Below are 71648 nucleotides of genomic sequence, written 5' to 3'. Positions count from 1 at the left end.
TTCTGCAGCTATAAAAGGAGAGCCTCCAAACCAGCAAAATCATCATCTTGGATCAGCAACTCAACTCGCCAGAAACTCTCCAGCATTTTTCTTCCTTTCTTTTCTTTTCATCTTTTTGTATTTAGACCACTATGAGTGGCTAAACTCTTTCTTTTCTAGTTGAAGTTGGTGAATTTCAGATTTGTGTGATGAATTGGGAGATTTAAGTCTCCATTGTTAAACTTCTATTTCTTTTCAATATTTATGCAATTTGAGCTTTCCATAATTATTACTTTGCTTTTAGAATCAATAAGGGCCCATTGTTTTTAAATTGCTTAAGTAATATTATTTGAATGATTTAGGTCCGTAATTGCTGAGGTTGTTCAAATACACATTTAATCAAATTGCATAATCTAGACTTGACCACGCGGTTGGCAAGGTTAGAATTAGGTTTCTCTAAGTCTTAATGCAGTTAACAGTTGTTCGATGCTATAATGCCCCGAGAACGTTCCTTGGCAACTTGTTAACTAGTGTTTGATTAGCGAACGTTTCCTAATCAAACTAAAACTAAGGAGGAATTTGGATTGTGAGAAGCGTCTTCCACATCCAAAACTAATTTATTGAGATAAATAGGAGTATTAAAGAATCAATGATCAATTCTAAACAATCTGAAATAAAACCATACTTCAACTAGAAGCTTTTTCTCTTATTGATTTACTCATCTTTAAATTATTGCTTTCTTTTGCTATTCAGTTTTAATTCATCAACTCAAACCCCCCTCTTTTAATTATTTGTTATCTTGGTTATTATTAGGAAGATCTTTAGTGTCAATTCCCTGTGGTTCGACCCTATTGCCACTATCTACAAATTTATTTTGTTGGTTGATAATAGGTTTATTTTTGACGGCTTCGACAACCGCCTATCAAAAATTGGCGCCGTTGCCAGGGAATTGATTTAAACTAACGTATTTTCCCTTTATGACCAGGTCTGACCGTAAAGACACTCTTCTTTATGACCCGGAGATTGAAAAGACTGCCAAGAGCTTAAGGAAGCAAGCAAATTTGAGGAACCAAGCCTCAAAACCATCTTCATCAACAACTCCACCTCACAGACCACCTACTGCCCCTGCTGAAGAAATTTCTGCACCAGCAGAAACTTCCATTACCGCACCTGCTACAGCATAATTTTTACCAGAAACTGAATTTCTGGTCATGGCAGAAAATCCAGCAATGGCAGTTCCACCTGCTGCACATGTAGAAGCTGAAAATCAAGCAATAAACGTGCCCATCCAAGCACCCCAGCCACGGGAAAGAACTCTCAGAGAGTTAGCTGAACCAACAGGAGATCAAGCACCCTTATGCATCGAATATCCCCTATTGACAGCACCATTCGAGCTAAGGACAGGCCTAATTCATCTCCTTCCTAAATTCAGAGGCCTAGAGAATGAAGATCCTCACAAGCATTTGAAGGCATTCCACGTTGTGTGCTCAACCATGAGACCCCAAGGCATTCCAGAAGACGATATCAAGCTTAGAGCCTTCCCTTTTTCCCTTGAAGATTATGCCAAAGAATGGTTATTCTACTTGGCACCGGGATCCATCACATCATGGGCTGATATGGTAAGAGCATTCTTGAGAAAATTCTTTCCAACCTCAAAAGCCATAGGCATCCGTCGAGAAATAAGTGGCATAAAGCAAAAGCACTTGAAGGTTTGTATGAGTACTGGGAGAGGTTCAAAAAGTTGTGCACAAGCTGCCCTCGGCATGATATTTCTGACCAATCTCTCATTGAGTACTTCTATGGAGGTTTGCTACCCTCAGAGAGAAAATTTATTGACGCAGCCTGTGGAGGAACAATTGAAAAAAAATCACCTCGAGAGATGAGGGACTTGATTTCCTCCATGGCTGCAGCTTCTCAACAATTTGGAGACCAAGAGCTGCCAACAAGGAATGTAAATGAGGTGAGTAATTCCACTTTATCATCCCAACTTTCTGAACTCACCAATGCTGTCCGTAGCCTTGTTGTGAGTCAAACCCAACAAGTCCAGCAGATTCAGCAGCCCAAGACATGTGGAATATGTGCCAACAACCACCCAACTGATCTATGTCCTTCCCTTCAAGAGGAGGACCAGCAAGTCAATGCTGTTGGAGGTTTTAATGGACAAAGAAGGTATGATCCCTATGCAAATACTTACAATCCAGGTTGGAGGGACCATCCAAATTTCAGTTATGCAAGGGGACAACAATATCCAAGTTACCAGCAAAGAAACCAAGCTCAAGCTGCACCTCAGAATTCTAATGCATCTCTTGAAGAGATTGTGAAAAATTTGGCAAATACTGTGCAGAATCTTGAGAAACAAATGGGGCAAATGGCTTCATCCTTAAACAAAATTGAATCACAAGGAAAGCTACCTTCCCAAACTGAGATAAATCCAAGGCAAAATGCTAGTGCCATCACATTGAGAAGTGGAAAGGAGTTGCAAGACAATAGGGCTGAAAAAGTGCAAAAACAGGGCATGGAAGAAATTCTGCCAGAAAGTGATCAGGGCAGTGATCTGCCCAGTTTGCTCGTAGAAACTGACCCGATCGCTGGGCAAACTAAGCTGTCCAGCAGTGATTTGCCCAATTCTCCAGAGAAGGCAGAAAGTGATTTGCCCAAATCAACAGACCATGCAGAATCCAGTCAAAGGCAGAAACAGCAACCTATGGAGAAATTCAAGATACCTCCTCCCTTCCCAAAGAGATTTGCAAGGTCCCAAAAGGAGAAAGAAGAAAAAGAGATACTTGAGACACTCCGCAAGGTGGAAATCAACATTCCCCTACTTGATGCTGTAAAGCAAATCCCAAGGTATGCCAAGTTTCTCAAAGAGCTGTGCACCAACCGAAGGAAACTTGCTGAACGTGAAAAGGTAATTGTGGGGGAGTGTGTTTCAGCTGTCATCCAAAGGAAACTACCAGTCAAATGCAAAGATAGAGGAATGTTTGCGGTTTCATGTAAAATAGGCAATGTGGAAATAAAGAAGGCCATGTGTGACCTTGGAGCTTCAATAAATGTCATGCCTCTGTCTATTTTTAACTTGTTGAATGCAGGTACACTCAAGGGCACCAGCATTATAATCCAATTGGCTGACCGATCCATTGTCTACCCCAAGGGAGTGCTAGAAGATGTGTTGGTACAAGTGGACCAATTAGTCTTTCCAGCAGATTTTTATGTTATTGACATGGAGGAAGACAAGAGCAACACCACCTCTGATATCTTACTTGGGAGACCATTCTTGAGCACAGCAAGAACAAAAATTGATGTGCATGATGGCACATTGACTATGGAGTTTGAAGGGAAAGTTATCAAATTTAATGTTTATGATGCCATGAAATTCCCCAATGATGTTTCTCATGTTTATGGCCTTGATGTTATTGATAATTTAAGTCAAGAAGTTTTTGATTTTGATCAAGAAAACTTACTTTATGAAAGTCTTTGCAGGAGAGGAGAAGTGGACAGCAACATCTCTGAAGCAGACAAAACAGCAGACTGTTATAATTTGCTGGATGTGGGTGATTTGCCCAGTGATTTGCCCAGAACACCAGAAAATCTGCTCAAATCACAGCTCAAATCAGACAGCAGGCAGACAGAAAACCAGCAGACAGAAAATGCACCAGAACTGAAACCCTTGCCTAACCACCTCAAATATGCCTACTTGGGAGCTGGAAATACACTTCCAGTAATCATCTCCAACCAGCTCAGCCAAGAAGAAGAGGAAAAGCTCCTGGATGTGTTGAGGAAACACAAGAAGGCAATTGGGTGGACATTAGAGGACATAAAGGGTATCTCACCCTCAACGTGCATGCATCGGATACTTATGGAGGATGAGTGCAAACCTGTTCGTGAGGCACAAAGAAGGCTGAATCCACCTATGATGGAGGTTGTAAAGAAGGAGATTGTGAAGCTCCTAGACATTGGGGTAATCTACCCTATTTCTGACAGTAAATGGGTGAGTCCCATCCATGTGGTACCAAAGAAGACCGGGATTACCATTGTCCCTAATTCTGAAGGAGAGCTAGTACCCACTCGTGTACAAAATGGGTGGAGAGTTTGCATGGACTACAGGAAGCTCAACACAGCCACAAGGAAGGACCACTTTCCCTTGCCCTTCATGGACCAAATGCTTGAGAGACTTGCTGGAAAAAGCCATTACTGCCTCCTAGATGGATATTCGGGTTTTTATCAAATCCCCGTTGCACCTGAAGATCAAGAGAAGACCACTTTCACATGCCCATTTGGCACCTTCGCATTTAGGAGGATGCCCTTCGGTCTTTGCAATGCACCAGCCACCTTCCAAAGGTGCATGATGAGCATTTTTTCTGACTATGTGGAGAGGATCATTGAAGTCTTCATGGATGACTTTACGGTGTATGGCAACTCATTCCATGAATGCCTAGCCAACTTGGAGAAGATACTTCAAAGGTGTTTGGAGACAAACTTGGTTCTCAACTATGAGAAGTGCCACTTCATGGTCAGCCATGGCTTAATCTTAGGCCATATTGTTTCAGCAAAAGGGATTGAGGTGGACAAAGCCAAAATTGACACCATCAAAAATCTGCCCTACCCAACCAGCATTAGGGAGATTCGATCATTCCTTGGACATGCTGGTTTTTACAGGAGGTTTATCAAGGATTTTTCTAAAATAACTCAGCCTCTTTGCAGATTGTTACAGCAGGATGTACCATTCAACTTTGATGACAGCTGCAAATCAGCCTTTGATTTGATCAAATCACTCCTAATTTCTGCCCCAGTCATCCAGCCACCTGATTGGACCCTTCCATTTGAGATCATGTGTGATGCCAGCAACTTTGCTATAGGTGCAGTATTGGGACAGCGTATAGGTAACTCACCTCATGTCATTCACTATGCCTCACGCACCCTAGATGCTGCACAATGCAATTATTCCACCACGGAAAAAGAGTTGCTGGCTGTTGTGTTTGCATTGGAAAATATTAGACCCTACCTACTTGGTACAAAGGTGATTATATACTCAGATCATGCTGCAATAAGGTATTTAATCAAGAAAAAGGAGTCCAAACCTAGGCTGGTGAGGTGGATATTGCTGTTACAAGAGTTTGACTTGGAGATCCGTGACAAGAAAGGCAAGGAGAACCTTGTGGCTGATCACCTCAGCAGAATTCTGACCGAGATGGAGACATGCCCCATCAATGAGACCTTCCCTGATGAGCACCTCTTTGCTGTCCAAGAAGAGGAACCATGGTATGCTGATATTGTTAATTTCCTCGCCATAGGTGATTTGCCCACTGATTTGCCCAAACACATAAGAGACAAGATCAAGAAAGAGGCAAGGTATTATGTGTGGGATGAGCCTTACCTATGGAAGCATTGTGCAGACCAAGTCATAAGGAGATGCATCCCAAACCATGAGATCACATCTGTCCTAACTTTCTGCCACTCTTACAGCTGTGGAGGTCACTTTGGGCCACGCAAGACAGCCTTGAAAGTCCTTGAAAGTGGATTATTTTGGCCTAACATATTTAGAGATGCTTATTTATTTTGTAGGTCATGTGTAAGATGCCAACAAACAGGAAACCTTGGCAAAAGAAGTGAAATGCCACAAGCACCCATCATGGTGTGTGAAATCTTTGACATATGGGGCATTGACTTCATGGGACCATTCCCACCTTCCTTTGGCAACACCTACATACTACTTGCTGTGGATTATGTGTCCAAGTGGATTGAGGCTAAAGCAACAAGAGCTGATGATGCAAAAACAGTGGGTGATTTTGTAAAATCCCACATTTTCTCAAGATTTGGACTGCCCAAAGCCATAATCAGTGACCGAGGCACCCATTTTTGCAACAAGGTAGTAGAAACTCTCCTCAAGAAGCACCATGTCATCCATAGAACATCTACTGCCTATCATCCTCAAACAAATGGGCTGGCTGAAGTATCAAATAGGGAGATCAAGTCCATCTTGGAGAAAACGGTCTGCCCAAATCGCAAGGACTGGAGTACACGCCTCAATGATGCCTTATGGGCATATAGAACAGCATATAAAACTCCAATTGGGATGTCTCCATATAGGCTGATTTATGGGAAAGCATGCCATCTACCTGTGGAACTTGAACATAAAGCCTATTGGGCTGTGAAGAGCTGCAATCTTGATGAAAAAGAGACGGGAGTTCACAGAAAATTACAGATTCAAGAGCTTGAGGAGATCCGGCGTGATGCCTATGAAGCTTCATGGGATTACAAAGCAAAGACTAAAGCCTTCCATGATAAGAATATCTCCAGAAAACACTTCCAGGTTGGTGATAAGGTCTTGCTTTTTGATTCCAGGTTCAAATTATTCCCTGGGAAGCTTCGGTCTAGGTGGATTGGACCATTCTTGGTTGAACATATCTATCCACATGGAGCTGTTGACATTAGGAGCCCACAAACAAGCAAAGTTTTCAAAGTTAATGGGCATCGTTTGAAGAGATTCTATGAAGGTTTTACTGTCCATGTTGTGGAGGAGGTTCCCTTGGATCCCCCTTCCCAAGATTGCTGAGCAAAACACTGAAGTCCAGCCCAAGACAGAAAACAGGGCGCTACTGGGAGGCAGCCCAGAGACAGTGATTTGCCCACTGCTTGCCCAAATCGCCGGGCAAATTGACTGAATGTACCATAATCACAAGTGATCAGGACAGTGATTTGCCCAATTGCCCAGATAATGTGACCAGATCATCGGTCCCATCGCAAAATCAAGCACACCATCAGCAAAGGGCGTGAACAGTACCAGCCCCGCAACTGCAAAAGAGGAGTGATCTGGCCAAAGTGATTTGCCCACCGCTTGCCCAAATCACTGGGCAAATCACCCTGTCAAGAATCCAGAGGGCCAGCATTAAATGATCAGGGCAGTTCACATACCCAAATCACTTTAAGTAGTCTTTTCTTTTATTTCTTTATTTTTTACGCAATTTACTGCTTTTATCTCTTCTTCTTCTTCAAGATTTCTCTCCTCCGACCACCACTCACCCACCGGCAAACTCAAGACCACCATGGTCCGAATTAAGATGAAGGCCACCGACGGACCGTTCATGTGGAAGAAACTAGGGCTGCCGAAACCCATCCCCTATGACAGTGACGATGAAACGTGGGATACCCCTCCACCAGCCACCACAAGCACCGAAACGCCACCGGCTACTGAACCAGCAACCGGACGCACCGACTCACCGGCCGCCCAGACATATCGCCGGCAAAAGAAACGGCAAAGAACGCCGCCACCACCATCCACAATAGCCCCAGCGGCAAAACCTGCGGGCGAAATGCTACCTGAAACCACCACTTCCTCCGGCCACGGCCAGAAACGGCTGAGAATACAGTCGCCACCTCCGCCTCCAAGATCAGAACCAGAACCTACCATTGCCACACATCCCGCAGGACACAAAGAAAGTGGTACGCCCACTGCCTCCACCAGCGATATGCCCACCGATACGCCCACGGACCTGCCAAGTGATATGCCCACTGATGCGCCCAGCAATGCGCCAAACGCTAGCGATGTGCCCACTGATGTGCCCACTGATGCGCCCACTGACTTACCCTGCGACACACTCAGCGATATGCCCAGCAATTTGCCCAGCGATTTGCCCAGGCCAGCATACCCAGATCACATCGTCAAAGCACTGACATTCAACAAAATTTCTGAGCGCACCAGGCTGCTTAAAATCTCATCCCTACCATATCACCCAGGTAAGTATATCCACCATGCCACCCTTGGAGCACTGAGACTCCATTACCAGGTACGTTCTCTAATTTCTGCTGTTGGCTGGGACACTTTTTTCTTCCTGTGCATGCCCTCTTTCCTTGAACTCACACATGAGTTCTTCACCACGTTCTATTTTGATAAACCTGCCATGCATAACATACACACACCAGGCACTATTGGATTTAGGTTATTGGGGAAGCAATTTCGCTTATCCCTGCAAGAATTCGGCATAGCCATGGGCTGTGAATGCCCTCAGTCCACCTGGGATTTCCCTGCTGAGTTTGATCCAAGCTCTGCGTACTTGGAATTAAGTGATAACCCCCCAGATTCATACTCACCCACTAGGTCCAAGGACCTATACCTCAGCAACCCCAGTTTGAAATACCTCCACAGATTCCTGGCCTATACATTCTCTGGGAGGAAGGATGCTTCCAACATCCTGACCAGAACTGAGTTGTATATCCTTTGGTGCATGCACAGGGGCAGGAAAATTCATCTTGGATATTGGGTTGCCACCCAACTATCCAGCATCATACAGTATAACAGGCCACTAATTTTTGGCCCCTTGATCACTGCCATTGCAGTGAATCTCAAATTATTGCACCCAACATATACTGACCTTTCCCCCACTTCCAAGACAACCCCCCTGGACCTACGCACATTAGATGACATGGGGTTGCTTTGCAAGGTGGGGGATGTTTTTTCCATTGCACCTGCAGGTCCAGTAACGCCACGCCATGAGCGTGTTTTCAGAAGGAAGAAAGCCACCATAAGCACCACCACCCAGCAGCCAGCCACTATAGCAGATACTGCAGATGAGGCAACACAAGCAATAGGGCAGGAACCAGCAAATGAGCCACCTCCAGCAGCCCCCCAGCAGGATGCTCCTCAGCCACCTGAAGACGAAGCCCCCAACCAGACAGTAGAGGCTCGTCTCAGAAGGATTGAAGATCGAATGCAAAGGATGGAGCACTTGTTGGACCTGCTGGTGGACCATTTTCTGCCCCAGCACCGTGACAGATAGCGATCTGCCCAGTGATTTGCCCAGTGCTTGCCCTAGTCACTGGTCAAATCACTCACATGCCAGGAAGTCACTTTCCCTTTTCTCCTTCATTTTTCTATATATTTATTCAAACATTGAGGACAATATTTGGGTTAGGTGTGGGGGTACTGGAGAGTATTTATTCATTGATTACACCATCTTTTTGCTTCTTGTTGTTTCTTTTTGTTTCTTTTTGCATTGTTCTTACCCCTTTTTGCACACACCAGAATTTTTTCACACTCCTAGCGCACATACACAGAATTTTGTAGCTAATTGCTTTACTCAACATAGATAACAAGGCTAAAAAAAAGCTTCCTTATCTCATGACCCCATTGATTTGCCACCCCTTTAAGCCTAAACTGAATCATTCACAGTATGTTACCTTCACTTAGGAAGTTCTTTATTTGAATTGAATCCTTAAATTTGTTATGGTCAAGGGAAATAAAAATAAAAATACATGCAAATAAAAAGCTAGTGTAACTCCCTATGAGCTGATTTGCCCAAACTATCATAAAAAACCAGCATAAAGCACAAATCATAAACTTGTTCCAATGGTCTAAGACTATGAACTGAGCCTAATAGCCACTTGGAGAAGTAACTGACTGAGTAACCGGGGGTGTATCACCCATGTACACAATCGCGTAAAAAGGTCAGTAACTTTTTCAAGCAAATAAGTTTCGATGGTCTAGACTATGAACAGAGCTAGTAGCCACTTGAACAAGTGACTAACTGAGTAACCGGGGGTGTATCACCCATGTACACAATCGCGTAAAAAGGTTAGTGACTTTTTCAGGCAAGGATAAGAATAAGTGCTGCTGAAAATAAAAATTGAATAAAAAGGAGAAAGAGAGAAGGTGGCAAGTCACTCCTAGGGGTTACATTAAACCTAACATAAAAGAATAAGCATGATTGAATCAAAAACCTTTCCCTTGACCATGGTAGGTGAAAGGAAACAAGGAAAGGAGAGGATGACCTTAGTGCATGTACTATATACTGTGATACTTCAGTTTAGGAGTCTAGGGGGGGCTGATTAAGTGGAACTTAGGCTCTAAGGAAAAAGGGGGCTTGATTGGCTAAGTTATTTGTTGCTTGAGGACAAGCAAAAAGCTAGGTGTGGGGGTATTTGATCAAGCATAATTTAGCCACATTTTTATCATAATTATTATTGCTTATTTACACATTTTTAGTTTAATTTATGGTTTTTATCTTGTTTTTACAGAAAAGGAAGAAATTGGAAAATGGGAGAAAAAGTGCAGAAAAATTACAAAAGGATGATTTGCCCAGTGATTTGCCCAAGAAACTCGAAGATCACTGGCCAAATCACTCGCAGAGACATAGAGGACTGACTCACAGAGAAGTGATCTGGTCAGCGATTTGCCCAATCATTTGAAGAAACTGGTCAAATCACCGGGCAAATCACTTTCACAACAGAAACTGACAGCAGAGTGGGAATTTGGGCAGAAAACAGGAATCCGAATTTTCAGAAGTCCAAATCCAACTCAATCACTATCAATACAAATCCAAGAGCCACGAAAGAGTCTCTCATCCAAGAAATTCCAATTGCAATTAAAATCAACATCAAAAGAGGAGTTAAACACCAAATCAAAGAGGGATTTTAAAACCCTAGATGGAGAGAAATTCTGCAGCTATAAAAGGAGAGCCTCCAAACCAGCAAAATCATCATCTTGGATCAGCAACTCAACTCGCCAGAAACTCTCCAGCATTTTTCTTCCTTTCTTTTCTTTTCATCTTTTTGTATTTAGACCACCATGAGTGGCTAAACTCTTTCTTTTCTAGTTGAAGTTGGTGAATTTCAGATTTGTGTGATGAATTGGGAGATTTAAGTCTCCATTGTTAAACTTCTATTTCTTTTCAATATTTATGCAATTTGAGCTTTCCATAATTATTACTTTGCTTTTAGAATCAATAAGGGCCCATTGTTTTTAAATTGCTTAAGTAATATTATTTGAATGATTTAGGTCCGTAATTGCTGAGGTTGTTCAAATACACATTTAATCAAATTGCATAATCTAGACTTGACCACGCGGTTGGCAAGGTTAGAATTAGGTTTCTCTAAGTCTTAATGCAGTTAACAGTTGTTCGATGCTATAATGCCCCGAGAACGTTCCTTGGCAACTTGTTAACTAGTGTTTGATTAGCGAACGTTTCCTAATCAAACTAAAACTAAGGAGGAATTTGGATTGTGAGAAGCGTCTTCCACATCCAAAACTAATTTATTGAGATAAATAGGAGTATTAAAGAATCAATGATCAATTCTAAACAATCTGAAATAAAACCATACTTCAACTAGAAGCTTTTCTCTTATTGATTTACTCATCTTTAAATTATTGCTTTCTTTTGCTATTCAGTTTTAATTCATCAACTCAAACCCCCCTCTTTTAATTATTTGTTATCTTGGTTATTATTAGGAAGTGATAAGCGGTTGTCGAAGCCGTCAAAAATAAACCTATTAAACAATCAACAATAAACTTGTAGATAGTGGCAATAGGGTCGAACCACAGGGAATTGACACTAAAGATCTTCCTAATAATAACCAATATAAGTAAATAACAAATAATTAAAAGAGGGGGGTTTTGAGTTGATGGATTAACACTAAATAACAAAAGAAAGCAATAATTTAAAGATGAGTAAATCAATAAGAGAAAAGCTTCTAGTTGAAGTATGGATCTTATTTCAGATTGTTTAGAATTGATCATTGATTCTTTAACTCTCCTATTTATTCCAATAAATTAGTTTTGGATGTGGAAGACGCTTCTCACAATCCAAATTCCTCCTTAGTTCTAGTTTGATTAGGAAACGTTCGCTAATCAAACACTAATCAACAAGTTGCCAAGGAACGTCCTTGGGGCATTGTAGCATCGAACAACTGTTGACTGCATTAAGACTTAGAGAAACCCAATTCTATCCTTGCCAACCGCGTGGTCAAGTTTAGATTATGCAATTTGATTAAATGTGTATTTGAACAATCTAAGCAATTACGGACCTAAATCATTCAAACAATATTACTTAAGCAATTTAAAAGCAATGGGCCCTTATTGATTCTAAAAGCAAAGTAATATTTATGGAAAGCTCAAATTGCATAAATATTGAAAATAAATAGAAGTTTAACAATGGAGATTTAAATCTCCCAATTCATCACAAAATCTGAAATTCACCAACTTCAACTAGAAAAGAAGGAGTTTAGCCACTCATGGTGGACTAAATACACAAAAAGATGAAAAGAAAAGAAAAAGGAAGATGCTGGAGAGTTTCTGGCGAGTTCAATTCCTCAGCCGAAGATGCCTTTGCTGGTTTGGAGGTTGCCCTTTTATAGTTGAAGAGTTCCATCCTTCTAGGGTTTTGAAACCCCTTTTTAATTTGGCTTGTGACTCCTCTTTTGATGTTGAATTTAATTGCAACTAGAATTCCTTAGGTGAGAAACTCTTTCGTGGCTCTTGGAATTGTTTTGGTAGTGATTGAGTTGAATTTGGACTTCTGAAAACTTGAAATTCGGTTTCCTGAACAATTTCCCGCTCTGCTGTATTTTCTGCTGTCGAAGTGATTTGCCCTGCGATTTGACCAGTTTCTTCAAGTGATTGGGCAAATCGCTGACCAGATCGCTTCTCTGTGAGTCAGTCCTCTATGTCTCTGCGAGTGATTTGGCCAGTGATCCTCGCGTTTCTTGGGCAAATCACTTGCCATATCACTACTGCCTGTTGCCTTCAGGTTTCTGCTTCAGCCTGATTTGGGCAAGCAGTGGGCAAATCACTGGGCAAATCACTGACCCGATCACTTTTCTGTCAACTTTCTGCACTTTTTCTCCAATTCTCCAATTTCTTCCTTTTCTGTAAAAACAAGATAAAAACCATAAATTAAGCTAAAAAATGTGTAAATAAGCAATAAAAAAGATAATAAAAATGTGGCTAATTTATGCTTGATCAAATACCCCCACACCTAGCTTTTTGCTTGTCCTCAAGCAACAAATAACTTAGCCAATCAAGCCCCCTTTTTCCTTAGAGCCTAAGTTCCACTTAATCAGCCCCCCTAGACTCCTAAATTGAAGTATCACAGTATAGAGTACATGCACTAAGGTCATCCTCTCCTTTCCTTGTTTCCTTTCACCTACCATGGTCAAGAGAAAGGTTTTTGGTTCAATCATGCTTATTCCTTTATGTTAGTTTTAATGCAACCCCTAGGAGTGATTTGCCCATTTTCTTCTCTCTTTCTTTTTATTTTTATTTTTATTTTTAGCAGCACTTATTCTTATCCTTGCCTGAAAAAGTCACTAACCTTTTTACGCGATTGTGTACATGGGTGATACACCCCCGGTTACTCAGTTAGTCACTTGTTCAAGTGGCTACTAGCTCTGTTCATAGTCTAGACCATCGAAACGTATTTGCTTGAAAAAGTCACTGACCTTTTTACGCGATTGTGTACATGGGTGATACACCCCCGGTTACTCAGTTAGTAACTTCTCCAAGTGGTTTTTAGGCACAGTTCATAGTTTTAGACCATTGGAACAGGTTTATGATTTGTGCTTTGTGCTGGTTTTTTATGATAGTTTGGGCAAATCAACTCATAGGGAGTTACACTACACTACAACATATTACATCTCTAGTTACGATACGTAGCTACAAAAAAAATTATTGTGGCTAATATATTTATTTTATTACAGCTAAAAACCTATTGTTGCTAATTTAAACTATTTAGTAACAAAAATGCAACAATTATAACTAATATGCATTTTTTGTTTTATTTTATATATAATGTAACTATTTGTTGACTATTTGCCACAATTAATTTTAGCTACAAAGTAATATCATAGCTAATAGATATAATAGCTATAAATTTAATTTTTTTGTAACAATTACTACCATTGTAGTCACAACACATTAATATTATAGGTAATAATTTTAATAGCCACAAAGCTAATATGATTGTAGTAATAATTATTTTATTAGCTACAGTTTATTAGTCATTACAAAAAATTTGTAGCAGAAACATAAAAATAGTAGTCATGTAATTATGTTTGTCATAACTATTACTAAATCATTAGCCACAACATCGTAGCTAAATGAATTGTATGAGTACTATGATATTTTAATTATAATTATCAAATAGTCATGGAATTAGCTATCAAATAAGCCACAATTATATAACTACGATAGAATACTATAACTAATAAAATAATTTGGAGAATTACTTTGAGGTCCTCTAGGTATTATATATTGGTTTATCAAGTTCAAAAAATATGCTTAAAGGTTCTAAAAAATTGCATATAATATGTTTTTTTTGTCTCTCAATCAATTTTTCTTCTATTGTCCATTTGTTTAGATAGAAAAGTTATTGAGAATTATTTTCTAAGTTAAAAAGTTACATATTAATGAATCAATTTTAGTTGAAGGATGCTTTTAAATTATGGTAATCTGTGTCAAAATATATCTTTGGACGAAGCAAGTGCACTTATAGTTTAAGAACTGATAATTTATTTTTAATCAATATGGTTTGAGTAGCGACCATAAAAGATACACAAAAATTGAGCACTTGCATTATCTTTTAATTTTTTATTCTCAAACTGATTGTTATTTTATAGAGTTAATTTTGCTATTTGGAAATCACAAGATACATATATTAAGAATTTTATGTATATATATTTTCAACACATAAAACAATTAGATAATAGTGTTGGAAACTTTTTGTCGAATCATTTTTCAAGAATCAAACGATTAGTCTTAGCACATAAAAAATATTAAAATGTCAGTTTCAAAAAATTCAAACATCATGAATATTTCATTAAAAAGAATTACTAATTACTGAACATAATTACTAATCGGTAACCAAAAAACCAAAATTCTTTATCCACAATATATAAATTAAATTTATACCAAAATTATTCCAAATTTTTAACCAACAATTTAACACCTTTAGGGTCTTATTCCATCAAAAAACACAATTATGCCAAATTTGGCACACTTAATTTTTTTTTTATATACTTGAATTTTTTTTACCTACATATTTGTATTTTGCGTATAAATTAATTTTGAAGTTTTTTTTTTGAAAATAAATTTATTTTGATGTTAAAAATACAGCTCTACAAAGGTGTGGTCATGATTTTTTTTCTTTTAAAAAAATATTCATAGCGTTGATTTTGAATCTGCTTAAACAAATTAAAATTATTTTATTTTGCTTATTTAATTAAAAATATAAAATATTTTAATTACAAAAAAGTAAAAATAAATAAAATTATATTAATTAATAAAGGAAACCCTATCAATTAGTGGCGGCAATATAATGATAAGCTTGCTAATATATATATTTTTTGCTTGGGGGGAATGAAAACCTTAAAATTAAAAATTCCCTCCCTACAGCCGCTACTGCTACCGCTACGAATTCTAATTTTTATTCACTCATGATTCATTCAGTTTTCAATTTCTGTCCACTATCAAAATGAGAAGCTCCCACTATCAAATCCAATCAGGTACGTTTAAAATTACAAAAGACTTAAAATTAATGTTTCATTGTAATTGTTCTAGGTTAAACACGTGAAAGGCATCTGATATTTACTTTTCATTCGTTTTTCATCTGTTAAAAAGCTTTGATTCACTATTTTTATATTAATTTATCCTCTATGTGTAATATTCAATTTTTTCCATGAAGCAGAAGCAAACATCATGGCTCGACGATGCAAGTTGCGGAAAGGAAATTCCATCAATATTAACTTGAAAAATGAGACTGAAAATAATGTTAACCAGAACTTTCAAGAAACTCAAGAGTTACACCAAAATCAGGCGTCAAATTTTCAAGGTAAATAATATTTATGTGATTTATAAATTTTAAGTTGTTTTCGTAAATAATTAGATGGTTAACTTCAATTTTTTTTTTTTAGGGAATACTAGTCAGAAGACAATGAGGTATCATTATGAAGGCCATTTTATATTTTCACCAAATAGAATATATGAAAATGGTAGGTTCATGGAGAAACCTAATTTTGATGTTGATTTCATCTCATTTTTTGATATATTGGATGACTTGAAAAAGGATTGTGGATTTGATGTTATAAAAGGAGATAAATTTTATTACTTGAAGGCTGATAAAGCTCTTAGTGATCTTGATGCATTGATAGAGGTTAAAGATGATACAGATGTGAAAAATATGATGGATAGTTATAAGAAGTTCCCTTCGAAATCCATTGATATATACACTCTATTTCGAGATTATGATATTTTACCAAATGGACTTGGTGACGAGCTACCCGCAGTTACCGTTGATCACACTTCTAATCAACTTCAAAATCCAAATGCAACTGCAGCAATAGGTTTACTCATTTAATTTTATTTAAACAATTGATTATGTTTACTTGTTCTATGTACAAAAATTCTTGTTATTATATGATTATTGTTTTACTTTTGTTTTGAAATAGGTTCCAATACAATTAAAAGAAAAACTAGAGGACCAACACGATGCTTGAAAATCACACAATTGGAGAATGGGCAAAAATTGCCAGTAGAATTTGATGAAGATGATCAAGCTATTGGTGATAATGCTACTGCATTTGTTTGGTTTTTAGGACAAACTATTAGAAGTGTGTTGTGTTGTCCATTGCAAGTGAAACAATGGAATAAGATTACCGATGATAAGCTCGACCATATGTGGTCTACCATATTGGTACGAAAATTTATATTAAATTACATCCATTATAAAATGATTATAATTTTTTTAGTTCTATTAAGTATCATAATCTTTGTTTCTTACTTCTATGCTAAAAGGAAAAGTTCACTTTTGAGTATTCTGATGCAAGAAAGGGAGCAATTTTCGATCATATGAATGCATTATATAGGTATTATAGGCATAAGTTGAAGAAGAAGTACTTTGATTCAAAGGCAACTTATTCACTTGTCTCCGAAACAAGCCTAAGGATATGGATGTAAAAGATTGGATGTATTTGGTTAATCTTTGGACAGAAAATGTATTTCAGGTATTAACAATTCGTGTAAAATTTAATAATTTATTTTATATGAATTCAGTTTCTGTTAGCTAACATAAATTCTGAAAATTTTTCATTGTTTTTCTTTAGGAGAGAAGCAACAAAAATAAGACAAATATATGCAAGCGTTCTATGCCGCCATACACGGGGACAAAAAGCTTTGCTCGGCTGAGAGATCATATGGTATGAGTTTGTTTTTATTTTATTAGTATTATAGTGTTTTTTATTAATTAAATGATACATAAATAATCCCTTTTTATTGCTATCGTTTTGTGGACTATGGCTAGAAAGAAACAAAATAGTATTTGATAATTCTAGTTTAGAGCTTGAGAAAGTTTATGATTTGATCTTTTATGGATCTTTTGTTTGGTTTAAGATGTGCCCAGCTTTCTTTATTCCTTAATCCAAATTCTTTTTAGTAGCTCAACAATCAAGAACTGGTCAACCTGTAATGGTATAAGCTAGCTGTTTTTTGTTATTCTTTATATTCTGCTATAACTCTCAAAATTCTAATAAAAACTATTTTTATCAAAAAAAAATAATAATGCCTTTTGAAGTTCATATGATTGTTAGAACTTTTTGATATGCCATTTACTATTTTTTCGATGCTATGTTTGCTGATGTACTTGGGCCAAAAAAAATGATTATGTATGTGCTTATGGTCCTGAAAAAAATGTCACAGAATATTTTGGTGTTAGACCTATAAAGATAAAACTACTTAGACAACTTGATAATTCAAGAAGAGAAGCAAACGAGCGTGTCCAACAAATTCAAAAAGAAGCAAGTGAACAAGTAAATGATGTTAAGAAGCAAATGGATGAGAAACTTGTATAGATGAATAGAATATGGGAGCAGAAATTCAATATGCTTTTGGAGAAAAACAATAATATTGCATCAGTAAGCGATTAAAAACTAAGTCTCATTTTTTTTCTAATATAAGAATTTTTGTAAGCTATATAACTAGTATGAACCTTATCTATTTTATATAATTTTATTATTAATATTTTCAAATAAAATTTTATACAGCCTATGGAGGATTCCCAAGATGATGAAATTGGAGGATGATTTGCAGTATATTTGAAGTTTTAGATTTTGAAGCAGCCAACAGCCTTATAATACTACTTTTAGAAAATTTAGATATTAATATTAGTGTTAGTATAGTATTATAATTTCAAGTATTTTTAGTGTGATTGCTTTATGACTTAAATTAGTTTATTTTGAATATTAGTTATTTTGGATTAAATTTATTGTTATTTTATAATTGTCATTCTGATTGAGTCTTAATATTAATATATAATTATTTTATAAATTTAAATTTTAGCTAAATTTTTTATATAAATTTTATATTCTATTATAAATTTTACCAAAATTATTAATAGATAAATAACATATGTAATAGTAAATTATAATATAATCCCATTAAATAATAATAAATTAAATAAATATTACATTTTAGCTACAAATAATTAATAGTAGCCGTATGTACTATATTTAGAATAGCTTCTAATTAAATAATTTTGTGGCTTTATTCAATAGTTATAAAATAAAATTAAGTGTAACAATTATACTAGAACTTGTCACTTTCTTATTTTTGTGGCTATAAATTTTATTCTTGCCTTATAATTATTTAAATGTGGCTAATAGTAAATATTTTTTATCATACAATTAAGTTTATGGCTAAATTTAGATATGTTAGCCATAAAATTAATTTTGTAACTATACATAAGTTTAAATTGCGACATTATTATTTTTGTAACATACTCATAACAAAATCACTTACAAAAAAAAGTTGTTGTGGCAAAAAGAAAATGTGGTTACAAATATTCCATTCTTGTGGCTAATAACTAGCCACAATATTTATTTTTAATGGTAATATTTTTGCTTCATTTAAATAAAAAGTGTGACTATAAATATTTATTTTAGCCACAACACAGGTAAATCCTGTAACTAAACTTTAGTTACGCCACTTCTAGCTACGACATGTCACGGGAAAAATATATTGTGGCAAAAGCATCTAGCCACCAAAATTCTATTTTTAGCTACAATTTATTTTGTAACAAGATATGAATAATGTTGTAGTGCTAGCTTTGTGTTTGCATGCATTTGTATTTTTATTTCTCTTGACCTTAGCACATTTAAGGATTCAATTCAAGAGAAAAACTTCCTAAGTGAAGGTAACATACTGTGAATGATTCAATTTAGGCTTAAAGGGGTGGCAAATCAATGGGGTCATGAGATAAGGGTACTCTTTCAACCTTGTTATCTATGTTGAGTAGAGCAATTAGCTACAAAATTCTGTGTGTGTGTGCAAAAAGTGTGAAGAAAGAAAAAAAAAAAAAATTTGGTGTGTGCAATAAGGGGTAAAAATAATGCAAAAAGAAACAAAAAGAAATCAAAAAAATGGAAAGATGGTGTGATCAGTGAATAAAGACTCTCTAGTACCCCCACACCTATCCCACATATTGTCCTCAATGTGTGAATAAACATATAGAAAAATGAAGGAGAAAAGGGAAAGATATTTCCTGGCCTGGGGGTGATTTGACCAGTGACTTGGGCAAGTACTGGGCAAATCACTGGGCAAATAGCTATCTGTCACGGTGCTGGGGCAGAAAATGGTGAACCAGCAGCTGCAACATGCTTTCCATGTGCTGCATCCTATCTTGAGCCTCCACCGAATGGTCTTGAGGTGCCTTTTATGTCCTCCAAGGTCCACCCAATTGCTTTCTTGTGCTTCCTCAACACATCAAGGAGCTTTTCCTCTTCTTCTTGGCTGAGCTGGTTGGAAATAATTACTGGAAGTGTATTTCCAGCTCCCAAGTAGGCATATTTGAGGTGGCTAGGCAAGGGTTTCAGATCTGGTGCATTCTCTGTCTGCTGGTTTTTTGTCTGCTTACTGTCTGATTTGAGCAGATTTTCTGGTATTCTGGGCAAATCACTGGGCAAATCACTCACTTCCAGCAAGTTACAGCAGTCTGCTGTTTTCTTTGTTTCAGTGATGTTGCTGTCCACTTCTTCTCTCCTGCAAAGACCTTCATAGAGTAAGTTTTCTTGATCAAAATCAAAAATTTCTTGACTTAAATCATCAATTATATCAAGGCCATAAACAGGAGAAACATCATTGGGGAATTTCATGGCATCATAAACATTAAATTTTATAATTTCCCCTTCAAACTCCATGGTCAATGTGCCATCATGCACATCAATTTTTGTTCTTGCTGTGCTCAAGAATGGTCTCCCAAGTAAGATATCAGAGGTGATGTTGCCCTTGTCCTCCTCCATGTCAATCACATAAAAATCAGCTGGGAAGACTAGTTGGTCCACTTGCACCAACACATCTTCAAGCACTCCTTTGGGGTAGACAATGGATCGATCAGCCAATTGGATCATAATGCTGGTGCCCTTGAGTGTACCTGCATTCAACAAGTTAAAAATAGAAAGAGGCATGACATTTATTGAAGCTCCAAGGTCACACATGGCCTTCTTTATTCCCACATTGCCTATTTTGCATGAAACCGCAAACATTCCTCTATCTTTGCATTTGACTGGTAGTTTTCTTTGGATGACAGCTGAAACACACTCCCCCACACTTACCTTTTCATGTTTAGCAAGTTTCCTCCTATTGGTGCATAGCTCTTTGAGAAATTTAGCATACCTTGGTATTTGTTTGATAGCATCAAGTAGAGGTATGTTGATTTCTACCTTGCGAAGTGTCTCCAATATCTCTTTTTCCTCTTTCTCCTTTTGGGACCTTGCAAATCTCTTTGGGAAGGGAGGAGGTACCTTGAATTTCTCCATAGGTTGCTGTTTCTGCCTTTGACTTGATTCTGCCTGGTCTGTTGATTTGGGCAAATCACTTTCTGCCTTCTTTGGAGAATTGGGCAAACCACTGCTGGACAGCTTAGTTTGCCCAGCGATCGGGTCAGTTCCTACGAGTAAACTGGGCAAATCACTGCCCTGATCACTTTCTGGCAGAATTTCTTCCATGCCCTGTTTTTGCAATTTTTCATCCCTATTGTCTTGTAACTCCTTTCCCCTCCTCAATGTGATGGCACTAGCATTTTGCCATGGATTTATCTCAGTTTGGGAGGGCAAACAACAACTTACTTGTGCTAGCAATCTGGTTGTGCTGGATTCTCCAGGGGGCTGGTTTGTTTCAGAAATTTCAGCAGATTTTGGTTCAGTTGGGGCACTTCCAGCAGTTGCTGGTTTATGGACAGCAGCAGGGGATGTAACAGGTACTTCGGCTGGTGCTGATTTGTGGGCAGCAGTGGTTGTGGCAGTTTGACAGCAGTTGCTGTCTCTATTTTCAGCAACTTGGACAGCAGCAAATTCTGTAATTTCTGGTGTAATTTTGGCAGTTTCAGCAAGTGCAGCAACTTCTGGTTCAGTTGGGGCAATTTCTGAGGTTGCTGATTTTTGGACAGCAGGTGCTGTTTTTGCAGCAGGAGCTTCGGTTGGTGCTGATTTTTGGACAGCAGCAGGTTCTACAGTGGTGATTTGTGCCTCAGATTCAGCAGCTTGGTCTGTTTCTTCGTCATCGTCCCATAGATCTTGAAGCTCTTCCTCCCTTCTTAATATGTGCGCGTTCATTGAGTTGACCGCTTGATCCACTTGCTGTTGGAGAATTTTCCCAGAAATTTCCAATTTTCTCACCATCTCTTCAAGTTCCATATGGGAGTTTTGAGGTGTTGCTTGGGCTTGATAGTTTTGGTAGTAGTCAGCCCTTGCATAGCCATAATTCGGGTTGTCCCCCCAACATGGATTGTATTGCAGATCTCTTTGGTAGTCATGGTCTGTCCTTGTATAGCCATAGCTCATATTGTCTCCCCAACCTGAATTATATGTGTCAAGGTAGGGATTATGTCTTGGCTGTCCATAGAATCCTTCAAATGCATGTGCTTGTTGAAGTTGTTGAACTTGTCGAGCTTGACTATAATTTCTCACAATAGAGGTTAGTTCAGAAATTTGAGAAGAGAGAAAAGACATACTTACCGTAGCCATGCTTGTAAGGTCTTGGCAGTGCGTTCAATTTCAGGATCGTAAAGAAGAGCTTCTTTACGATCAGCCCTGATCATAAAAGGAAAATACGTTAGTTTAAATCAATTCTCCGGCAACGGCGCCAATTTTTGATAAGCGGTTGTCGAAGCCGTCAAAAATAAACCTATTAAACAATCAACAATAAACTTGTAGATAGTGGCAATAGGGTCGAACCACAGGGAATTGACACTAAAGATCTTCCTAATAATAACCAATATAAGTAAATAACAAATAATTAAAAGAGGGGGGTTTTGAGTTGATGGATTAACACTAAATAACAAAAGAAAGCAATAATTTAAAGATGAGTAAATCAATAAGAGAAAAGCTTCTAGTTGAAGTATGGATCTTATTTCAGATTGTTTAGAATTGATCATTGATTCTTTAACTCTCCTATTTATTCCAATAAATTAGTTTTGGATGTGGAAGACGCTTCTCACAATCCAAATTCCTCCTTAGTTCTAGTTTGATTAGGAAACGTTCGCTAATCAAACACTAATCAACAAGTTGCCAAGGAACGTCCTTGGGGCATTGTAGCATCGAACAACTGTTGACTGCATTAAGACTTAGAGAAACCCAATTCTATCCTTGCCAACCGCGTGGTCAAGTTTAGATTATGCAATTTGATTAAATGTGTATTTGAACAATCTAAGCAATTACGGACCTAAATCATTCAAACAATATTACTTAAGCAATTTAAAAGCAATGGGCCCTTATTGATTCTAAAAGCAAAGTAATATTTATGGAAAGCTCAAATTGCATAAATATTGAAAATAAATAGAAGTTTAACAATGGAGATTTAAATCTCCCAATTCATCACAAAATCTGAAATTCACCAACTTCAACTAGAAAAGAAGGAGTTTAGCCACTCATGGTGGACTAAATACACAAAAAGATGAAAAGAAAAGAAAAAGGAAGATGCTGGAGAGTTTCTGGCGAGTTCAATTCCTCAGCCGAAGATGCCTTTGCTGGTTTGGAGGTTGCCCTTTTATAGTTGAAGAGTTCCATCCTTCTAGGGTTTTGAAACCCCTTTTTAATTTGGCTTGTGACTCCTCTTTTGATGTTGAATTTAATTGCAACTGGAATTCCTTAGGTGAGAAACTCTTTCGTGGCTCTTGGAATTGTTTTGGTAGTGATTGAGTTGGATTTGGACTTCTGAAAACTTGAAATTCGGTTTCCTGAACAATTTCCCGCTCTGCTGTATTTTCTGCTGTCGAAGTGATTTGCCCTGCGATTTGACCAGTTTCTTCAAGTGATTGGGCAAATCGCTGACCAGATCGCTTCTCTGTGAGTCAGTCCTCTATGTCTCTGCGAGTGATTTGGCCAGTGATCCTCGCGTTTCTTGGGCAAATCACTTGCCATATCACTACTGCCTGTTGCCTTCAGGTTTCTGCTTCAGCCTGATTTGGGCAAGCAGTGGGCAAATCACTGGGCAAATCACTGACCCGATCACTTTTCTGTCAACTTTCTGCACTTTTTCTCCAATTCTCCAATTTCTTCCTTTTCTGTAAAAACAAGATAAAAACCATAAATTAAGCTAAAAAATGTGTAAATAAGCAATAAAAAAGATAATAAAAATGTGGCTAATTTATGCTTGATCAGGAAGATCTTTAGTGTCAATTCCCTGTGGTTCGACCCTATTGCCACTATCTACAAATTTATTTTGTTGGTTGATAATAGGTTTATTTTTGACGGCTTCGACAACCGCCTATCAATAGTCTATCCTGGGAGGAATTTGCAAATGAATTTGCAGGATGGGCTTTCCCTGATAGCTCCAGGGAACTGAAGATGATTGAGTTTGAACAGCTAAGGCAGACAGAGGAGATGAGTGTAGATGAATACACTGATAGATTCCTGGAGCTGTTGCCGTTTGCAGGGTAAGCTTTTGACACAGACCTGAAGAAGGCTAGGAGGTATATCATGAAGCTTCACTCCAGGTATTCCTCTTTGATCCAATCAGCAGAGAGGGAGAGTTTTCATGCTATAGTGGATATGGCCCGGAAGATGGAGGTTAGTGCAATAATCGAAGGAAAAGTTAAACAGTCAGTGGCACAGCCTTCAGGTTCCAAGACTCCGAGCAGTGTAAAGATGGACAGATCCAAGTCCAAGAAGAGTAAGTTCTGGAATAAGTTAAAGTCCGGTCTGGGAATGCTCAAAATCATAAGCTCCCAAACGTCTAGCACGATCCACTATCTCCCACAGATCTCTAAGTTTAGTTGTACCAGCTGCTATAACTACTTGTGCCACAAAAGCACCCAGGTCTGCATTTATCTGAAAAGGATTAGCTGGTGCTACAGGTGGAACAAAAGATGGAGCTGCAGGCCGAGGGAGGCTATGGTGCAGTCGGATATGCCCCTGATTCAGCACCATGAGAAACAGAATATACGTGCCCTTCTCTGCTCTCAGATAAATCATGATCTGCCACCCCTTCTAGAGGTGGAGGTGTAACTATAGGATCCCTATGAGGTTGACCAATATCAACTAATCTAGCTGTACGAACACCACGGCCTTGACTTCTACTACCTACTCTTGGTGGCATTGTCCTACAAATGAAAATACGAAAAGAATTATCAGAATATAATTAAGAATACTAACTCAAAAAAAGTCTATAGAATCTATAAACCTAAGCTCTGATACCAAAAATTGTCACACCCATTTTCTAATCTGTAGAGACGGATATGACTAGAAAAGCTGACATAATTTTTCCTGATATTTATACATATAAATAGATGTAACCTGCTATAATTTTAAAATATTAAACATATAAGAGAGGACTGATAACTGGTCTAGTCAATCCATAATATATTTACACTAAACAAAATACATTCAGCACTTGAATATACAATCTATATATTATCTTCCAAAATTACAAAAAGAAGTTACAAGGGACTTAAGATTGGCTCTACCTCCACTAGACTCTAAGTGGACAAAGTGAAAGAAAGGACAAAATTAAGAGATGTGAACTGCTAGGAGTGAATCACCAAAAAGAATCTGTAATATTAAAAATATAAGGGATAAGTACAATTTACTCAGTGAGCAGATAATTAAATAACAAAGGGAAAATAAAGTTTAAATATTTAATAGTACTAAATACTTAGCTAAAATAAGTCAGCTGAATAAATACAGTTTAATTCAATCAATATAAAATAAACTGAATATAAATTGCTAAGATTTCACTGCTGGATAATAAATCCAAAAATTATAACTGTGAAAAATAGAATCCGTATACACTCATAATATGTTCCCTGTAGATAATGTTGGCACCTCAGGTGTGATAAAATAATGACAGTCTGAGAGTAATGCTGGCATCTTAGGCTCTATGATGACAATTTTGACTCAAGAACTAATAAAATACTGGTCATACATATGTGCAGAGCTACCTCCAAAGGGTGACCACCTGACATACGCTTCAAAGGCTGTCTGTATATCAAGCGTTGTCCTAAAGACGGTATAAATATATATTATACTGAAAATAAATCATCTGTCATCAAGGTGTTATCTATTCGGTACATATACAGAGTATAATCGGCTATTTATTCAGCTGTGCTTTAAATTCAATTTTCAATCATTCAAGAAATACAAATTCATTTTATCTTTTTCCATTTTAAATAAACAAAATAACATATACATAAATAAATATATTTAAGAAAAGTATTAATGTTATATATTTATCCACTCGCCAGTATTGGGGACAAAATAACCTTAGGTTGCAGGAGTACCCCAATTATCTATACCAGAAGCTGGGTCGTCCCCTAAAATTAAGAAGAGAAAAAAAAATATCAAGTGATAAATAAATATTCTAGGATAAAAATATAAAACGTAAAATGTGAAATTTTAAATATATTTTTATATATATTTTAAAAAAAAAATCGGCAATATTTCGACATAACTACACCTTCCAAAATTACACAAACTCAATAAAAATACATACTAAATTATAAATATTATTTACATCAACTTATGAAAATCATCGATTTAAAAAGAAATAAAGAATAACTGAGTCTAACTAAAATATATTCCTTTTTAATTTTTAGATCGCAAAAATACTATTTAATGGTAAAGAAAATAAATTATATCATAATAATTTGAATAAAAATATAAAACTCACCTATTCAATTATTGGAGTATATGTGAGAAATTATTGAATTTCTAATTAAAATATTGATTTAAATTATAATCTAACTGATATTTTTAGAAGTTTATGGATTAATGGAGTCAAGGGATGGAGATTTAGATTAAAGGAGGAATATTTTTTTTAAAAAAAAAAATAACAGAGCTTTTGCTCTGTTTCTATTTCTGCTTTTGCCAGGAAGAAGGTGAGTTTGCTCTGGTTTCGGGAAAGTCCCGAAACCAGAGCTTTTAATGCTCTTTTCTCTTTTTTATTTTATTAATTATTATTATTATTATTATTTAATTTTATTTTAATAATAATAATTATATATATATATATATGTAAGTTATGGCCTTCTCTTCATTTTTTTTTTTTCTGTTTTAAATTTTTATGGGCTTGGGCATGATACCAATGGTCTATTAGAGTTGACAAACATTTCAGTCCAACAAATTGGCCGCGCCTTCTTTCCACTCCCTATCAAATTCAGTAAAACTGCATCCACCAATTCCCAGTCTTTCTCATTTTCTACCAGTTTTGCTTTTGCTATTGTTCCTCAGATGCCTGATTTCGCTGGCCAAGGCTTTGCCTTCACAATTTCTCCATCTGCTGAGTTCACAGGGGCGTGGGCAATAGGGTACCTCGGACTTTTTAATTTAACAAACAAAGGCTTGTCCTCAAACCATGTCTTTGCTGTTGAGCTTGATACTATATTGACTCCTGAATTTAATGACATCAATGACAACCATGTTGGAATTGATGTAAATGGCTTGATTTCCAATGTATCAGCACCAGTGGCCTATTTTCCTGATAAGGAAAGGGAAAATAAGAGCTTAGAGCTCAGAAGTGGAAATCCAAGGCCTCTATTGTCAACAGCTATTGATCTTTCTCCAGTCTTCATGGATTCTATGTATGTTGGCTTTTCTTCATCTACTGGAACACTGGCAAGCTACCATTATATTCTTGGATGGAGCTTCAACAGAAGTGGACCAGCTCAAAGTCTTGATGTATCTAAGCTTCCTTCACTTCCACCTAAAAGAGAATCAAGTAAGAAACTTGATTTAAGAATTATGGTCCCATCAGTAACAGCAAGTATTGTGCTGATAATAGCATCTGGAGTTGTTTATAGGAGGAAGAGATTTGAAGAATTGCACGAAGATTGGGAACAGGAATATGGTCCTCAAAGATTCTCTTACAAGGATCTCTACAAAGCAACAAGAGGATTCAAAGACAAAGAGCAGCTGGGATTTGGAGGTTTTGGAAGTGTTTACAAAGGTGTATTGCCTTCTTCCAATACACAAGTTGCGGTTAAGAAAGTCTCACATGATTCTCAACAAGGAATTAAGGAATTTGTTTCTGAGATTGTCAGCATGGGGAGGCTAAGGCATAGGAACCTGGTGCAGCTCCTAGGCTATTGCCGTCGAAAGGGAGAGCTGCTCTTGGTATATGATTATATGCCTAATGGAAGCCTTGACAAATTCCTATTTCAAAACGACACACCAAATTTGAATTGGATTCGCCGATATCAAATCCTGAGAGGAGTTGCATCTGCCATGCTTTACCTCCATGAAGAGTGGGAACAAGTCGTTCTGCACAGAGATGTTAAAGCTAGTAACGTTATGCTAGATGCTGAACTTAATGGACGGTTAGGAGATTTTGGACTAGCTAAGTTCTATGATCATGGATCAATTCCTCAAACAACCTGTGTGGTTGGAACTGTGGGATACCTTGCACCAGAGGTTTCAAGAACAGGAAGGGTCACTACCAGCAGTGATGTTTTTGCCTTTGGGATCTTAATGCTTGAAGTGGCTTGTGGAAGAAGGCCTATAGAGCCAGAAAGACCACCTCAGGAGGCGCTTTTGTTAGACTGGGTTCTTGAATGCTGGAAAAGAGGGGCCATTCTGGAGACGAGTGATCCTAGACTGGAAGGTAGGTATATGGCAGAAGAAATGGAAATGATTTTGAAGCTAGGCTTGCTTTGTACTCACGCTACACCAGCAGCAAGGCCTATCACGAGACAAGTCATGCAATATCTGGATAAAAATGCTCCCTTACCAGATATACTATTGGATGGTCCTGGTATAGGTTTGGTCACAGTTAGCCAAGAAGCCGCTGGAGATTTCTATTCGTCCTTCCCTGCATCTAATGATTATTCTGTGTTGTCTATTACCACCTCCATCCTTAGCTACGGTCGCTGAATCTGAGATGTAAACATTCCCTGAGCCAGTCGTGCTTTACCTATAGGTGCAAACTTAAAATTAGTGCTGCTTATTAAATGTACTGAGGGTGAAGCAGAAACCAGAGTATCATGTTGTATACATTTAAATGGCATGCTGTTCTATAATCTTAGTCTTGATAATTTCTTTATGGATTTAAACAGCTAACTGGGTGATTACTGATAATCCTCCTCATAGTAACTAACCAAATATGGGTTTTACTAACCTGTGGTTAATTGATAAGCGTATGAGTTGATGTTCAGTAGCTTCAGTAGAACAAAAGAGGCCCACAGGAAGTTTCCCGTTCGTCATCCAACCACAGGAAAGATTTCCTTCCAAGAGGAAAATTTTCCAAAAACACACGTCCCCAGAGACTGGTTTTTGAAGCGGCAGATCAGCATTATATGGCAAAAATTTTACAATTTTTCGTTAAGAGGAAGCAATCCAACAGCAACATTACGCAGCTTGCAAAATGACCAAGTAATATATGATTCTAAAATGCAGATGTACGTTGATCTGATCGTAAAGTTCAGCATCATGTGAAATTGAGCTTACGGTGGCCACACCATCTATTCTTTTTTTTTTAAATTGAGTTATAAATATAAATATTTTCTGCAGCGGCAACAAAATAAACAAAACGTTAGGTTTACCAAGATATACTCATCAATTAACATCCATACAACATCCAATTTAATATTCTTATCTTATTAAACAGCTCTAAGATGCATACTTTCCACGTGATATTCACAAACACGTTTGCCAGAAGCATACTAACAGAAGTTTCCAACAGTTGAGAGCCTTTATTTCAAGATTTTAGATTCAATTTCCTCCAAACTCAAACCTTTAGTTTCTGGGACAAAGACTATGGTGAATAAGAGGGACACCAATGCAATAGCCCCAAAATGAAGAAAAAGATTTTCAGCTCGAAGCAGTTCCTGCAGAATGAACAGATGTAAATTTGGATTACTCCATTATCAATGCAGAGAAACGTCTATAAACTAAGAGGAGGGAAACATTTAGAAAGGAATAATAGGATCAAAATAATACCTTTAATGGTGAGAATGCAAGGTTACAAGTGTAATATAGTATTTGTTGATAATCTAAAGATATGACCGACTGCGATCGCTCGCTAACAGATTAATGATCCGGTGATTACCAGTGTAATAGAAATACACTGCATTTAACGGTAACTTTCGTCCTATTTTGGAGAAGGTGAGTCTGGAATGTGTCTTGATATCGAATTGGGTAATTGAGATGTCCATGTCTTTTTTCTCTCCAATGCGACCACATTAATTTCTTATTAAATTCGTGCATTATATAGCTTCAAATAATTAGAATAAAAATTAATCAACGAACATAACAATGGCATGTAAAAAACCATAAAAATGAGTTTGTAGTTATTAATGACTTAGTCATTTATCCACGCAAGTCTTGAATTTTCAAAAATTATAACTATACAAAATTATGAAATATATCATATTATTTTTTAATTTTTTTTTCATATTTCTATTTATTGATTCCAAATAATAAAAAAAAACTAAAATTAATAAGATAACCTTAATTACTATGTAGTGTAGTTAGCTAAATATTAAAAATGTTTTACAACTGTTGCTTAAAAAAATTATAAACAAAATAAATGAGTATGTACATATAAGTTTAATGAACTTTTTTGTTTCTTATAAAATATATGTAAAAAATGAATGGCATGCCTATAAAGATATTTATTTATTTTTATTTACATAATTTTGATACATTATTTGTTATTATTATTTTAAAAGATATAGATATATCTTTATTTATAGCATTGCCACTTGCTAGATTCTCATTTCACCTATTTTGAAGACTAACTTTATATATACCTTTACTAAAAAAATTATTATTAGAAAAATAACTTTACCGAGCTTTTAAATAAAAATAAGTTTATTTAAATTTTAGATCATTTCAGAGATGATGAACAAGAGGTGCAAATATTTAAAATATTATTTCCCAAATTTAAGATTTTTAAAATTTTTAATATTCCTTTGTAAACTTAAATACTATATTCTTATTATTTATTTTATCAATAATTGTATTTTTTTTTCTGATTAGAGGAATTTATCTTCATCCTATATGATGAACTGAGTTTTGAGGGAGCTTCAGAATTAAGACACTTAGATATTGGTTTAATTCAATGAGAACTTGATGAGTTAGAATTGGTACAGAGTGGAGCAAATACAGAAAATAAAAAAGAGTTAATGAATTAAATATTGAATTTGGAGAGATTTTGAGATTAAGATTTATCATGGGAGTAATTAAAATGGTGGTTTTGTAAGTTAAAGAAAATCCCCTCAATTCGGGTTATTCCAAATATATATATATATCTTTAGTTATACTGATATCGCTAGTGACACGTTCTGTTTAATATGATCAAAGAGTTTCAGCAGATTTATTAAACGACTCATTTAATAGATTACAGTTGACTAATAAATGTAGAGTCGGCTAACTCATACTTGAATTGCCAAACACATTATATTTACCCTCATTACACGTATATTTAATAATTATAGTATGAATTTTGAAGAAATCAATCTGATTATTACAAAATTTAATAAAAAAATGGGGTTGATGATCTCATATTTATATCTCATAAATTCCACTTTATCTAAAGCGAATCCTTTTATTTATATGTTATCACGGCCGTGCGTTCGCTGTTCAACATCAACAATGAGACATGTAAGTGATAAAGAAATTATTATTTATTGATGCAGTGTAATAAGTAATTAATTATTGGAGATCATCAATTCGCATTCTTAATAGCTTCTTTTCGAAAAATCTATTACAAGAATTTTCAAAAACTTTTATAAAATTCGTTCAACAACTATGGTAGAGGTACTGATATTTCTTGTGCTAATGAAAATAACTTCAGTTAATATATTTAAAGTAATAAACTTTATATTATTTTTTTTAATATATCTTTAATGCGTATTACTTCATAATTAAATTATTTCTAAAATTAATAGATTTTACATTTTTTTCATTATTGTATTTGTAAGGGGGAAGTCATAGGGGCCCAAAATTATTTTCCTTACTGTTTTATTTATTGACTTCAAAGCACACCAAAATTCTCATTCAAATGTAGGACTTCACCTCCTTGCCAGCCTGCCTGTATGGGAAGTAGTGGATCCCAATGAAACCAAAATCAAACTATAATTATCATGCTCAATTTGATCCTTACTTTGTTTTTAGTAATGATAATTTCATAAATTTATTTATTTATTTTGTGCAGCGGACTTCGGCTGAACCACCCAATTTTGTATCTTTTATGATTTCATGGATTTTGCACAGCAGTCATCTATGGAAATGAATTCTTCTTCTAGATTTTTCTTCTTTAGGGCCAACATGCACAACTCTGACTATAATTTGGTTCTGATGTTGCAAATTTCTTATTGCTATGATTTTTTAAATATTATATTAAAGTCTGAAAACATTGTATCCGGTTGGAACATTTTAATATTACAGCTAAGAAATTGAATTAATAGGCAAAACAAAAGAATTCTTTAGCATAAAAGTGTTAGAGAAATGGATGAGCAAGAAATACCTGTGTTTCTCCATTTTTTACACGCTTCCTCCATGGCATTGTTTCTCACGTCACTTAAACTTTTGCTAGCTTTTTTCGTTTGCTCGATACCCTTGTCCCTAGCTCAAGAAGCAAATCACTTCATTTACAATGGCTTCAAGGGAGCCAATCTGAGTCTCAATGGGATTGCAAAAATCAATCCCAATGGTCTTTTACAACTTACAAACACTTCTCACCAGCAAATTGGCCATGCTTTCTTCCCATTCCCTTTTCATTTCAATGCATCTTTGTCTAACAATTCTCGTCCATCTTTCTCATTTTCTACTTCTTTTGTGTTTGCCATGGTTCCTGAGTCGCCTGCTCGAGATGGCCATGGCATAGCCTTTACTATATCACCATCTGTAGAGTTCAAAGGGGCCATAGCAACGCAATATCTTGGACTCTTTAACTCCACCACCTTAGACTTATCTTCAAACCACTTGCTTGCTGTCGAGTTCGATACTGTAAGGAACCCTGAATTTGGAGATATTAACGACAACCATGTTGGAGTAGATATCAATAACTTGACGTCCATTGAATCAGCTCCGGCGATGTATTTTTCTGAAAATGATGGGAAAAATAAGAGCTTGGACCTTGCTAGTGGGAAACCAGTGCAGGTTTGGATAGATTATGATGAAATAGAGAAGTTGCTCAATGTAACACTAGCTCCTCTTGGAACAGTGAAGCCAGAAAGGCCACTATTATCGACAACTGTTGATATCTCTGCAGTTCTCTTGGAGTCCATGTATGTTGGGTTCTCTGCATCTACAGGTTCAGTTGCAAGTTACCACTATATTCTTGGGTGGAGCTTCAACAATAATGGGCAAGCACAAAGCCTTGACCTCTCAAAGCTTCCTTCACTTCCTCTTAAAAGAAAATCAAAGAGTAAGCTAGAACTAAAAATTTTTCCACCATTACTAACAGTAATTGTCTTCCTCGTAACTATTTCTGTAACTATTTATGTAATGAGGAAGAAATATGAAGAAATACGTGAAGATTGGGAACAGCAATATGGTCCTCAAAGATTTTCTTACAAGGATCTTTACAAAGCAACCAAAGGTTTCAAAGACAAACAGCTTCTTGGGTCTGGTGGTTTTGGAAGTGTTTACCGAGGAACGTTACCTTCATCCAATGTGGAAGTTGCAGTAAAGAAAATTTCACATAATTCAAAACAAGGAATGAAGGAATTTGTGGCAGAAATTGCTAGCATGGGAAGGCTAAGGCACAGAAACCTGGTTCACCTCCTAGGCTATTGCCGGCGAAAGGGAGAGCTTTTCTTGGTCTATGATCATATGCCCAATGGAAGCTTTGATAAGTTCCTTTTTAGCAATGAAAAACCCAACCTTGATTGGGTTCGGCGATTTCAAATCATCAAAGGAGTAGCATCTGCTCTATTCTACCTGCATGAAGAGTGGGAACAAGTTGTTCTTCATAGAGATGTGAAAGCTAGCAATGTTTTGTTAGATGCTGATCTCAACGGGCGACTAGGAGACTTTGGACTTTCCAAGTTTTATGATCATGGATCAACTCCTCAAACAACGTCTGTGGTTGGAACTGTTGGATATCTTGCACCTGAACTTACTACAACTGGAAAACCTACTACAAACAGTGATGTTTTTGCTTTTGGGATCTTCCTGCTTGAAGTGGTTTGTGGACGGAAACCTGTGGAGTCTAAAAGACCACAGGAGGAAGTTGTTTTGTTGGATTGGGTTCTTGAATGCTGGAAAAGTGGGGACATGCTTATGACTGTTGATCCTAGATTGGGAGGTAGCTTTGTTGTAGAAGAAATGGAATTGGTTTTGAAACTAGGTCTACTTTGTGCACACCGTCTACCCATGGCTAGGCCCACAATGAGGCAAGTGGTGCAATATTTAGATGGAAATGCCACCTTGCCAGAGATACCATTGCACGGTGCGGGTGTTGGTGTATTTTCAGTTAGCCATGAAGCACCTAGTGATCGGCCTTTTCTTTCTGCAGAGAGTATTTATTCCTTTTCCTTCTCAGATACTGACTCAATCCTCAATGGTCGCTGAATCTCTCATGGCCTAATGGCTCAGTGTTCATATGTTTATTTTGCAGATTAATAATATTTTTGTGCTGATTTGTTTAAGCAAAATTTTCTCTTCTAGGACTATTGATTATCCTCCAGCATAGGAACTGAGCAAAGATGCAACACTATTATCAAACAGTAAAAGCTTAAATGAAGTTTCGCTACAACAGAGACAACTGAACGTTGCAAAAGCTTTTAGTTCATTGTTAAGTTGAATTTTGCTTTCTATAACATTTCACTTGGTTTGCCCACATTTTTAATCATTATGTTTTTGCAGTTTAACCTTTGGAAATGTTCAAATCAGTGAGATGGATGTTAATGGTTTGTTTCATTCAACCTTTTGCTGATCAGTCTGATGACATTAATGACATCAAATTGCTTTGTTGATGATGTCTGCAAGAAACACACATCAGGGAGAACATTTCTTGATGACCGTGTCCCACTTGCTATTATTATATGTTATCGATGATTTGTCTATACAAATTTAGGCAAGTCAATGGATTACCGAATGTCTCCATATTTTTTTATTATTTCTCTTAAACAAGTGTTACCTCCGCTGTTATTTTATCTATTTGCTTTTAATTGGATAACTGATGGAATTATGTACTAGATATGTTAAATTGAAAGCAAGAGAAAAAGAATCAAACTCACATCCAAAAAAAAATAAATTTTCACTCATTTATATAAAATCATTAGTTTTCCAAAATGGCATATTTTTACTCCTACCTAACAAATACAATAGGGTGTTCAAGTGGTCATATTAAATCCTTCAATAGTTTATGACTCCAATCAGGGTTAAGCATGAATAAATGTCAACTTCCTTATACAAATGAATTATTCATCAGTCCATTTACTTTAACTGCAAGATTTATACAAATATTCATAAATATTAATTGTCAATTTACATATTCCATTGACTTGCCATCGGCTTTGAAAAGTATATGGTCAAGCATGAAAATGGGAAGAGAAAGGTTGATATTTCATCTCTAAAGATCTGAGAAGAAAAAACTCAGAGTAGAATCTTTTTTATTATTTGATCAGAATCAAAACTCCTGTCCCTTCATGTTGTTAACGGTCAAATTGCTGTATATTCTGCTATGCAGTTCTGTTTTCTTGAAGTATTTGGCCTTAGCTGATCAAGAGGTAAATCAGTTCATCTACCATGGCTTCAATGAAGCCAACCTGCATCTTAATGGGATTGCCAAAATCCTCCCCAATGGTCTATTACAGTTGACAAACATTTCATTCGAACAAATTGGCCACGCTTTCTTTCCACTCCCTATCAAATTCAGTAAAAATGCATCCACCAATTCTCAGTCTTTCTCATTTTCTACCAGTTTTGTTTTTGCTATTGTTCCTCAGGTGCCTGATCTCGGTGGCCATGGCTTTGCCTTCACAATTTCTCCATCTGCTGAGTTCACAGGGGCGTGGGCAGTAGGGTACCTAGGACTTTTTAATTCAACAAACAACGGCTTGTCCTCAAACCATGTCTTTGCTGTTGAGCTTGATACTATATGGACTCCTGAATTTAATGACATCAACAGCAACCATGTTGGAATTGATGTAAATGGCTTGATTTCCAATGTATCAGCACCAGTGGCCTACTTTCCTGATAAGGAAAGGGAAAATATGAGCTTAGAGCTCAGAAGTGGAAATCCAATGCAGGTTTGGATAGATTACGATGATATGGAGCAGCTTCTCAACGTAACAGTAGCTCCTCTAACAAGCAAGAAACCGCAAAGGCCTCTATTGTCAACAGCTATTGATCTTTCTCCAGTCTTCATGGATTCTATGTATGTTGGCTTTTCTTCCTCTACTGGAGCAGTGGCAAGCTACCATTATATTCTTGGATGGAGCTTCAACAGAAGTGGACCAGCTCAAAGTCTTGATTTATCTAAGCTTCCTTCACTTCCACCTAAAAGAGAATCAAGTAAGAAACTTGATTTAAGAATTATGGTCCCATCAGTAACAGCAAGTATTGTGCTGATAATAGCATCTGGAGCTGTTTATAGGAGGAAGAGATTTGAAGAATTGCACGAAGATTGGGAACAGGAATATGGTCCTCAAAGATTCTCTTACAAGGATCTCTACAAAGCAACAAGAGGATTCAAAGATAAAGAGCTGCTGGGATTAGGAGGTTTTGGAAGGGTTTACAAAGGTGTATTGCCTTCTTCCAATACACAAGTTGCGGTTAAGAAAGTCTCACATGATTCCCAACAAGGAATTAAGGAATTTGTTTCTGAGATTGTCAGCATGGGGAGGCTAAGGCATAGGAACCTGGTGCAGCTCCTAGGCTATTGCCGTCGAAAGGGAGAGCTGCTCTTGGTATATGATTATATGCCTAATGGAAGCCTTGACAAATTCCTATTTCAAAACGACACACCAGATTTGAATTGGATTCGCCGATATCAAATCCTGAGAGGAGTTGCATCTGCCATGCTTTACCTCCATGAAGAGTGGGAACAAGTCGTTCTGCACAGAGATGTTAAAGCTAGTAACGTTATGCTAGATGCTGAACTTAATGGACGGTTAGGAGATTTTGGGCTAGCTAAGTTCTATGATCATGGATCAATTCCTCAAACAACCCGTGTGGTTGGAACTGTGGGATACCTTGCACCAGAGGTTTCAAGAACAGGAAGGGTCACTACCAGCAGTGATGTTTTTGCCTTTGGAATCTTAATGCTTGAAGTGGCTTGTGGAAGAAGGCCTATAGAGCCAGAAAGACCACCTCAGGAGGCGCTTTTGTTAGACTGGGTTCTTGAATGCTGGAAAAGAGGGGCCATTCTGGAGACGAGTGATCCTAGACTGGAAGGTAGGTATATGGCAGAAGAAATGGAAATGATTTTGAAGCTAGGCTTGCTTTGTACTCACGTTACACCAGCAGCAAGGCCTATCATGAGACAAGTCATGCAATATCTGGATAAAAATGCTCCCTTACCAGATATACTATTGGATGGTCCTGGCATAGGCTTGGTCACAGTTAGCCAAGAAGCCGCTGGAGATTTCTATTCGTCCTCCCCTGCATCTAATGATTATTCTGTGTTGTCTATTACCACCTCCATCCTTAGCTACGGTCGCTGAATCTGAAATGTAAACATTCCCTGAGCCAGTCGCGCTTTATCTATAGGTGCAAACTTAAAATTAGTGCTGCTTATTAGATGTAATGAGGGTGAAGCAGAAACCAGAGTATCATGTTGTATACATTTAAATGGCATGCTGTTCTATAATCTTAGTCTTGATAATTTCTTTATGGATTTAAACAGCTAACTGGCTGATAATCCTCCTCATAGTAACTAACCAAATATGGGTTTTACTAACCTGTGGTTAATTGATAAGCGTATGAGTTGATGTTCAGTAGCTTCAGTAGAACAAAAGAGGCCCACATGAAGTTTCCCGTTCGTCATCCAACCACAGGAAAGATTTCCTCCCAAGAGGAAAATTTTCCAAAAACAAAAAAAACACACGTCCCCAGAGACTGGTTTTTGAAGCGGCAGATCAGCATTATATGGCAAAAATTTTACAATTTATCGTTAAGAGGAAGCAATCCAACAGCAACATTAAGCAGCTTGCAAAATGACTATGTAATATATGATTCTAAAATGTAGATTTACGTTGATCTGATCGTAAAGTTCAGCATCATGTGAAATTGAGCTTACGGTGGCCACACCAGCTATTCTTTTTTTTTTTTAATTGAGTTATAAATACAAATATTTTCTGCAGCGGCAATCCGGAATGGGCTCATATTCTTGTCTGCAATCCATGGTTATGTTTCTCTGCACTGAGTTTTCACAAATGCAATCAATAGTAGAACAAAATAAACAAAACGTTAGGTTTACCAAGATATACTCATCAATTAGCAATGACTTGGTCACTTAGAAGATCCATTAACATCCATACAACATCCAATCTAATATTCTTATTTTATTAAACAGCTTCTAAGATGCATACTTTCCACTGATATTCACAAACACGTTTGCCAAAAGCATACTAACAGAAGTTTCCAACAGTTGAGAGCCTTTATTTCAAGATTTTAGATTTATAGAAGGTTTATGGTATTGGAAATTCTTTTTTTTGTGTTATTGTATTTTTGTATAGAATACATTTATATATTATATATTAGGTCTATCAACAGTTAGCTAGTGGTTGAGTTGGATATAGATTGTATGATAACAAATATTATCTCAACCAACTCTAAACCTTATTATAACTCTAAACCTTATCACAACTCTAACCTTATCTTGACTCTAAACCTTATCATGTCTCTAAACCTTATCATGACTCTAAATCTTATCACAACTCTAAGCCTTATCACGCCCCCTCAATTCGTGCGTTGTAGGGACAGGACGAATTGTTAAATGTTGCATTAGAGTTTGATGCCGCATTTTAGATAATGGTTTAGTCAGAATGTCAGCTAATTGATATTTAGAGCAAATAAACTGTATTTTGACTTCATTTTTTTGCACTTTATCACGAACGAAATGAAAATCGACTTCCAAGTGCTTCGTCCGAGCATGGAAAACAGGATTGATAGAAAGATATGTTGCGCCAATATTATCACACCACAAGTTGGGAGTTTTGGTGGAATGGAAAGTAATGTCACGCAACATTGACTGAATCCAAGTTAATTCAGTGACAGCAAGACCAATAGCTCGATATTCAGTCTCTGTTGATGAACAAGCAACTGTTTGTTGTTTCTTGGAATTCCAAGATATGAGATTTGTGCCCATGAAAATAGCATAACCTGTGGTAGACTTGCGATCATCAATGTCACTCGCCCAATCAGCATCAGTATATATATTCAAATCTGTGTTTGCCGATTTGGAGATGTAAAGACCATGACCAACAGTGTGCTTGAGATACCTCAATATATGCTTAACCGAACACCAATTATCCTCACTAGGTGCATGAAGAAACTGAGAAACCTTGTTAACTGAATAACAGACCTCCGGTCGGGTTAAACTCAAGTATTGCAATCCACCTACTATACTCCGATATAACGTGGGATCACTCATTGGGCGGCTTTGTATAGCAGACATCTTATCTTTTGGAGTTGCTGGTGTGGAGATTCCCTTGCAGTCTCCCATCTGTGCTTTGTAAAGCAAGTCAAGTATATACTTTTATTGAGTTAACAAAAGTCCATTAGCAGTCCAAGTTGCCTCCATACCAAGGAAATACTCCAATGTGCCCAAATCTTTCAACATGAACTCAGATTTAAGAGAGGAAATAATATGATTCAAAGTATGATTGCATGTATCGGTCATGATAATATCATCCACATACATAAGGATAAACAACTTGATACTGTTCTTGACATAGCAGAATAGAGAGGAATCTGTAGGAGAGACTTGAAACCCTTGATTGATTAAGGCTGAGAACTGACGTTTATACCACTGACGTGGAGCTTGACGAAGACCGTATAGTGAATGGCGTAGACGATAAACATGATCTGGTTTAGATGTATCAGTGAAACCTGGAGGCTGCTCCATGTAAACTTCATCATCCAAATCTTCATGCAGAAAAGCATTAGAAACATCTAATTGCTTCACTAACCAACCATTTGAGACGGCTAAGGATAAAATTATTCGAATAGTAGTTGGTTTGACAACCGGTGAAAAGGTTTCAAAGTAATCAATGCCCGGATGTTGATGATATCCTTTAGCAACAAGGCGAGCCTTATATCTATCAATACTGCCATCAGATTTCTGTTTAACTCTGAATACCCATTTACAACCAACTATATTCTGTGACTTGTCCCGAGGGACGAATTCCCAAGTTCTGGCTTGAATTAAAGCATTAAGCTCTTGAATCATGGCATCATGCCAATTTGGATCTTTGACAGCTTGAGTATAGCAACTAGGTACTGAGACAGAAGCAGTCACATTATTTAACTTTGGAGACCATGGAGTTTGCAGTTTGAGCTTGCCCTTTGCTGTCTAGTCACCATGGAATGTGTCTTAACTTGCAAAGGAACATAACGAAAATTGATCAGCTCGATTTGGTTGGTATTTAGTGATATGGTGCACTCAGGTGATGGGCTTGGTATGTGGGCCTGACTTGTGTCAGTTGTGCCGTCGTTTTGGGTAAGGGGTAGAGTAATGGAAGCAGCATCATTTTGATGTCTAGGAGAGGTTTGTAAGTTGCGTTTTGGAGCTGCTCCTAGGATACCAGGTTGTGTATTTGACAAAGGTGGAATGGGTGGTAATGGAATGGATGTAGGACTCACTTCAGTCACTGAGGTAGTGCCATTATCATCCAACTTCTTAAAAGGAAACTCTTGCTCAAAAAACAAGACATGGCGTGAGATAAAAAGACGACCAGAAGAAATTTCAAGACAAGACCCTTTATGAAGTTTACTATAGCCAAGAAAAATACAACGAGAAGATTTAGGAGCAAGTTTGTGAGATGAATAAGGTTTCAACCAAGGATAACAGAATGAACCAAACACACGCAATTCATCATAAGTAGGTTTCTCATGAAATAAAATTTCATAGGGAGTGCGTTTGTTATTGGATGAAGAGGGCAATCTATTTATTGTATAGGTAGCAGTATTGAAGGCATAGGTCCAGTAATTGGAAGGAACTGAAGTATGATGTAATAGAGATTGGCCTAACTCAACAATATGCCTATGCTTTCGTTCTGCACATCCATTTTGTTCAGAAGTGTGAGGACAAGAAACCCTTTGTGAAATCCCATGTTGTTTCAAGTAATTGGACAAAGACCGAAATTCTTCCCCCCAATCCGATTGAAAGTTTTTGATAGGCAATCCAAAATATTTTTCCACTAAACACCGAAATTGAACAAAGACAGAGAAGACATCAGATTTTTGTTTAAGAAAATATAACCAGCAATACTTACTAAAATAATCATAGAAAAACACATAATAACGAAAATCAACAACAGAAACAACAGGGGCAGGACTCCAAACATCAGAACAAATGAGTTCAAGAGGCTGTTTAGCACGATAAAGAGAACCAACAAACTGTAATTTATATGATTTACTCACATTGCACGCATGACAATGATGAAATTTATTACTAGAAATAAAAGAAATATTATTAGATCTAAGAATATCATGAACAACTTGAAAATTTGCATGTCCTAGCCGCTCATGCCATAATGAAATTGTTGCTGGGAAAGCTTTTGGAGAGAATGACCGAACTTGCTGCAAAGGAAAGAGATAAAGGCCATTGTCACTCGGGCCTTAGTATAATACCTGTTTCGTGGGGATATCCTTCACAAAATATTTGTCAAGGAAAAATTCAATTGAAGTGTTATTTTGTGAGGTAAAAGCAGAAACTGACATTAAATTGTTAGTAATAGCCGATGAATAAAGAATATCATTCAAATGAAAATTATGACCATTAATAGAAGTAATTGAAGAACCACGAGATAAGACAGGAAGTATTTTACCATCGGCAATTGTGAGAGTGGTGGCGTCATTGACTGAAATATGATGAGCTATAGTTTCCTGATTAGCTGCTAGATGATAATTTGCACCGGAGTCCATAGTCCAAGCCTGAAGAGGTTCAGTTTGAGTTTTGGCTACATTGGCTTGAGGATTGGTGCGAGGTGAGGGACATTGTCTTGAAACATGTCCTATTCCATTGCAATTAAAACATGTTAAAGTAGAAGTGCCACGACCAGAAGCATAACTAGACTGTCCAGAATCGCGTCCTTGATATGATGACTATCCACCACGTCCACGGTAACCACGGCTATGCCCTCTACTGCCTCACCCAGAATTTGCATAGTGAGTAGTAGCAGGAACGACAGAATTAAGAGTGAAAGAATCAAACTTCAATTAGGATTCTTCACTGAGTAGTAATGCATACAACTCATCAAAAGTAATCTGAGTATTTTGTGCTTCTATAACACGCGTAAAAGGACGACAATCCGAACTCAATCCTTCCAAAACATCGCACACAAGATTTTCCTCTGTAACAGATCCTTCTAACGCACAAAGCTGATCATAATACGATTTCGCTTTGCGCATGTAATTGTCAATCGAATCATTACCTCGCTGCAGATGCTTGAGTTGTTTACGCAGCTGCTGAATCCGTGTTTTAGCACCAGCGGAATAGTACAGTGAGCTTGTCCCAGGCATCCTTGGCAGTGGTGTAATGAGTGATCTGATGAAGAATAGATTCAGAAACGGAACAATTGATCCAGCTACGAACGATCTGATCGTGACAGAACCAATCCATAAATTTTTGGATTTGGTTCGCCAGTGGATAAAAACTGATCTGGTACAATAACAGTACCATCGACATGAGAAACCAATCTGTATCCATGAAGAAGAGACATGATTTGTGCATGCCATAGCAAATAATTAGCCGAAGTGAGTTTAATGGTGAGAAATTGAGTGACATTTGGAATCTGAGGATTGGGAATAGATAATGTGGATCCGATAGTGGTTGAAACAAGAGATTTCTCAGTGTTAGTCATTGCTGGTACGAACAGACGGAAGAACAAGATGAGAAAAACGTAAAAGAAAAGAGAAGAATTTGCTGTAAAGCTTTTATGGCTCTGATACCATATAGAAGGTTTATGGTATTGAGAATTCTTTTTTTGTATTATTGTATTTCTGTATAGAATACATTTATATATATTATATACCAGGTCTATCAACAGTTAGCCAGTGGTTGAGTTGGATACAGATTGTATGATAACAAATATTATCTCAACCAACTCTAAACCTTATTATAACTCTAAACCTTATCACAACTCTAACCTTATCATAACTCTAAACCTTATCACAACTCTATGCCTTATCAAGATTCAATTTCCTCCAAACTCAAACCTTTAGTTTCTGGGACAAAGACTATGGTGAATAAGAGGGACACCAATGCAATAGCCCCAAAAAAAAGAAAAAGATTTTCAGCTCCAAGCAGTTCCTGCTGAATGAACATATATAAATTTGGATTACTCCATTATCAATGCAGAGAAACGTCTATAAACTAAGAGGAGGGAAACATTTAGAAAGGAATAATAGGATCAAAATAATACCTTTAATGGTGAGAATGCAAGGGTTACAGGTGTAATATAGTATTTATTGATAATCTAACGATGATATGATCGACTGCGATATCGCCGGCTAATAAGTTCATGATCCTGTAATTACAGTTGTAATAGAAATACGCTGCATTATCTCTGTTTAACGGTAACTTTATACCAAAACTCGTCTTATTTTGGAGAAGGTGAGTTTAAGATGAGTCTTGATGTGTAATTAGGTAATTGAGATGTCCGGATCTTTCTTCTCTTGAATGGGACCACATTAATTACTTATTAAATTCTTACAACATGATTTTATTTGATGGTAACCGCTCATCGATTATTTTGTGCGTTATATAGCATCAAATAATTAGAATAAAAAATAATCAATGAACATAACAATGGCATGTAAAAAACCATAAAAATGAGTTTATAGTTATTAATGACTTAGTCATTTATCCACACAAGTCTTGAATTTTAAAAAAAATTATAATTATACAAAATTATGAAACATATCATATTATTTTTTTAATTATTTTTTCATATTTCTATTTATTGATTCCAAATAATAAATAAAAAAAAACTAAAATTAATAAGATAACCTTAATTACTAAGTAGTGTATTTAGCTAAATATTAAAAATGTTTTACAACTGTTGCTTAAAAAAATTATAAACAAAATAAATGAGTATGTACATATAAGTTTAATAAACTTTTTTGTTTCTTATAAAATATATTTAAAAAATGAATGGCATGCATATTTATTTATTTTTATTTACATAATTTTGATACATTATTTGTTATTATTATTTTAAAAAATATAGATATATCTTTATTTATAGCATTGCCACTTGCTATATTCTTATAATAAAGAAAATGAACAGTGACAAATTATTATTAGAAAAATAACTTTACCGAGCTTTTAAATAAAAATAAGTTTATTTAAATTTTAGATCATTTCAGAGATGATGAACAAGCGGTTGTGCAAATATTTAAAATATTATTTCCCAAATTTAAGATTTTTAAAATTTTTAATATTCCTTTCTAAACTTAGATACTATATTCTTATTATTTATTAATTATATTTTTTTTTTCTAATTAGAGAAATTTGTCTTCATCTTATCTAATGAACCGAGTTTGGAGGGAGTTCCAGAATAAAAACACCTAGATATCTAGATACTGATTTAATTCAATGAGAAATCGATGATTTAGAATTGGTTCAAAGCATAGCAAATACAGAAAATAAAAAAGAGTTAATGAATTAAGTATTAAATTTGGAGAGATATTTGAAGAGATTAAGATTTCTTAAGGAGTAATTAAGATAGTGAATTTTGTAAGTTAAGAAAATTCTCTCAATTCGAGCTATCTCAAAGGTATATATATCTCTGATCACACCAATATTCCTTGTAACACATCTTATTAAATATGATTGAAGAGTATTTCAGCAGATTTGTCAAACGATTCATTTAATAGTGCAGTTAGCTAATAAATACAGAATTAACTAATTCATATTTAAACTGTCCGTTGTATCTACAATCATCGCACACATATTTAATACTTACTATAGTACAAATTTCGACGAAATCAGTCCGTTCATTCCAAACTTTAATAGAAAATGCAGACCATGATCTAATATTTATATCTCAAATATTGGGCTTTATCTACCCCGAATTCTTTTATTTATATATTATCACTATCATGCATTCTTGTTAACCATCAACAATGAGGCATGTGAGTGATAAAAAAATTGTCCTTTCTTGATACAGTGTAATAAGTAATTAATTATTGATGATCATCCATTTGCATTCTTAATAGCTTCTTTTCAAATAATATATTTCAAGAATTTTCAAAAACATATATAAAATTCGTTCAACAACTATGGTAGAGGTACTGATATTTCTTGTGCTAATGGAAATAACTTCAGTTAATATATTTAAAGTAATAAACTTTATATTATTTTTTTAATATATTTTTAATGCATATTATTTCATAATTAAATTATTTCTAAAATTAATAGATTTTACATTTTTTTCATTATTGTATTTGTAAGGGGGGGAAGTCAAAGCACACCAAATTCTCATTCAAATGTAGGACTTCACCTGCTTGCCTGCCTGCCTGCCTGTATGGGAAGTAGTGGATCCCAATGAAACCAAAATCAAACTATAATTATCATGCTCAATTTGATCCTTACTTTGTTTTTAGTAATGATAATTTCATAATTTTATTTATTTATTTTGTGCAGCGGACTTTGGCTGAACCACCCAATTTTGTATCTTTTATTATTTCATGGATTTTGCACAGCAGTCATCTATGGAAATGAATTCTTCTTCTAGATTTTTATTCTTTTGGGCCAACATGCACAACTCTGACTGTAATTTGGTTCTGATGTTGCAAATTTCCTATTACTATGATTTTTTAAATATTATATTAAAGTCTAAAACATTGTATCAGGTTGGAACATTTTAATATTTCAGCTAAGAAATTGAATTAATAGGCAAAACAAAAGAATTCATTAGCATAAAAGTGTTAGAGAAATGGATGAGCAAGAAATACCTGTGTTTCTCCATTTTTTACACCCTTCCTCCATGGCATTGTTTCTCAAGTCACTTAAACTTTTGCTTGCTTTTTTCGTTTGCTCGATACCCTTGTCCCTAGCTCAGGAAGCAAATAACTTCATTTACAATGGCTTCAAGGGAGCCAATCTGAGTCTCAATGGGATTGCAAAAATCAATCCCAATGGTCTTTTACAACTTACAAACACTTCCCACCAGCAAATTGGCCATGCTTTCTTCCCATTCCCTTTTCATTTCAATTCATCTTTGTCTAACAATTCTCGGCCATCGATCTTTCTCATTTTCTACTTCTTTTGTGTTTGCCATGGTTCCTGAGTTGCCTGCTCGAGATGGCCATGGCATAGCCTTTACTATATCACCATCTGTAGAGTTCAAAGGGGCCATAGCAACGCAATATCTTGGACTCTTTAACTCCACCACCTTAGGCTTATCTTCAAACCACTTGCTTGCTGTCGAGTTCGATACTGTAAGGAACCCTGAATTTGGAGATATTAACGACAACCATGTTGGAGTAGATATCAATAACTTGACGTCCATTGAATCAGCTCCGGCGATGTATTTTTCTGAAAATGATGGGAAAAATAAGAGCTTGGACCTTGCTAGTGGGAAACCAGTGCAGGTTTGGATAGATTATGATGAAATAGAGAAGTTGCTCAATGTAACACTAGCTCCTCTTGGAACAGTGAAGCCAGAAAAGCCACTATTGTCGACAGCTGTTGATACCTCTGCAGTTCTCTTGGAGTCCATGTATGTTGGGTCTCTGCATCTACAGGTTCAGTTGCAAGTTACCACTATATTCTTGGGTGGAGCTTCAACAATAATGGGCAAGCACAAAGCCTTGACCTCTCAAAGCTTCCTTCACTTCCTCTTAAAAGAAAATCAAAGAGTAAGCTAGAACTAAAAAATTTTCCACCATTACTAACAGTAATTGTCTTCCTCGTAACTATTTCTGTAACTATTTATGTAATGAGGAAGAAATATGAAGAAATACGTGAAGATTGGGAACAGCAATATGGTCCTCAAAGATTTTCTTACAAGGATCTTTACAAAGCAACCAAAGGTTTCAAAGACAAACAGCTTCTTGGGTCTGGAGGTTTTGGAAGTGTTTACCGAGGAACGTTACCTTCATCCAATGTGGAAGTTGCAGTAAAGAAAATTTCACATAATTCAAAACAAGGAATGAAGGAATTTGTGGCAGAAATTGCTAGCATGGGAAGGCTAAGGCACAGGAACCTGGTTCACCTCCTAGGCTATTGCCGGCGAAAGGGGGAGCTTTTCTTGGTCTATGATCATATGCCCAATGGAAGCTTTGATAAGTTCCTTTTTAGCAATGAAAAACCCAACCTTGATTGGGTTCGGCGATTTCAAATCATCAAAGGAGTAGCATCTGCTCTATTCTACCTGCATGAAGAGTGGGAACAAGTTGTTCTTCATAGAGATGTGAAAGCTAGCAATGTTTTGTTAGATGCTGATCTCAACGGGCAACTAGGAGACTTTGGACTTTCCATGTTTTATGATCATGGATCAACACCTCAAACAACGTCTGTGGTTGGAACTGTGGGATATCTTGCACCTGAACTTACTACAACTGGAAAACCTACTACAAACAGTGATGTTTTTGCTTTTGGGATCTTCCTGCTTGAAGTGGTTTGTGGAAGGAGACCTGTGGAGTATAAAAGACCACAGGAGGAAGCTGTTTTGTTGGATTGGGTTCTTGAATGCTGGAAAAGAGGGGACATGCTTATGACTGTTGATCCTAGATTGGAAGGTAGCTTTGTTGTAGAAGAAATGGAATTGGTTTTGAAACTAGGTCTACTTTGTGCACACCGTCTACCCATGGCTAGGCCCACAATGAGGCAAGTGGTGCAATATTTAGATGGAAATGCCACCTTGCCAGAGATACCATTGCACGGTGCGGGTGTTGGTGTATTTTCAGTTAGCCATGAAGCACCTAGTGATCGGCCTTTTCTTTCTGCAGAGAGTATTTATTCCTTTTCCTTCTCAGATACTGACTCAATCCTCAATGGTCGCTGAATCTCTCATGGCCTAATGGCTCAGTGTTCATATGTTTATTTTGCAGATTAATAATATTTTTGTGCTGAGTTGTTTAAGCAAAATTTTCTCTTCTAGGACTATTGATTATCCTCCAGCATAAGAACTGAGAAAAGATGCAACACTATTATCACACAGTAAAAGCTTAAATGAAGTTTCGCTACAACAGAGACAACTGAATGTTGCAAAAGCTTTTAGTTCATTGTTAAGTTGAATTTTGCTTTCTATAACATTTCACTTTGTTGCCCACATTTTTAATCATTATGTTTTTGCAGTTTAACCTTTGGAAATGTTCAAATCAGTGAGATGGATGTTAATGGTTTGTTTCAATCAACCTTTTGCTGCCCAGTCTGATGACATTAATGACATCAAATTGCTTTGTTGATGATGTCTGCAAGAAACACACATCAGGGGGAACATTTCTTGATGACCGTGTTTTAATGTAATTGCTTGTCAAAATAGCTGTACCAAATTACTGAACAGCAGAATAACATTGTGAGTTTCTGTAGCAGGTTCATTCAAGGCAGTGTCCCACTTGCTATTATTATATGTTATCAATGATTTGTCTATACAAATTTAGTCAAGTCATGGATTACCGAATGTCTCCATATTTTTTTTATTATTTCTCTTAAACAAGTGTTATTTTATCCATTTGCTTTTAATTGGATAACTGATAGAATCATGTACTAGCTATGTTAAATTGAAAGCAATTTGACTGCAGAAGCATGCATTTCTTGCAACTGGACAAAAATGAAAGCAAGAGAAAAAGGAATCAAACTCACATCCAAAAAAATTACATTTTCACTCATTTATATAAAATCGTTAGTTTTCCAAAATGGCATATTTTTTCTCCTACCTAACAAATACAATAGGGTGTTCAAGTGGTCATATTAAATGCTTCAATAGTTTATGACTCCAATCAGGGTCAAGCATGAATAAATGTCAGCTTCATTATTTAACTGCAAGATTTACACAAATATTCGTAAATATTAATTGTCAATTTACATATTCCATTGACTTGCCATCAGCTTTGAAAAGTATATGGTCAAGCATGAAAATGGGAAGAGCAAGGTTGATATTTCATCTCTAAAGATCTGAGAAGAAAAAACTCAGAGCACAATCTTTTTGATTATTTGATCAGAATCAAAACTCCGGTCCCTTCATGTTGTTAACGGTCAAATTGCTGTATATTCTGCTATGCAGTTCTGTTTTCTTGAAGCATTTGGCCTCAGCAGATCCAGAGGTAAATCAGTTCATCTACCATGGCTTCAATGAAGCCAACCTGCATCTTAATGGGATTGCCAAAATCCTTCCCAATGGTCTATTAGAGTTGACAAACATTTCATTCCAACAAATTGGCCGCGCTTTCTTTCCACTCCCTATCAAATTCAGTAAAAATGCATCCACCAATTCTCAGTCTTTCTCATTTTCTACCACTTTTGTTTTTGCTATTGTTCCTCAGATGCCTGATTTGGGTGGCCATGGCTTTGCCTTCACAATTTCTCCATCTGCTGAGTTCACAGGGGCGCGGGCAATAGAGTACCTAGGACTTTTTAATTTAACAAACAACGGCTTGCCCTCAAACCATGTCTTTGCTGTTGAGCTTGATACTATATTGACTACCGACTTTAATGACATCAATGACAACCATGTTGGAATTGATGTAAATGGCTTGATTTCCAATGTATCAGCACCAGTGGCCTATTTTCCTGATAAGGAAAGGGAAAATAAGAGCTTAGAGCTCAGAAGTGGAAATCCAATGCAGGTTTGGATAGATTACGATGATATGGAGAAGCTTCTCAACGTAACGGTAGCTCCTGTAACAAGCAAGAAACCGCAAAGGCCTCTATTGTCAACAGCTATTGATCTTTCTCCAGTCTTCATGGATTCTATGTATGTTGGCTTTTCTTCATCTACTGGAACACTGGCAAGCTACCATTATATTCTTGGATGGAGCTTCAACAGAAGTGGACCAGCTCAAAGTCTTGATGTATCTAAGCTTCCTTCACTTCCACCTAAAAGAAAATCAAGTAAGAAACTTGATTTAAGAATTATGGTCCCATCAGTAACAGCAAGTATTGTGCTGATAATAGCATCTGGAGTTGTTTATAGGAGGAAGAGATTTGAAGAATTGCACGAAGATTGGGAACAGGAATATGGTCCTCAAAGATTCTCTTACAAGGATCTCTACAAAGCAACAAGAGGATTCAAGGACAAAGAGCTGCTGGGATTTGGAGGTTTTGGAAGGGTATACAAAGGTGTATTGCCTTCTTCCAATACACAAGTAGCAGTTAAGAAAGTCTCACATGATTCTCAACAAGGAATTAAGGAATTTGTTTCTGAGATTGTCAGCATGGGGAGGCTAAGGCATAGGAACCTGGTGCAGCTCCTAGGCTATTGCCGTCGAAAGGGAGAGCTGCTCTTGGTATATGATTATATGCCTAATGGAAGCCTTGACAAATTCCTATTTCAAAACGACACACCAAATTTGAATTGGATTCGCCGATATCAAATCCTGAGAGGAGTTGCATCTGCCATGCTTTACCTCCATGAAGAGTGGGAACAAGTCGTTCTGCACAGAGATGTTAAAGCTAGTAACGTTATGCTAGATGCTGAACTTAATGGACGGTTAGGAGATTTTGGGCTAGCTAAGTTCTATGATCACGGATCAATTCCTCAAACAACCTGTGTGGTTGGAACTGTGGGATACCTTGCACCAGAGGTTTCAAGAACAGGAAGGGTCACTACCAGCAGTGATGTTTTTGCCTTTGGGATCTTAATGCTTGAAGTGGCTTGTGGAAGAAGGCCTATAGAGCCAGAAAGACCACCTCAGGAGGCGCTTTTGTTAGACTGGGTTCTCGAATGCTGGAAAAGAGGGGCCATTCTGGAGACGAGTGATCCTAGACTGGAAGGTAGGTATATGGCAGAAGAAATGGAAATGATTTTGAAGCTAGGCTTGCTTTGTACTCACGCTACACCAGCAGCAAGGCCTATCATGAGACAAGTCATGCAATATCTGGATAAAAATGCTCCCTTACCAGATATACTATTGGATGGTCCTGGTATAGGCTTGGTCACAGTTAGCCAAGAAGCCGCTGGAGATTTCTATTCGTCCTTCCCTGCATCTAATCATTATTCTGTGTTGTCTATTACCACCTCCATCCTTAGCTACGGTCGCTGAATCTGAAATGTAAACATTACCTGAGCCAGTCGCGCTTTACCTATAGGTGCAAACTTAAAATTAGTGCTGCTTATTAGATGTACTGAGGGTGAAGCAGAAACCAGAGTATCATGTTGTATACATTTAAATGGCATGCTGTTCTATAATCTGAGTCTTGATAATTTCTTTATGGATTTAAACAGCTAACTGGCTGATAATCCTCCTCATAGTAACGAACCAAATATGGGTTTTACTAAACTGTGGTTAATTGATAAGCGTATGAGTTGATGTTCAGTAGCTTCAGTAGAACAAAAGAGGCCCACATGAAGTTTCCCGTTCGTCATCCAACCGCAGGAAAGATTTCCTCCCAAGAGGAAAATTTTCCAAAAACCAAAAAAACACACGTCCCCAGAGACTGGTTTTTGAAGCGGCAGATCAGCATTATATGGCAAAAATTTTACAATTTATCGTTAAGAGGAAGCAATCCAACAGCAACATTACGCAGCTTGCAAAATGACTAAGTAATATATGATTCTAAAATGTAGATTTACGTTGATCTGATCGTAAAGTTCAGCATCATGTGAAATTGAGCTTACGGTGGCCACACCATCTATTCTTTTTTTTTTTTTAATTGAGTTATAAATATAAATATTTTCTGCAGCGGCAATCCGGAATGGGCTCATATTCTTGTCTGCAATCCATGGTTATGTTTCTCTGCACTGAGTTTTCACAAATGCAATCAATAGTAGAACAAAATAAACAAAACGTTAGGTTTATGGTCACTTAGAAGATCCATTAACATCCATACAACATCCAATTTAATATTCTTATTTTATTAAACAGCTTCTAAGATGCATACTTTCCACGTGATATTCACAAACACGTTTGCCAGAAGCATACTAACAGAAGTTTCCAACAGTTGAGAGCCTTTATTTCAAGATTTTAGATTCAATTTCCTCCAAACTCAAACCTTTAGTTTCTGGGACAAAGACTATGGTGAATAAGAGGGACACCAATGCAATAGCCCCAAAAAGAAAGAAAAGATTTTCAGCTCCAAGCAGTTCCTGCAGAATGAACAGATATAAATTTGGATCACTCCATTATCAATGCAGAGAAAAGTCTATAAACTAAGAGGAGGGAAACATTTAGAAAGGAATAATAGGGATCAAAATAATACCTTTAATGGTGAGAATGCAAAGGTTACAATAGCATTGGAACCAAAGTTAGTAAGAACTGCAAGACTTATTCCCTTTCCTCTAGTGCGAAGTGGGAAAATTTCTGACACCATTAGCCAACTGATAGGCCCAAACGATATCTAAAATGACATGAAAAGAACAGAATTTTCAGAATCAACTTTCACCATGATTCAACAGAAAGGGAAAATCAATGTATTACAAGAGAATTTTCACAAAAGATCAGAAGGGACAGCGGACCATGGTTTTATTCACTACCATAAGTCTTAGACCCAAAACAGATGAAAGAACAGAGGAGATGTTTAGCAGACAATATACTTGCCTGGTAGCAACCAACATAGAGAAGCAGAGCTGATACAGCAACAATTGGGAACCCTCCAAGAAATTTGTAATAAGCAGAAAGCAGAAATAAGGAGAGAGCCTGAAAGGCATGCACAGAAAAAAGCAGAATTTACCTTCATACTAGAAATAATAATACTAATAATAAGAGAGAGAGAGAGAGAGAGAGAGAGAGAGAGAGAGAGAGAATAAAATATACAGAAGAACAACTACATACAATCCCACCAACACCTCCAATCAGCAAAGGTCTTCTTCCAAGATCATCAACTTTTGCAACAGCTATCCATGTCATCACCAACTGCAGAAGATTCATGGCCAACCAATCATAATTTACATTAGCAATAGGATCAAATTTGGCAAGGAGAGAGAAGAAGTTGTCTTTATTCACAATTCAAAAACTTCCCCAAAAGGATAGGTACCTTGAACAAACCAATAATCACAGAAACTCGGGTGGCATCAGCAGCAGCAGAGAATCCAGCACCCTTGAGTAACACAGTAAAATATATTAAAGAATAGGCTAAACTCAGATAACGGAATACTATCCATCTCATAAAAAGAAAGGTTTGGATTCAAGTATCAGGTACCTGAAGAATTGGGCCGGCATAGTATAAAACACTTGGTTGCCCAGTTATCTATCACAATCAGAACAAAAATCAGCTCACAAACATGATATTCCCAACATACTCTATATTGCTCTCTCCATTTTAAGCAGCTCACAAACTGAGAGTAAGAAGCACCTGTTGGAAAAGCACCAAACCTCCACCAATAATGAAGGCTTTCAAATTTGGTCCTTGAAACACTTCTAAGATACTGCCCTCGGATTCCTCCTCTGAACTGAGGAACTTCAGCGAGACAAGGGTATCTTCTATTTGCTTCTCAGATTCTCTGTCACCAAGAGGTCGGCCCCTTAGCTTGCTCAAGGCAAAAATGGCCTTCTCTTTGAAGTCTTGTAAAGATGCTTTACCTTGAACTGCCCTGAGAAGTAACCAACGTGGAGAGGGTGGGAGACTCCACATGCCTAGTCCCATAATTACAGCAACTGGGACACTTAGTCCATACATGTAACGCCACCCCCCAACTGAATTAATTTGAAAGCTTCCCACAAAATATCCCAACTGCACAAAAAGTCCATTACTTTAGCTATTTCATCAAAATAAAGGCAATTAAGAAGACGACATAAAATCATTTCAGCATACCAAAATTCCCAAAACTATGAACAGTTCCTTCAGAGATATTAGAGTTCCACGAATCTGTGATGGACAGGTTTCTGCAATATAGAGAGGTGCACCATGCATGGCCTGCCACATGAAAAAGATATCAATAAAATAGTTAATATGCATCACACTCTCAATAAGCTCTGCCAAACACAATGAGATTAAGTTTAATGAGGCTAACCAAGCCAATGCCAAGACCATAGAGAAGGCGTCCTACTAAAAGAACACCAAGGCCTGGTGCATAAGCAGTGGTCAGACCACCAAATATATACAGCACAGCTGCTGTAATAAGTTCTCGCCTCCTTCCTTTATGCATGAACTCAAACAAATGGGTGAGAACATTCAGTAATATCATCAGAACTTTAAGATTAAACCTAAAAGCACACTGATGTACCTAGAAAATCTGCAATTGGGTAGACAAGAAGGGAACCAAGGAGCGCTCCATAAAGAGAACCACTGACCTACACTAACAGCAGTCTGATATAACAAATTGCTCATGCATTAAGCAGAAAGAGACATAAGTTAAAACAGTTGCCACTGCCACCACTACAGAGGAGGCATACCACAAGTCCAAGCTGAATAGCTGAAAGGTTGAACCATGTTGTCCCACTGAGCTCAGCCGACTGATAAATTGGCAGATAAAAAGACAAATTAGATTTAACAAAAAAAAAAAAGGTACTGCAACGATGGTAAGCTACAATTATGTTCTGAAGTGACGTGTGGCAAATTATAAGCAGCATTAGAACATGGAAAACACCTGTAATGATATGGTAGCACCAGAAGTGGCACCAATGTCATACCCAAATAGCAATCCTCCCAAAGCTGGGAAAAGAAACCTAAAATCCATAAACCAAATTAATTAGACACAATTATAGCACAAACATGCAAAAAGCCTTCAATATAAATTTCACAAACATAAACAAAAATTTGGGTATAGATTACGGCACAAAAACAACTTTACCCTCTACTCTTTCACTGCCAGGATGTTAAAAGAAGTTCTTCCTAGAATCTTCCCACTTTTAATAAAATTCCCAATTGGAGGTCAATTTATATATTTGATTCTCTTATGAATTTATGCCAATTCGCCTCAAAGAAAATGCAAACCCACGACATAGAGTCAAACACTCGCCCATTACAATTTATTCAAGAAAAAACTAATTCAACAACGAACGAAAAAAAAATACCCATTAACAATTCAAACACTGAGGAAAAAGAAAAAAAAAAAAACTGAAGGAAAGATTCGACAAGAATAACTCACGGCAAGATCACAGAAGACCAAGCAAAAGCCTCCTGCTGGGTCGCGTCAGGTACAAACGACTCTGCTTCCTGTCCAGCAGAAAACTCAACCTACCCACAAAGAAAAAAAATCAAAAAATAAAAATAAAAATTTCTATCACCCTGTAAATCATAAAGGAAAGTTCGTTTTGCTTATAGCTACATCGAATCCGAGCTTGCGACCAGAAAGAAACGTTTCTTTGGACGACATGGGGAACTTAGGATTGAAATGAGAAAAAGTTTTGTGTTTTGGACTTGGGAAATTGAAGGAGCAGACAAAGACAGAGTGAGGTATGCATTTTGGTTTTTGGCGAAAAATAGGATGAAATTGTGAGCGTCTGAGTGAAGGAGAAGTGAAGGAGGTGGAAGCCATGGCGAGACTGATCATGGATCAAACGGTTGGTAGTTGTAGCGTTCCCGCTCTTCATTATCTTGTTGTGAGAGATATTTGTAGGCTTTCTACACCTTAACTTTTCAACTTGGAATTGGATGCTTTTGATATGGAAACTACGAACCATAACTTATATGGTCCTCTAATGGCACCCTCTTTACCTTTTACACCTTGTTGGGCAGGAGATGGATTAAAAGTAAAGTCTTTTATAGAAATGATTAGCAAAGATCATGGATTTTGAACGGAGAAGATTTTCTCAATCTTTTAATTTAGTAAATTAAATACTTCCCTACCATTACGCTGCACCTTCTTACTAATTAAATTTTATTTTTTTAAAATTATTTTAAATATATTTAATTATTATTTATATAATTAAAAATTAATAAAATTATTATATCAAGCTACATTTATGTTGTATAAACAAAATTTAAAATTAATCTCTAAAAGATTATGTAATTATTTTGTTATAACCTTTCTTATATTTTTATTCTTTGTTGTACTTACTGGTATTTGTATATTTAGAAATTTATAAAATTACTAAGTTATTTTTTAATTATTAAATATATTTAAAAATTAATATTTATATTATTATTATTTATTTATTAATAATTTCATAATAACAATTTATTTAAATTTTATTTTGATTAAAATTATTATCAATAGATTTTTTTAAATTTATTCAATATATTTATTATTTAATATTATTTTTAAAATTATAGTTAAAAAATAATTTTATTAAATATAATAATTATAAATATTAAAAAATAATTTAAAATAATATTTAACGTAAGTCATTTTAAAATATTAAAAATAATAAAATAATTTTTTTAAAATACTTTTCATAAATTATTTTTTTAACATTAAGTATAATATTAATCAACCACTTTTTTTTAATTATACTAATATTTAAAATAAATTTTAAAAAATTAATAATATATGAATTAAGTTAAATTTAATTATTTAGCTTAATTTAGTTAGATTACTAAAAGAATATATAATTTATTTAAAATCATAAATTTAAATTTTTATTCTCTGTATTTTAAAAATAATTATTAATAAAATAAGTAATAATTTTATTGTAATTCTACTATAAATATTTAAATTATTATCAATCATAATTATGATAAAATTAAAAGTATAAAATGTTTTTAGTGATTAAATCAAATTAAAAGCAGAGATTTTTCAGAATCTCTAAATATTTTACTTCAAAATAAATCTAAAAAGTCTTTTATTATTTTTAAAAAAATTCTAAAAGAAAAAACCTTTTTAGTGTACTATCAATTTGTTGTAATTAAATTATTATTCTTTTTAGAACTATTAATTTTATATTTTTTATATTAAAAATACAGACTTTTTTTATAAAACCATCTAATCTTGGTAATTTTTTTTTAAATTAATTTTGTTAACGATACGTTGATAATTGATACCTAAAACATATTTGTTAAAATATTCATGTATTTACTATAAAAATCATTTATATTTGCACTCCAAGGCTTAATCTGGTGGAAAGTGCATTCTGATGGACTTGAGAGGTCTAAGGTTCGACTCCCCCAATCCCCTATTTCAAAAAAAAAAAAAAACATTTATATTTTACGAGAAGAAAGTGTGATAACATGTTATTTACTTAACATGTTTTTTTTATTAAAATTTAATATATTTATTATTTTTCTTAAGTTAAGTTGTATATAAAAATATTAAAAGACACTTAATAAAAAAACATAGGAAGTATTTTTTTTCATTCAGTGAGAATAGGAGCAATATTATAGAAATCCAATAAAACTCTATTAGTTATCCTTAATTCCATGGATTTCCATTCCAACCTGTCTTTTTTTTTTTTTTACTAACAATTTTATGGAGAAAAAGAGCTCTTCGGTTAATCCCCGGAACAAGGAATATGAAATTTTTTATAAAAAAATGTTAGATATTTCGTATCTGATATTTTTTGGTATTGAATTTCTATAAATGGAACCGTCACAATAAATTTTAGGCATTCAGAAAGAAAGACTAGCTCTAGGTATTATTTTGAGCAATTGGACAATTACTAACTGTCCATCCATAGCTAATCCGTTCTTTGGGCTTCCTCTTTTAATTGAATTCACAACTTATTCTTCTCTGTATGAGCGTGTGTGAGAGAGAGGGTTAAACTTATTTCATTGGAGTTGTATGGGAGGCAAGTATTTTTCAACACTTTCTTTCAAGTTTTATATCATTATTAAGAGATGGAAAACAAAAGTTCTTGCAAGTTCGAGTGCATATAAACTTCAAAAATTGAGGAAACACATTCCAAAGACAGGAACAAGTAGTAGGCAAGACCGAAACCAAAGTAGGGAAGCAACCCACAAGGCTACAACAGAAAGCCTCAGCATCCCTTTGGGTTGCGAACTACGGCACCAAAAATCACCTTGTTAAACAGCCTATCGCTTGAATCCCACACCATGGGATTATAAAATGAAATAACAATATATAATATTCCGGTTTATAACAGTTAAATAATTTGATTTAACCATTTTGATTTAGTGTAGAAAGGTTCAAAGATTATATAGTTCAATTCTAAGTAGGCTGTAGCCAGTTGGCTATTACACTATGTGCTCCCCAAAGAGGCCAATTCTCCTCTCACTCCAATCCCTCTTTATCACCACTAATCATAGACCACCACCGCCTCAACGGGCAGAAGAATTCAGCTTCTGTATAGTAAGTGGTGAAATTGACGAAGACAGCAAAGACAAGATCCATGCCAGGAGGGTTGGCAGCATCCAGCTGCGGCGGGCCGTGGATACCTGGAACCATCATCCTTGTTTACTTGATGCAAATGTCCCGTGTAGCATGTCTTCTACCTCAATTTTACTGATGACCTCGATTCATCACGAGTTTTCTCACACTCCACGAAACCTTTTATCATTCAGGGTTTGTTTGTAATCCCCGAAGCCATTGTTGTTTAATTGACTCATTTTATTTTTCTGTATGGAAAAAGAGAGCTGTATCCCTTGCATGAGACTAAATCCATGATTTCAATGCATTAACATTTGTAATCTAATCTTAATTAGCAACATCCATCTCTGTGTCTCTATGCATGCCCTGCAATTTTAGCAAAAATACAAGGCATAATATTCCCCCTCTTTCTCTATGAAATCAGATTCCATCCAAATTTTCCATTAGTCTACGAGCTTCATTGCATTAACCGAAATACTATCACAACTAATTCACGTTCATTAGTATTACACGAAGAGAACAACATTTTAACTGATTCCCCAAAATACAAACGTGCTAATCAACTCACACAAGAATAAACGCACAAAGTCGCTTTCAAAGCTCAAACTGAAGAAAAAAGCATATAAAAACAATGAAAATCCTAAATTATATCCACGTGAATAGTTTAAATAGGCTTACAAATTTCACTAGAGAAATGGAACTTCAAGAGACTCTTCAAGCTGCCATCCGTTTTAAGGCTGAAAAAGCTCTTCTTTTATGTACAGGAGGCCATCCACCAAACCCAGTCTTTAGAAGACAATAAACCAACCGTCTCAGCTGCTTCCCCGGTCTCACTTAACAATTAAACGAAGTTATGGAACATCCAATGACACCTCAGAATTTGCTCTTTTAAAGCAAATGCTGCATCATGATGACACATCTCCTCTAACAAAATCAAAAGTCAAACTCTCCTGTTGCCTGCAGAAAAGTTGAAGACTTGTAATAACAAGCTTGCAATTTAAATATGGTACAAGACAAAATTATAAAAGAGTCGAACAAATCCTTCATATAGTCACTAAAGAATTCACCTTATTAAACAGAATGTCCTTGTTGTTTATGTGCATGATGCCATCCTTGAGTGTGCATTTCCACCTGCTCTTGGTACGAGTAACCTGTCCATGCAAATTACAAGCCATAATAAGGTCCACATTATACGCACAACTATTCTATCCACCCAAGCTACTGCTGCTGCCACAACAGCCTCCACCCAATCCTAAGAAGAAAAAGAGGAGGGTGTAGGTGGGGTTGGGAAAATTGACCAATGTTACCTTATCAAATTGAGCCAAAACCAAATGGTGTGTGTTAATATCCTCTCCTTGCTCCACATCGTCCAAATCATCATCATCATCATCTTCATTCAGTGGCTCATCTTCATCATCATCTCCAGCATCATTTTGTGGAGCAACAGCAGGAGTGCTTGCTTGTAGGTCTGGGAGTTGCAAAGCCACAAAAACACAGGTTAGCTATCTCCCTCTTCCACTCACTCACACAACACGTGCTAATATGGATGTTAAATTCCCATCAGAAAAATAATACAACTTTCAATACATACTTCACTGGCTTACCATTAGGAGCTGGTGTGTTCGCAATGTTGTAGTCTTCATTGACAACTCCTTGATAATTGTATATCTTCAAAGAAATTTTTTATAAGGAAAAGGCATCATTTGGTTAGCAATGAACATACGAACCTTCTCGCCAAACATCTAGAAACTTATGCAAAAAAGTAACAGTAAGCAGCACATGGATAATGAACATCCCATAATCCATCAAGACTAGCCTACTACCTAACTCACCACATTTAAGTACAGCCCAGTTCTGCCATAATAAATGGTGAACGAACCAAGGGAAGGTGACCACATGCATGTATGTAACCATGCAACCATATACATACTAAAAAAAGGACAACCAGATAAATATATAGAACATCAGGGAAATCCCTTTTTTTCACGGATAGAATATCATGACAGCTGTTACAAGACTATAAATCAAGAAATATGGGACCCTGGCAGGACCAATACTTGCATCTTCTTTTATGGTGCAGCAAATATGATATTTGACAAACAGTTGTAAGCAAGGATGCAGCACAACAATTTTATTAATGCAAAAATTACTTAAACACAATGTTATTATGTTTATTCTTTTCAGTGCAATTGCTGTTACTTAAGTGCAATTCCTGTTACTTACATTGGGAGTTGAAAGAACATCGTCATAAGGATCAGGTATAGGCCCATCCACTTGAGAAATCTTCAAAGTCTGCCTTGTTACATGTGATATGATAGATATATTTGCATTGGTAATTATGTCATGTCTACCAAGGGAACCATTCCCTTGACTTGCCTGAAATTTACAGTTCCATGGCTCGAACAAATAAGCAAGTTTCTTAAATTAAACATGACTTTTGTATGGGATAAACAGTTACAAATTCTAATACACCACAACTTGGATCCATAGCAATGACAGTAGACATGTAAAACAATCTGCAACTGCTTGATATATCACAAGAATTTATTAGCTACATCACCCAAAGTTAAATCTACCTAAAGTTCTTCACAGCACAATTACGACACCTACTACAGCAACTGCTACTTGATAACTTCAACAACCTCCACATTATTGTTCATCATGTTAATTTTATTTATTTTTGTAGTTTGCAAGCATGCAAATTGCAAAATCCATCAAGCACCTTGCATGCATAATATTTTGACTCAGAAAAGACTAATAAATTATACCATATTCCCAAATTCAATAAAAGAAAAGAAACAAAAAGCCTCTAAAATCAACCAGCTGGTCACTTGGGCCACCACTTTACAGTTCAGATAAAGCCAAACACTTCAAACACTTAGCTTTAAGCCATGCTTAATCAGTTGGTTATTAGTCACAAAGAACCATTTAAAAATAAAAAAGAAAGCACACCCACACACACAAAGAACCAGTATGACTTCTGGTTCTGTTTTTAGTTTCTCAGCAAGTAAATCTACTATTGAGTTTGTTTTGATGTGTTTGACATCCTTCCCTCAAACTTTCACATTCTTAAGGAAACCAAAAGAAATTAGAACCTTCTTCCCTAGCATCATATTAACATCCCTTACAACCAGAGAATTGTCAATCCATAAAGTGATTGAAACCAATCACCAACCAGCTTGAATTTGCCAATTTTCAACCAAACAGGTCAGTAAACATCACTGAAGGTCATTCATACATTTAATGAAGGTTCTGGAGATCACTGATTGAAATGCAGCCAACAGAAGATCGAAGTCGTTCAAGTCAACAATTTTAGGTCATGTTTTTTTTGCTCAAACATGTTGCTCAGCATAGTTCAGGGCAGATACATATCATTTGTTCAATTACATATTTAAAAACCATATCTCTATCTTGTCAAACAACTCAGGACATCAAAACACATAGGGACATTATAACAAGCTTTATTATAGGCAATGATAGACAGCAAATGACAAGCAGACAACAGCAAAGGAGAGACTAATGTTACTCCATTTACTTCCATGTAACAAAGACCAAATTTTAAAAACAACCACATACATAGTTCACTTTCAGCCATTATATCCAACTCATGGATACTTTCATATTCTTTTGCATCATTTTCCACATGATAACCAACTTATGAGGGGAGCTTGTGTCAGGCTCCATTTGGATAGATAATGTTCTGAAATGAAGGCATCATTGATGTTTTAAGAACCTAAAACAGGAATTAAAATCCTTGTTTATTTCAAATGCACATCTGTCCAAATGGACCCTCAGATAATTTACAGCTTACATAACCACTCTTTCTCACACAAATTTCAAAGTCCTTGACAGGCAACAGAACTTCATGCTCAATGTTCAAAATCTAAGATGGACTGTCAGCAGGGCTTAAGTTGATTTGAAATCTCAACCCACTTCAATTCCTCATAGTAGTATCCAACTGAATTTTTTTTTTAATCACTATTGGAGGAAATCATCGAGTTAATAGGGTGCTGGAACAGTTGCAAGTTACACAGAGGCTAATCACACTAAGCAAATGGAGGAAAAATTGAAAAGAAATAAAACTTTATGCTTCATACATCATGCTTCAATCTTTTCAACAATTCCTGCCTTACTTAAGTTATTGTGCCCTTGAAAATACACTCATGCTTTAGCCTTTAGAAATTCAAGAGCAGGAAATATAACACCAGATCACAAAGCAAGCACATAAATCTACTTGTTGATACTTATCAGTACAAATTCAAAGTAGTCTAGACACTGGTTGACCCTAGTCAGATAAGATAGAAGAAAGAAAGGGCAGCAAATTCATTCATTGATAGGATGGCCACCACCATTTTCAACCATCCAAGGGCCTTAAGGACCAGGCAATTGCACATTAACCAGGCTGTGCGGTAAAGCTTATAGCCTAATTTGGATCCTCACTATCCCAATTGATCATTAGCATTAACATGATAACACTCAATAATTGCAGTAAGGATTCAATAGAAGCTAAAATACTTTCCCTGGTTAACCAAGAAATACTTTGGGAATAACAATAGCATGTCAGAACACAGGCAATGCCATGATCATTATGTCCCACTAGACTGAAGTACAGAAAGATGATACAATTAAAGAGAAATATGATGATTTGAAGAGGAACAAAAATGCAGATCCAAAAGAACAAACAATCTCAAAATGATCTTCAGATGCTTTATACTAGAAAACTCAGCTGAATCATAACATTCTTCCAGTTTCCATGACATACAGCAAGGGAACACCTTTAGCAACCATTTTTCCCATGATGTCCTAAGTAAACAGGTAAAACAGAACAAAATATTGAACACAGATACGAATCAACAAAAGATCACAAATGTCTACACATCAAAGTCATATGTATCTTGACACATGATGTGCTCTCATGTTTGCATCGTCTTCCAACTCTGACTTACCGAATTAATCCAAAACAAATTGTATACAACACACAAACTACCCCATTAAATGAGAATGTTTACCACAATCCCAAGACTCCACAATAACTAGAATATAAGAGCTCAAAGCTAACAAGGCAAGACATAATGGAGAAGCTAGTATTCAGCAAAGATCAATGCATCTCTGTAAAGGATAGATCAAATCCATAACAATCTCAGACTCAGAGAAACAGTGAGCCACTCAACTTCTAAAACCTCACATGTACAGACACCATCAAAGCCCAAAAGCTGATAAAAAGACCACTGGTAAGCAAAATATACAATATGGAAAATAAGAAAGCTGATAGAGCTTCTGTGGATATGAGATAGCTTACACCAAAATAAATAAAGAAAATATAGCTCAACCTGCAAAGCCTCGGAGTAAGCATCCCCAGCTCCATCCTGCTGGGGTATGAATTCACCATTTTTATACTGTGTGCCAAAATCTTCACGTTTGCGTTTTCCAGAAGACATCATGAAGAAATCCTGAAATGTTTTCCAATATTAAAAATGACAATTACCAACTACTATGAGAACGACATATTATCACCTTAGGGTGAGAAAAAGAACAAGAGGAAACATTTTCAAAGTACATACACTATCTTAACATGTAAAACTTAGATTGTCTTTGATGTGAGTTTTCCCAAAGAACAAAACTAGACAACTCTCTGCAGTTTCAGCATATACAAGCAACAAAACTATACATGCTTCAGAAGTTACCTGCGTCAGGGTTTGCTGAGAAGCTCCTTTATCTGCCTCATCACGCCCTTCCACATAAGCTACAATATCATCACATTCATTAGTTAAGAACCATTAAAATATGGCACCCAACTAATACACCATCAACCTCACCAATGTTAACATCAAGAGGGGGCCTTTGATTCATCCAAGGAGAAGGAGGTTGCTGTTGAAAGACAGCAGGAAAAGAGTCACTAACCTCATCCATGACTAACTCACAAAACTAAAGTTAGTGAAGCACCTGTCCAGTTGGCTAATCTAGCAGAACAAAGACCCCCCACCCAACAGAATGAGAAAACGCGAAAGAAAGGCTTTGACAATTAGGACTAAAATGGGGATGGAATGTCAGTTCTTACCATGTAATGGCTAGGCCTACCAGCTTTTGCCTCAGTACTGCCACCAGTATCGCTTGCAGGGGTGGAATACTCACTAGTAGGTCCAGTAGGAATGTTATATATAGAGGAGTTGTCCACACTTCCAGGCAAAGGCGTCTGCACATTTCCTGGTAATGGCGTTGGCACATTTCCTGGTAAAGGTGTTTGCGCACTTCCTGGTAATGGTGTCTGAATGGGAGTTTGCAGTGGTGTCTACAATTCCAAAAACCCACATCAAAATTACAATTACAATAGTCATAATAACTAGCAATTCACTCCAATAATCCCAAATAGTAAATAGATATTTGCTTTGCTGGCAAAAAGCTCACTGGATAGAATAAGTTCCCAGTTAAAATTCTAAAAAATAAAATAAAATCAACCAAACGTTTAAGCTGTTCAACCCAGAACTCGCGCAGAATTCAATGAACACCTCAATTATCAATACAAGCACAGATAATTCATTATTTAAGGAAACAGTATCCGGATTTAATCACCTTAATAAGTTGAATTGATAGATTTCACAATTGTCATCACATAGAGAAGAAAGTACTCACGGGAGGGAAGAGCATCTCAGCAGTGGGAGTCTCATACTCCTCTGTCCCTTCATACGGTACATTAAGGTCATGTACTGGAGTAATAGGAGCACCGGATGCTTGCTTAGAAGTTGATGACCTGTCTATTGGACCGCATATTACACCGGCTTGGATCATTTTCATCTCCCAAAGCTAATCAAAATGCCCAATAGAAAAACAGAGGTAACTAAAAAGCTCCCAAAATTAAAATACGTATTGTACCTTAGAACCCTATAACTCAATACCAGATCCACAACAATACACCAAATCCCATCATCCGAAACAAGTAAAGGAAATTATAAAAAAAAAAAAAAAACTGACATTAAACAACATTGATAAACATAGTGTAACAGAAATAACGAAGAGAGATAAAATGCAAAAATATTGCTACATACTCCTTCGAGTTCATTGAGGACACTCTCGCCAGGCCCACCGTTGTTGATGAACTCATCGCGTACCTTGTTGATGACGTCTTCGATGACGTGGACATAGACCGTGCTGGTGGTAGACGATGTCGCCATTTCCACAATTCTCTCCTTCGGGAAATCTTTTTCAATTCGGCTAATTATTTATCTTCCTTTCAATTTTGTGGGGGAAATACAGGATGAAAGGGAAATCTCGAGGACAAAACTGAAGAAAGAGATGGATAGAGAAGGAGGGGTCTAGGGTTTGGGGCTGTGAGGGGTGGGTCTGTGGACAGAGGGAGAGACTAGAGAGAACGGCCAGGAGGGACAAGAGAGAAGGAAAAGAGAGAGAGAGAGAGGGGGAGAGAGGAGCGGACCAGAAAGAAGAATAAAGGGTGGAATATAAATAGGTTTGCATCCGATTATATGGAGTTGGACTACGTGTCAATATCTGCAGTGGTGTAGATTTTTTCCCCCGGCGAATGGTGATGCTGGGCTTGATTAGCTATGCTTTGTGTACAGGCTCTTTATTATGTTGGTCACTCACCCCCTACTTCCGCTGCTAATTCGCAACATGTGTCCATTTCCACAACATTTTGTATTAGGTAAAAAAAAAATGTACCTAATATAATTTATATAAGCTTTGTGTACAAAAATTAATAAACTTTATAGAAAATTTATATACAAAAGTTAATTTATAATTTTAAAAATTGATGTTATGTATGTGGCTAAATATCTGAGTCCGGTGGTCAATGAAATTTTTAAAATTAAATATAATAAAATATTTAATTAAATCAGCTTATAAATATCAAAATAGAAAGTGATGTCTGAATTTTATTTTTTGAAATGTCAACTTTTTTTAATTATAAGCTTTAAAAAATATTATAAATACTTTCAAAAAAATATTATAAATATGTAAAAAATAAATTTAATTTCAAAATTTATAAATTAGCTTGACCCAATTTATAATCATCAGTCACGCAGCAACTAATAAGAACGTTGCGTTCTATTTAAGCGGGGAAGTAGCGTAGTGGTTATTGAAGGGAAAAGAAAACGGCATTTCTAATGGTACAAATACATTGTTTAAGCTCGTTATTGATTCTTGCTATTTAATCAAATATTTTTAGAATTTGATTAGATTGGCTGGCAAGTCCAGTAGAGATTTAATCTTTTTAATTTATAATTGTTCTCAGTGAAATCATAAAAAATAAAATTAAATTAAAGATTCTATTTATTTTGATTTTAATTAGTAATGAATGCAAAATTTTAAGTTAGAAGATCCAAATTCATCTTAAACAATATTATTAATTTTGATCATTTTAAAAAAATTTCTATTTAAATGTATATTAAAAATAAAATTTTTAAATTGATATTTAAATTCAATTAGAGTAATTTAAAAAATTATTTTTAATAATAAATATAATTATATAAAAATAAATTAAATAATAAGTGAATAATTTATTTATATATTTTTTTAAAAAATAAGTAAAATACTTAGAATAAATTTTAAAAAATTAAAAATAAATTTTTTGGATTGTAAAAAATAAAGATGAAAAGTAATACATGGACAATGCTATAAAAATAATATTGAAAATTAAAAAAAATTATTTATGAGAAAATTATTATTAAATTTATAAATTTATAAAAAATTTATTAGTTGTTTTTATATTAAAATTATTTTATTAAAATATTTTTATATTTTATAAAATAAAATTATTTAATTTATTTATTAAAAAATTAATTTATTTATTTTAGTTTTGACTAGATGAACTAAATAGTATGGATATCTATAGAAATTAAATAATAAATATAATTAAAATTATATAGATTAAATAATATAAATTTAAGATAAGTTAATAAATTTTTAATATAAAAATTAAAGAAATTGATTTTATAAAATGTAAAAACTTTTTTAATTAAATAATTTTTAAATAAAGATAAATTAAAAGATTTAACAGTAATTTTTTTAAAATTAAAGAAAAATCACTTAAACCTCCATAAATAACTTAAAAAATTTATTCAGAAGAGCCCATAGCCCTCTCGACCAATACTTAGATCCATCTTTTGATTTTAATAAGATATATTTAAATAATTTATTATCATAGGAGTTTAAATTTAATAATTACTTGTTATATTAAAATTTTAATTTTGCATAATAGATATTCATCAAATTATATTTAAAATTATGGTTTTGCTTTTAGGTTAAGTTTAAACTTTTAAATTTAAAATTGCTAAAATCTTTATTTTAAAAAAAAATAAATACGTTTATACATATAAACTATTAAATTTTAAAATTTAAATGATAAAGTATAAAAAATTAATTATAAATGTACTTAATAATAATAATAATAAACTTGTAAAGAGAAATCCAAAACCATTTCGTATGCAACCAAATACTGGAATGGACAAAACTCATGGTGTGCCAACTATTAGTTGAGTGGCAAGTGAATAATTGGGCTTTCTAGGTTATCATGAGTTTTCTTTTTTTTCAAAAATATGGAATACCATTGGTAAGGCTTTGAAAAGTCCAAGAGTACAGTATACAAAACATTATAAGAAATAAAAGGTTGTTTAGCGTGCAATAGATAAAGACCCAAAAACCCATAGAGCTTTAAAAATTCAAATATGGTTTGTTCCGTTCCCAACCTGAATAATCTAAACAAAACATGTCGCTCTATGATCACTTCCGGTCGTGTCTGTCCAAAACTGTCTCAATAAAAGTAAGACCTCTCAAAACAAAAGTCAAAAGCCGCAAGTGAACAAACTAAAGAACTGAGGAGGAAGCCACATCATTGGACAAGGCGAAGAGAACCACCCTCCGTAAAACACCCTCTCCTTCATAGAAAAGTCCCTCTCTAATAGTGAGAAGGGTGTTGTAATCTATCTTGAATTATTATGAGCTCGACTTCCATATTTCCCATCATTTTATTTTCAATAACAAAAATTAAGATCTAGATGGTAAAAAGTAAAAATACATTTTCCCCAATTATCAAAAAATATTTTAACTTTAATTAGTTTATTTAGTTATAAGTAAATATATATAAAATTAAAAACTATGCAATAAACAAGTAAATATCCAGTTAAAAAAGCGTAATTCTCACTAAAAAATAAAAATCTAATTACTTATATAAAAATTATAAATATAAATATATAACAAGTAGAAAAAGTACAGTATGTGATTTTCATAAAATTTAACTTATTTAAAAAAAATTAATTTAATTATTTTGTTATTAATTATCTACTCATAATAAAAGAATTTAATTATTTTAAATCTAAAATAATTAATTAAAAAATAAAATAAAATATTATTTAAATTACTTCCTTACAAAATAAATAATTGAAGGATAAATGTATATTTTTAAAATAATAATTAACGGTAAGAATTCATCTGAATAATAAAATTATATTTGAATTTTTTTCAAAGGCCTACAAGGCCCGATTTGCCTTGTTTCCAGCGCCATTACATTTTATCTGGCAACGGTTCTGCATCCGAATGTTGAATTATCACAACTTTGGAGTGAGGCTCCCACTGGGTTAAATACTCGGTGTCCATCTGTTGAAAGGGAAATCACCAAATATCATTTGATTAATAATCCAAAACTAAGCCTCCATATATTAGAAAAATGTTTTTCATATTTCTTTTATTTGAGATATTAAAAAAATTTTAGTTAATAAAAAATATTTTTTTATCAAATGAAAAAATTTAAAGAAAATGATTTTTTAAAAGAAACCATATTTTTAACATTTTAAAAAATTTATTATGACTCCTATATATAAATTTATTAATATATTTTAATTTTTAAATTAAAATTAAATAACAAAAATAAATTATTTTATTAATTTTTTTGAAAAAAAATAAATATAAATTATTTTTACACAAACAAATGGATGACTAAGTATTTAAACGTTAAGCAATCTTTATCCAGCAATTGTGAAAAAAAAAAAAAAAAAAAAAAAAATAGAGGATAAGTCTGAAATTTGCAAAGGCCCGCTTCCGCTTCTTGTCAATTTATGCGCTAAAGTATGCCCCCAAAACGTCTGGTCTTCAACTCTTTCCAGTAGATAACCTATGAACACGTGGCTTCAGCCCATTTGCTAGCCGTATCTTACCTCCGCATCTGGATGATATCCAAACCAAAATTGCTACAATTGCCACAGGCAGCAAATGCAAGGCACTTGGATATAATGAGATCTCCAGAAAATACCAAAACAACTTGAAACTTGGAGGGGAGAGTCATCACTTGGAAACTTCTCTTTTGCTTCTCATGGCTCCAACTCTCACCTCCAATTCATTTCTCCTTAACTCCACGCCACGCTCAAGACACACTCTCATAATCCCAAGGCTCGGGGTCTTTGCCAAAAGAGCCGGACCCTTCTCCCCATTCCAGCTCGGCAAACCTAAAGATGACAGTGCATCAGAGACTAATGGTTCAGACAATTCCAGTCCTTTTAGTTTCAACTTTGGCAAGGTACCTGATGTGAAGTCCTTGATACCTGTTGTGAGTGAGCCTGCTTCTGGTTTCTCGTTTCCAAGAAGGAAGGATCCTGGCACTGTGTTTGTGGCTGGTGCTACTGGCCAGGTGGGCATTCGAATTGCACAAACTTTACTGCGCGAAGGTTTTAGTGTTAGAGCTGGAGTTCCTGAGCTAGAAGCTGCGCAGGAGTTGGCTCGTTTTGCAGCGGACTACAAGGTTAGCTAACTTTATCAACTAGTGACTTTCTGGTTATATTATTCGATCTGAATTTGATCTATTGGGGGAAAAAAGAAGGGCATTTCTATTCTGTATAATTGTAGAGACTTGCAGGTTTTGCTGGCTATAAGTTAGAGACATATTAATCTCTAGCACGTAAATTTAGTTGTTATTTTGCATTTTCAGTGCCTCTTGCTCTATTGCCGCGAGTAATTCTATCTAACAATTTAATTAACAGAAGGGTAATATAATATGCCAAGAAAAAAGCACCAAATTCACTGTTCATTGATAATTGATAGTTGTAGTCTCAGACAATGGGCTAAAATCTACCTCTGGATGAACTTTGTTCTAAGTTTCCATGGCAATGAGCTTACAGTCTTTAGTGGTAGAGAGCTAATATGTGTTGTTTTATATTTACATGTTCATGATGCTACGCTCACATCGCATTATGTTTATAAATCATTGATGCTACATTCATATCACAGATCATATCAAAGGAACAATCAAGACGTCTCAATGCTGTTCAATCCACTTTTGAGGATGCAGAATCAATTGCCAAAGCAATCGGTAATGCAAGCAAAGTTGTGGTCACAATTGGTCGTGCAGAGAATGGTCTTACCTCTGAGGTCTCTACATCAGATGCATTGCAAGTAATCCAGGCTGCTCAGCTAACAGGTGTTGGCCATGTTGCAATAATCTACGATTCAAACACCGCAAACTCTTCGACTTATAATGTCCTAGACGGCTTCACATCATTCTTTAACAACTTGTTCTCACAATCCCAGCAACTGACCATACCTGAGTTCCTGCAGAAAGTAATCGAGACAGACATTAGTTACACTTTCATTAAGACGAGCTTGACTGAAGATTTTTCGCCAGAGAGTTCTTATAATGTTGTTGTCTCAGCTGAAGGAATCACTGGTTCAAACGACTACAAAGTAATGTAATGTATGCAATTATTTCTGTTTCATTAATTAAATTCCTTTTTCTTTCTTGGTGTTCCATTTTTGTTTGTGTTCCTTAACCTTCTTTAAGCTTTGAATCATGTTTATTAGGTGGCAAAGTCTCGGATAGCAACCATAGTGGCTGATGTTTTCTCAAATACAGCAGTGACAGAAAATAAGGTGCATTTAGCTTTGATTGTGTTGATTTTACAGGCTAACATGTTATCACTGGTTTCTAAAATGACTTCTGAAAAATTGTGGTTTGCTTATGCTTGTATTCAAAATTTAGGTGGTGGAAATTTTTACTGATCCATCAGCACCTTCAAGGACTGTGGATGAGCTTTTCAGGTAAAATTATGGTTTTGACATCAAACTGGAACTTCTTGCATTGCTTGAAATAAGCGCTTGCTAATCTTAATAAAATTTCATTTAGTGCCATTCCTGAAGATGGAAGAAGAAAAGCTTATGCAGAAACTCTTGCAAAGGCAAAAGCTGAGGAAGAAGCAAGTGTAGCTGCTGAGAAAGCTCGTAAAGCAGCAGATGCAACAAAGAAGCTTGAAGAAGAAGTGAAAAAGTTTTCGGAGCAAGAAGCTAAGGCAAATGTTCTGGCTGAAGAAGCCCAGGAAAAGGCAGATGCTGCAGGGACTTCAATAGAAAATCTCTTGAGTAGAGCAAAGGACATCAGAACAGGGTTTTCTTGGGAGAAACTAAGTACACAGATTGCAACTGCAGTTCAAACAACAAACGGAGAAAAACCAAAAGTGCAGATTGCTACAGTCAGAGGACAAGCCAAGGCTCGTTCTCTCCCTGTCCAAAAAGCTGCTGTTAAACGACCAACCCCAAAATTTCCTGCCTTGAAACCAAGGAAGGAGACAAAGCCAAAGGCCGAAGAGACAGAGTCAAAGGCAGAAGTAAAAAAACTATTCGGAGGCCTGTTTCAGCAAGAAACTATATATGTCGATGACGAATGAGACAATGTTTTGTAACCGTATCTTATCTTTTAAGCCCTTCAGATTCATAAGTCTAAACAGGAAATGTGTACTGTGTTTAAGTTTTTCCAATCATTCTTCCCTATGACAAATAAATTTTCTTGGATTTCGATGGGTTTAAGCACATATGCTCTCCCCATTAGCACTAATCTATGATGTAATGAACTTGCAGGCTACTGCAATGACTCGTGCAGTAATATTCTTGTTGCAACATCTACCATGTAAACCACAGTAATATATGATATTTAAAGTTTAAACTCTTCATTAGATGAGGCTAACTCTTGCGAAAATGGGTTTGACACTCATTAAAATAGATATT

At 35.7% G+C, this 71648-nt stretch overlaps 7 protein-coding genes and 1 pseudogene across 9 annotated transcripts; 6 read left to right on the top strand and 2 right to left on the bottom strand.

Moving 5' to 3' along the window:
• The first annotated feature begins 25027 nt into the window (after positions 1-25027).
• LOC110608803 (receptor like protein kinase S.3) lies at positions 25028-28274 on the top strand. The gene is made up of 3 exons (XM_021748095.1): positions 25028-25058; positions 26099-26105; positions 26247-28274. The coding sequence occupies exons 1-3, from the start codon at positions 25028-25030 to the stop codon at positions 28093-28095; spliced, it is 1887 nt and encodes a 628-aa protein (XP_021603787.1). The 3' UTR covers positions 28096-28274.
• Positions 28275-31722: 3448 nt separating this feature from the next.
• On the top strand, positions 31723-33758 carry LOC110608802 (L-type lectin-domain containing receptor kinase IV.2). The gene has a single exon (XM_021748094.2). The coding sequence runs from the start codon at positions 31723-31725 to the stop codon at positions 33739-33741; it is 2019 nt and encodes a 672-aa protein (XP_021603786.1). The 3' UTR covers positions 33742-33758.
• Positions 33759-34569: 811 nt separating this feature from the next.
• Positions 34570-37018, top strand: LOC110608709 (L-type lectin-domain containing receptor kinase SIT2). Its single transcript, XM_021747987.2, has one exon. The coding sequence runs from the start codon at positions 34821-34823 to the stop codon at positions 36837-36839; it is 2019 nt and encodes a 672-aa protein (XP_021603679.1). The 5' UTR covers positions 34570-34820; the 3' UTR covers positions 36840-37018.
• Positions 37019-45332: 8314 nt separating this feature from the next.
• On the top strand, positions 45333-47528 carry LOC110608799 (annotated as a pseudogene).
• Positions 47529-48447: 919 nt separating this feature from the next.
• LOC110609543 (L-type lectin-domain containing receptor kinase SIT2) lies at positions 48448-50737 on the top strand. The gene has a single exon (XM_021749180.2). The coding sequence runs from the start codon at positions 48535-48537 to the stop codon at positions 50551-50553; it is 2019 nt and encodes a 672-aa protein (XP_021604872.1). The 5' UTR covers positions 48448-48534; the 3' UTR covers positions 50554-50737.
• Positions 50738-51278: 541 nt separating this feature from the next.
• Positions 51279-55116, bottom strand: LOC110609544 (D-xylose-proton symporter-like 3, chloroplastic). 2 transcript variants are annotated; one of them, XM_021749181.2, is made up of 14 exons: positions 54717-55113; positions 54537-54625; positions 54036-54114; positions 53842-53901; positions 53673-53739; positions 53460-53584; positions 53261-53362; positions 52802-53179; positions 52649-52696; positions 52484-52546; positions 52282-52362; positions 52048-52146; positions 51710-51847; positions 51279-51596 (listed from the first exon to the last, which is right to left on the bottom strand). In XM_021749181.2, the coding sequence occupies exons 1-14, from the start codon at positions 54939-54941 to the stop codon at positions 51462-51464; spliced, it is 1689 nt and encodes a 562-aa protein (XP_021604873.1). In that variant the 5' UTR covers positions 54942-55113; the 3' UTR covers positions 51279-51461. The 2 variants fall into 2 exon arrangements, with proteins under 2 accessions (XP_021604873.1, XP_043810097.1); XM_043954162.1 differs by lacking the exons at positions 51279-51596; positions 51710-51847; positions 52048-52146 and adding an exon at positions 52168-52222 and having other exon boundaries at positions 52253-52362; positions 54717-55116.
• A 2962-nt stretch (positions 55117-58078) lies between these two features.
• LOC110608746 (transcription initiation factor IIA large subunit) lies at positions 58079-65094 on the bottom strand. 2 transcript variants are annotated; one of them, XM_021748033.2, is made up of 11 exons: positions 64697-65093; positions 64284-64454; positions 63712-63942; positions 63470-63521; positions 63338-63396; positions 62984-63103; positions 59877-60029; positions 59258-59321; positions 58961-59121; positions 58721-58804; positions 58079-58610 (listed from the first exon to the last, which is right to left on the bottom strand). In XM_021748033.2, the coding sequence occupies exons 1-11, from the start codon at positions 64820-64822 to the stop codon at positions 58587-58589; spliced, it is 1245 nt and encodes a 414-aa protein (XP_021603725.1). In that variant the 5' UTR covers positions 64823-65093; the 3' UTR covers positions 58079-58586. The 2 variants fall into 2 exon arrangements, with proteins under 2 accessions (XP_021603725.1, XP_021603726.1); XM_021748034.2 differs by lacking the exon at positions 59877-60029 and having other exon boundaries at positions 64697-65094.
• A 3778-nt stretch (positions 65095-68872) lies between these two features.
• On the top strand, positions 68873-71439 carry LOC110609967 (protein PLASTID TRANSCRIPTIONALLY ACTIVE 16, chloroplastic). The gene is made up of 5 exons (XM_021749821.2): positions 68873-69396; positions 69882-70334; positions 70452-70520; positions 70630-70688; positions 70774-71439. The coding sequence occupies exons 1-5, from the start codon at positions 68971-68973 to the stop codon at positions 71309-71311; spliced, it is 1545 nt and encodes a 514-aa protein (XP_021605513.1). The 5' UTR covers positions 68873-68970; the 3' UTR covers positions 71312-71439.
• Positions 71440-71648: the final 209 nt, after the last annotated feature.

Source organism: Manihot esculenta, chromosome 2 (assembly GCF_001659605.2).
Source record: "Manihot esculenta cultivar AM560-2 chromosome 2, M.esculenta_v8, whole genome shotgun sequence".
NCBI lineage: Eukaryota > Viridiplantae > Streptophyta > Magnoliopsida > Malpighiales > Euphorbiaceae > Manihot > Manihot esculenta.
Note: the sequence above shows the minus strand (reverse complement) of the source record. Positions and strands in the feature narration are given on the sequence as shown.

Excerpts from the sequence above, each read along its gene's own strand:
- LOC110608746 (XM_021748033.2), bottom strand. The coding sequence starts at position 64,822 with ATGGCGACATCGTCTACCACCAGCACGGTCTATGTCCACGTCATCGAA. Across the intron at positions 59,122-59,257 it reads GAACACACCAGCTCCTAATG|ACCTACAAGCAAGCACTCCT; the intron begins GTAAGCCAGTGA and ends TGCAACTCCCAG. Across the intron at positions 58,611-58,720 it reads AGGACATTCTGTTTAATAAG|GCAACAGGAGAGTTTGACTT; the intron begins GTGAATTCTTTA and ends ACTTTTCTGCAG.
- LOC110609544 (XM_021749181.2), bottom strand. The coding sequence starts at position 54,941 with ATGATCAGTCTCGCCATGGCTTCCACCTCCTTCACTTCTCCTTCACTC. Across the intron at positions 54,115-54,536 it reads TGGTCTTCTGTGATCTTGCC|GTTTCTTTTCCCAGCTTTGG; the intron begins GTGAGTTATTCT and ends TATGGATTTTAG. Across the intron at positions 53,585-53,672 it reads CCCAATTGCAGATTTTCTAG|GAAGGAGGCGAGAACTTATT; the intron begins GTACATCAGTGT and ends TCATGCATAAAG.
- LOC110609967 (XM_021749821.2), top strand. The coding sequence starts at position 68,971 with ATGGCTCCAACTCTCACCTCCAATTCATTTCTCCTTAACTCCACGCCA. Across the intron at positions 69,397-69,881 it reads GTTTTGCAGCGGACTACAAG|ATCATATCAAAGGAACAATC; the intron begins GTTAGCTAACTT and ends TTCATATCACAG. Across the intron at positions 70,335-70,451 it reads CTGGTTCAAACGACTACAAA|GTGGCAAAGTCTCGGATAGC; the intron begins GTAATGTAATGT and ends CATGTTTATTAG.
- LOC110608709 (XM_021747987.2), top strand. The coding sequence starts at position 34,821 with ATGTTGTTAACGGTCAAATTGCTGTATATTCTGCTATGCAGTTCTGTT.
- LOC110609543 (XM_021749180.2), top strand. The coding sequence starts at position 48,535 with ATGTTGTTAACGGTCAAATTGCTGTATATTCTGCTATGCAGTTCTGTT.
- LOC110608803 (XM_021748095.1), top strand. The coding sequence starts at position 25,028 with ATGTTCCCTGTAGATAATGTTGGCACCTCAG.
- LOC110608802 (XM_021748094.2), top strand. The coding sequence starts at position 31,723 with ATGGCATTGTTTCTCACGTCACTTAAACTTTTGCTAGCTTTTTTCGTT.